At 44.0% G+C, this 72,089-nt stretch overlaps 3 protein-coding genes across 4 annotated transcripts in view; all 3 read left to right on the plus strand.

Annotated features, from left to right (window-relative positions):
* Nucleotides 1-28,799: 28,799 nt before the first annotated feature.
* Nucleotides 28,800-58,565, plus strand: mybl2a (v-myb avian myeloblastosis viral oncogene homolog-like 2a). The gene is made up of 12 exons (XM_056299412.1): nt 28,800-28,990; nt 37,316-37,409; nt 37,671-37,742; nt 39,127-39,219; nt 40,248-40,468; nt 43,206-43,326; nt 43,753-43,803; nt 46,435-46,676; nt 50,918-51,623; nt 56,793-57,035; nt 57,518-57,718; nt 57,966-58,565. The coding sequence occupies exons 2-12, from the start codon at nt 37,317-37,319 to the stop codon at nt 58,563-58,565; spliced, it is 2,643 nt and encodes an 880-aa protein (XP_056155387.1). The 5' UTR covers nt 28,800-28,990; nt 37,316.
* A 2,548-nt stretch (nt 58,566-61,113) lies between these two features.
* Nucleotides 61,114-67,580, plus strand: nsun5 (NOP2/Sun RNA methyltransferase 5). 2 transcript variants are annotated; one of them, XM_056274537.1, is made up of 4 exons: nt 61,114-62,249; nt 63,840-64,050; nt 64,254-64,418; nt 67,255-67,580. In XM_056274537.1, exons 1-4 carry the CDS (start codon nt 61,325-61,327, stop codon nt 67,451-67,453), a joined length of 1,500 nt encoding a protein of 499 aa, XP_056130512.1. In that variant the 5' UTR covers nt 61,114-61,324; the 3' UTR covers nt 67,454-67,580. The 2 variants fall into 2 exon arrangements, with proteins under 2 accessions (XP_056130512.1, XP_056130513.1); XM_056274538.1 differs by having other exon boundaries at nt 64,254-64,413; nt 67,255-67,426.
* A 4,023-nt stretch (nt 67,581-71,603) lies between these two features.
* Nucleotides 71,604-72,089, plus strand: part of LOC130129779 (2,5-diketo-D-gluconic acid reductase A-like) — a 9,619-nt gene continuing 9,133 nt past the window's right edge. Inside the window, exons 1-2 of the mRNA XM_056299424.1 lie at nt 71,604-71,632; nt 71,853-71,980. Of these exons, the coding sequence (XP_056155399.1) occupies nt 71,869-71,980 (112 nt within the window). The 5' untranslated portion in view covers nt 71,604-71,632; nt 71,853-71,868. The remainder of the gene's footprint in view (nt 71,633-71,852; nt 71,981-72,089) is intronic.

Here is a 72,089-nt window from a genome sequence, read left to right on the forward strand (position 1 = left end):
TGAGGGAAAACTCAAAGCTACTCATCCTTTATATGTCTTTTATATATCCCGAGGTAGAGAGTTATTGCACTTCTTAGTCTCCGCACTAAAGATCATTGTGCACAAACAGTGTTTTGAGGCATCGTCCAACGTGCAGGATTGTCATCCAATGAGATACAGGTTGACACCTGATATGAATTTGGAGAGGACCACATTGACCTTAATAGTGTAAACATATGCTAATATTCAGTTTGGCAAAGCTTTAATTGGCCTCCTCTGACCCTCCCATTCCAACCCTCGCCTCCAGTGCCATCCAATCTCATCCAACTGTTGTCATCCAATCCACTCCCTGCTCTTCCGGCTATAACCAGGTGCTCCGGTGGACCCACTCCCTGCCTGAGACAGGGATCAGCGTTGAGGTGCACCTGGCCTATAGCCAGCTGGTCGAGATACTGGAAGAGCTGCTGAGGAAGAGCTTCGGTGAGTGGAGCCAGGGCCAGGGAGTCAGACTAGCTTGGTCTAGTCAGAAAGGCACGAACTGAGGAAGCCTCTTGGATGAGAGGCGAAACGTCTTCACGGATATATACCAAGTCCAGGTACTCTGCTACAGTGCTATGAGAAGGGTCATAAATGCTACGTTTTTTTCTGGATTTTTCCCCCCCACCAGTTATCTACCAGTACAATGGCAGAGTTTAACTTGGGCATCCAACGAGAAGCCAAAATAAGCGGGGGTGTGTGTGTGTATACATATATACACTGCTCAAAAAAATAAAGGGAACACATAAGCAATGCAATGTAGCTCCAAGTCAATCACACTTTTGAGATATCAACCTGTCCAGTTAGGAAGCAACACTGATTTGTGAATCAATTTCACCTGTTGGTAAATTGTCTAATTTCCACCTGGTGGAAATTAGACAATTTGCAAGACAACCCCTATAAAAGGAATGGATTTGCAGGTGGTGGCCACAGACCATTTGCCTGTCCTCATCTTTTCTGGTTTGGTTAGTTTTTCATTTTGCTAGTGCCCCCACCACTAGAGGTGGCATGAGGCATTATCTGCAACCTACAGAAGTTGCTCAGGTAGTGCAGCTCATCCAGGATGGCACATCAATGCGTGCTGGGCAAGAAGATTTGATGTGTCTCCCAGCACAGTGTCCAGAGCATGGAGGAGGTACCAGGAGACAGGCCAGTACACCAGGAGACATGGAGGGGGCCGCAGGAGGACAACAACCCCGCAGCAGGACCGCTATCTGGTCCTTTGTGCAAGGAGGAACAGGAGGAGCACTGCCGGAGCCCTACAAAATGACCTTCAACAGGCCACTAATGTGCAGGTTTCTGCTCAAACAGTGAGAAACAGAATGCATGAGGATGGTATGAGGGCCCGACGTCCACAATTGGGGCCTGTGCTCACAGCCCAACACCGTGCAGCCCGATTGACCTTTGCCAGAGAACATCTTGGTTGGCAGATTCGCCATTGGCGCCCTGTGCTCTTCACAGATGAGAGCAGGTTCACACTGAACACATGTGACAGACGTGAGAGAGTCTGGAGATGCTGTGGAGAACGTTCTGCTGCCTGCAACATCCTCCAGCATGACCGGTTTGGCGGTGGGTCAGTGATGGTCTGGGGAGGCATATCCTTGGAGGGCCGCACAGACCTCTACGTGCTAGCCAGAGGTACCATGACTGCCATTAGGTACCGGGATGAGATCCTCAGACCCATTGTCAGACCATATGCTGGTGGAGTGGGCCCTGGGTTCCTGCTCATGCATGACAATGCTCGTCCTCATGTGGCCAGAATGTGTCAGCAGTTCCTGTATGTCGAGGGCATTGATGCTATGGACTGGCCTGCACGTTCCCCAGACCTGAATCCAATCGAGCACCTGTGGGACATCATGTCTCGTACCATCCGCCAACGCGATGTCGCACCACAGACTGTCCAGGAGTTGACCGATGTCCTGATCCAGGTCTGGGAGCAGATCCCTCAGGAGACCATCCGTCGTCTCATCAGGAGCATGCCCAGACGTTGTAGGGAGTGCATACAGGCACGTGGAGGCCACACACACTACTGAGCCTCATTTTGAATCGTCTTGAAGGATTTCCACAGAAGTTGGATCAGCCTATGTTCTCATTTTCCACTTTGATTTTGAGTATGATTCTGAATCCAGACCTTAATGGGCTAATGATTTTGATTTCCATTGATCATTCTTAGGTTATTTTGCTCTAAACACATTCCTCTGTCTAATAAATAAAGCTTTTCAGCTGAAATATTTCATTCATCGAGGTCTATATTGGGTTTTTAGGTGTTCCCTTTATTTTTTTGAGCAGTGTATATATATATATATATATATACACACACACACACACACACACACACATATATATATAAATGTGTGTGTGTGTGTGTGTGTATTTACTTTATCTCCAATATATGTTGGAGATAAAGTAAATACCGGATGCTCACTTTATCTCCAATATATGTAGGGAAAAAACTTTTAATACATAGCAGTACAAGCTTGTTTCGTGCGTCGCGCACTCATCAGCCTTTAATGTGATTTCTTTGTTGAATCACATTTACAGCTGATGAGTGCGCGACGCACGAAACAAGCTTGTACTGCTATGTATTACAAGTTTTTTTCCCTAAATATATATTGATATTCCACTCCTCATTTGCTGAGCACTTTTATCAACACCATTGAAGGTTTCCGGAAACAAAAAAAACTGCTATATACACTACCGTTCAAAAGTTTGGGATCACATTGAAATGTCCATATTTTTGAAGGAAAAGCACTGTACTGTTCAATGAAGATAACTTTAAACTAGTCTTAACTTTAAAGAAATACACTCTATACATAGCTAATGTGGTAAATGACTATTCTAGCTGCAAATGTCTGGTTTTTGGTGCAATATCTACATAGGTGTATAGAGGCCCATTTCAAGCAACTATCACTCCAGTGTTCTAATGGTACAATGTGTTTGCTCATTGGCTCAGAAGGCTAATTGATGATTAGAAAACCCTTGTGCAATCATGTTCACACATCCGAAAACAGTTTAGCTCGTTACAGAAGCTACAAAACTGACCATCCTTTGAACAGATTGAGTTTCTGGAGCATCACATTTGTGGGGTCAATTAAACGCTCAAAATGGCCAGAAAAAGAGAACTTTCATCTGAAACTCGACAGTCTATTCTTGTTCTTAGAAACGAAGGCTATTCCATGCGAGAAATTGCTAAGAAATTGAAGATTTCCTACACCGGTGTGTACTACTCCCTTCAGAGGACAGCACAAACAGGCTCTAACCAGAGTAGAAAAAGAAGTGGGAGGCCGCGTTGCACAACTGAGCAAGAAGATAACTACATTAGAGTCTCTAGTTTGAGAAACAGACGCCTCACAGGTCCCCAACTGGCATCTTCATTAAATAGTACCCGCAAAACACCAGTGTCAACATCTACAGTGAAGAGGCGGCTGCGGGATTCTGGGCTTCAGGGCAGAGTGGCAAAGAAAAAGCCATATCTGAGACTGACCAATAAAAGAAAAAGATTAAGATGGGCAAAAGAACACAGACATTGGACAGAGGAAGACTGGAAAAAAGTGTTGTGGACGGATGAATCCAAGTTTGAGGTGTTTGGATCACAAAGAAGAACGTTTGTGAGACGCAGAACAAATGAAAAGATGCTGGAAGAATGCCTGACGCCATCTGTTAAGCATGGTGGAGGTAATGTGATGGTCTGGGGTTGCTTTGGTGCTGGTAAGGTGGGAGATTTGTACAGGGTAAAAGGGATTCTGAATAAGGAAGGCTATCACTCCATTTTGCAACGCCATGCCATACCCAGTGGACAGCGCTTGATTGGAGCCAATTTCATCCTACAACAGGACAATGACCCTAAACACACCTCCAAATTGTGCAAGAACTATTTAGAGCAGAAGCAGGCAGCTGGTATTCTATCGGTAATGGAGTGGCCAGCGCAGTCACCAGATCTGAACCCCATTGAGCTGTTGTGGGAGCAGCTTGACCGTATGGTACGCAAGAAGTGCCCATCCAACCAATCCAACTTGTGGGAGCTGCTTCTGGAAGCGTGGGGTGCAATTTCTCCAGATTACCTCAACAAATTAACAGCTAGAATGCCAAAGGTCTGCAATGCTGTAATTGCTGCAAATGGAGGATTCTTTGACGAAAGCAAAGTTTGATGTAAAAAAAATCTTATTTCAAATACAAATCATTATTTCTAACCTTGTCAATGTCTTGACTCTATTTTCTATTCATTTCACAACATATGGTGGTGAATAAGTGTGACTTTTCATGGAAAACACAAAATTGTTTGGGTGATCCCAAACTTTTGAACGGTAGTGTATATATATATATATATATATATATATATATATATATATATATATATATACAGTGCATCCGGAAAGTATTCACACCCCTTCACTTTCCCCACATTTTGTTATGTTACAGCCTTATTCCAAAATGGATTAAATTATTTTTTTTCTCATCAATCTACACACAATACCCCATAATGACTAAGGGAAAAAGGTTTTGTAGAAACTTTTGCAAATTTATTAAAAAAAAGAAACTGAAATATTGAATGTACATAACTATTCACACCCTTTGCTATGACACTCAAAATTGAGCTCAGGTTCATCCTGTTTCCACTGATCATCCTTGAGATGTTTCTACATCTTGATTGGAGTCCACCTGTAGTAAATTCAACTGATTGGACATGATTTGGAAAGGCACACATCTGTCTATATAAGGTCCCACTGTTGACAGTGCATGTCAGTGCAGAAACCAAGCCATGAAGTCAAAGGAATTGTCTGCGGACCTCTGAGACAGGATTGTATCAAGGCACAGATCTGGGGAAGGGTACAAAAAAAATTCTACAGCTTTGAAAGTCCCGAAGAGCACAGTGGTCTCCATCATTCGTAAATGGAAGAAGTTTGGATCCACCAGGACTCTTCCAAGAGCTGGCCGCCCAGCCAAACTGAGCAATCGGGGAGAAGGGCTTTGGTCAGGGAGGTGACCAAGAACCCGATGGTCACTCTGACAGAGCTCCAGCGTTCCTCTGTGGAGATGGGAGAACCTTCCAGAAGGACAACCATCTCTGCAGCACTCCACCAATCAGGCCTATATGGTAGCGTGGCCAGACGGAAGCCTCTGCTCAGTAAAAGGCACATGACAGCCCGCTTGGAGTTTGCCAGAAAGCACCTAAAGGACTCTCAGACCATGAGAAACAAGATTCTCTGGTGTGATGAAACCAAGACTGAACTCTTTGGCCTGAATGCCAAACGTCATGTCTGGAGGAAACCAGGCACCTCTCATCACCTTGCTAATACCATCCCTACAGTGAAGCATGGTGGTGGCAGCATCATGCTGTGGGGATGTTTTTCAGCAGCAGGAACTGGGAGACTAGTCAGGATCGAGGGAAAGATGAATGGAGCAAAGTACAGAGAGAGATCCTTGATGAAAACCTGCTCCAGAGCGCTCAGCACCTCAGACTGGGGCGAAGGTTTACATTTCAACACGACAACAACCCTAAGCACACAGCCAAGACAACGAAGGAGTGGCTTCGGGACAAGTCTGTGAATGTCCTTGAGTGGCCCAGCCAGAGCCCAGACTTGAACCCCATTGAACATCTCTGGAAAGACCTGAAAATAGCTGTGCAGCGACGCTCCCCATCTAACCTTACAGAGCGCGAGAGGATCTGCAGAGAAGAATGGGAGAAATACCCCAAATATAGGTGTGCCAAGCTTGTAGCTTCATACCCAAGAAGACTTGAGGCTGTAATCACTGCCAAGGGTGCCTCAACCAAGTACTGAGTATAGGGTGTGATTACTTATGTACATGCAATATTTCAGTTTTTTATTTTTAATAAATTTGCTAAAAATTCTACAAAACCTTTTTCGCTTTGTCATTATGGGATATTGTATGTAGATTGATGAGAAAAAAAAGGAATTTAATCCATTTTGGAATAAGGCTGTAACATAAAATGTGGGGAAAGTGAAGGGGTGTGAATACTTTCCAGATGCACTGTGTATATATATATATATATATATATATATATATATATATATATATATATATATATATATGTGTGTAGTGGTATATATAGCAACCATATAGCGGTGTGTGTGTGTGTGTATATATATATATATATATATATATATATATATATATATACACTACCGTTCAAAAGTTTGGGATCACCCAAACAATTTTGTGTTTTCCATGAAAAGTCACACTTATTCACCACCATATGTTGTGAAATGAATAGAAAATAGAGTCAAGACATTGACAAGGTTAGAAATAATGATTTGTATTTGAAATAAGATTTTTTTTACATCAAACTTTGCTTTCGTCAAAGAATCCTCCATTTGCAGCAATTACAGCATTGCAGACCTTTGGCATTCTAGCTGTTAATTTGTTGAGGTAATCTGGAGAAATTGCACCCCACACTTCCAGAAGCAGCTCCCACAAGTTGGATTGGTTGGATGGGCACTTCTTTGAGCAGATTGAGTTTCTGGAGCATCACATTTGTGGGGTCAATTAAACGCTCAAAATGGCCAGAAAAAGAGAACTTTCATCTGAAACTCGACAGTCTATTCTTGTTCTTAGAAATGAAGGCTATTCCATGCGAGAAATTGCTAAGAAATTGAAGATTTCCTACACCGGTGTGTACTACTCCCTTCAGAGGACAGCACAAACAGGCTCTAACCAGAGTAGAAAAAGAAGTGGGAGGCCGCGTTGCACAACTGAGCAAGAAGATAAGTACATTAGAGTCTCTAGTTTGAGAAACAGACGCCTCACAGGTCCCCAACTGGCATCTTCATTAAATAGTACCTGTTAGAGCCTGTTTGTGCTGTCCTCTGAAGGGAGTAGTACACACCGGTGTAGGAAATCTTCAATTTCTTAGCAATTTCTCGCATGGAATAGCCTTCATTTCTAAGAACAAGAATAGACTGTCGAGTTTCAGATGAAAGTTCTCTTTTTCTGGCCATTTTGAGCGTTTAATTGACCCCACAAATGTGTTGCTCCAGAAACTCAATCTGCTCAAAGAAGTGCCCATCCAACCAATCCAACTTGTGGGAGCTGCTTCTGGAAGCGTGGGGTGCAATTTCTCCAGATTACCTCAACAAATTAACAGCTAGAATGCCAAAGGTCTGCAATGCTGTAATTGCTGCAAATGGAGGATTCTTTGACGAAAGCAAAGTTTGATGTAAAAAAAATCTTATTTCAAATACAAATCATTATTTCTAACCTTGTCAATGTCTTGACTCTATTTTCTATTCATTTCACAACATATGGTGGTGAATAAGTGTGACTTTTCATGGAAAACACGAAATTGTTTGGGTGATCCCAAACTTTTGAACGGTAGTGTATATATATATATATATGAACTGACTGTGTTGTACGGTGCGTGTGTGGACGCGTCACATGTGTGTGTGTGCGTGCATGTGCGCGCGTGCTCGTGGAGTGTAGGGGTGTCACGTAGGCCTAATTTTTATTTTTATTTTATTGTATTGTTTTTTTTTTAACTGTATTGTTGTTTGTGTGCTATGAACCGGCTGTGTCCAAAATAAAGATTATTATTATTATTTATATATATACACACACACACACACACACACACACACACACACACATATATATATATATATATATATATATATATATATTATCCAGTAAGTCAAGTAAATTCTTTATGAGACAGTACAAGCCTGTTTCATAAATACTGTCTCATAAAGAATTTACTTGACTTACTGGATTATTTTGCTCCTTATTTGTTGAGCATAGACATACAGACATTATGGCTATAGTGGCTCGAGCCACTGCCCCTTTGCCTATTATGTTCAGTCAATGACCACACCGACAGCTATGTCTACAACTTTTACTTAACCAACATCAACTCATGACACTTTTCACCTTGCCATAAATCACACTGCTCCCCGCCCCTCTCAAAGGCACAGTAACCGCTAGTGCTCAACCATACAAGTCAGACTTGGGCATAACACCACCCAACCAGACACAACATTTTCTCCCTCCACCCCTCTTGAGAAAGTAACATAACATAACATATCAGTCCATACCCTAGATGTCCCTTAACCATTCGTAACATAGTTCCTGTGCCAGACAGGTGGAACCCTCACCCTCTGAGGGCGAGCAGGCTGGGGAGCAGGGCCTGGCAATGGCGGTAGGTTACCACCCACCCAGTTTGCCTCCGGTCTAGGCTGCCAACTGAGAGCAGCAGCTGGGGACAGGGATGATGCAGGGTTTGTAGGGGCTACAACCCTATGCAGGCAGTTTGAGTGTCAATGAGTCCCATTGTTCAGTCTGTATGTAGCCGGTCCCAGCTGCTGAGTCACCTGATGGGGCTCCGACCAGTATGACCCCAGCTTGTTCTGGCAGTGGGCGTGTTTGATCCTGACCCAGTCCCCCACAGACAGAGAGGGAGTCTGTACTTGGCGGAAGGCATTGAACCTTTGTCTCATCCGGGCCTGTGAGCTTCGGACCTGAGTTCTGGCTTTCTGGAGCCCTGGGCTCTCGTGTGCAGTGGCTGGCTCCGCTCTCAAGCGGTCCAGTTGTTGCTTTAGTTCCCGCCCGATCATGAGCAGAGCCAGTGTCATCCCCGTGGTGGAGTGCTTGGATGCCCGGATGGTCAGGAGAGTTTGGCTGAGTGCAGTGCTGTAGGTTTTCCCTTCCTCCAGACAGGCTCGAATTCGATTCTTGAGAGTTTTGTTCAGTCTTTCCACCCCTCCGTTACTCTCCAGGTGGTACACTGCTCTCCTGATGTGCTTGATGGACCGCAGTGACAGGAACTCTGAGAACTCCACCAATGCAAATTGGGGTCCATTGTCCGTCATGATGACACTGGGCAGGCCCCAGCGCCCAAACAGCTTGTCGAGGCAGTTGATGATGGTGTGTGAGGTGATGGAGCCCAGTTCGATGGCCTCTGGCCACTTCGAATGAAGGTCATGCACGACCAGCAAGTAGCGGGCATGCACGGGTGCCCCGTGGAGCTCTCCACAGAGGTCCATCTGGATGTGCTCCCATGGCGCGGACGGCCACGGGGTTCGAGTGAGGGGTGCTGTGGTAGGCTGGCCGGTTTTCCCACTCAGAAGGCAGCAGGTGCAGTTACGCACCAGCTCCTCTGCGTCAGAATCTATGTGAGGCCACCACACGGTGTCTCTGCAGTGCTGCTTCACCTTGACCACCCCCAGATGCCCACCATGTGCCATTTGCAGCACTCTGGCCCTTAGAGTCTCTGGTGCAATGGCGCGGTGGCCACGTGAGAGGCACACCTCCCCCCAGCAGGAGAGCTCGTCGCGGACTTTATGGTAGAGGAGCAGCCTGTCATCCACCTTGGCAGACCAGCCATCCTGGGCGTAGGCACGAAGGGTTGTGAGTGTCTCATCCTCAGCCGAGGCCTGCTGCAGCTCGGCCAGGGTGACTACTGTGCTGAGGGGCCCATGCAGCATGTGGACACAGTTGTCGTCGTCGTCATCCTCTGGCAGCGCCCCTCTTACCTCTTTGGTCAGAGAGATGGCTCAGTACAGGAGGTCGGCCACCGTATTGGTACACCCCAGCATAAACTGGAGTCTGAAGTTGTACTGATTCAGCCTATCTGCCCATCTCAGTAGTCTCATGGGCCTGTGCCCCGAACCTCGGGTCGCCAGCAGAGCCGTCAGCACCTGATGATCTGTGCGGATCGTGAAAGCCCTGCCATACAGCTAGACATGCCAGTGTTCGCATGCCCACAGGCAGGCAAGAGCTTCCCTCTCCCCCACTGAGTATTTCTGCTCTGCCGGAGTGAGTGCCTGAGAGGCAAAAGCCACTGGACGCTCTACTCCCTCATAGACCAGGGAGAGCACTGCACCAAGTGCCACCCCAGAGGCGTCACAGGTGACCATGGTGGGCGCAGTCAGGCTGAAATGGGCCAAAGTGGGCGGGGATGTGAGCTGCTGTTTGATGATGCCTACAGCCTCCCGGCATGCTGGGGTCCAGTCCCATACAGCATCCTTCCGTAGCAGCTGGTGCAGGGGGGCCGTTGAGTCGGAGTAGTGTGGCATGAAATGGAGATAGTAGGCAGCCATCCCCAGAAAAGAGGACAGCTGGGACCGTGACTGTGGGTACGGCAGGGACAGAATGGCCTCCGTGTGGGACATGATTGGGGTGATACCCCCCTTGGAGAGCCAGACACCCAGGAACTCGACCTCCTTGGCACTAAACACACACTTCTCAGTGTTCAGTGTGACCCCGTGTTGCTTGAAGCGCTGGAAGACCTGTTCCAGGTGAGCATTGTGCAGTGTGGCAGAGGGTGCGTGTAGCACCACGTCATCCAGGTAGATGGCAACCCCCTGAATGCCAGCTAGGATGAGTGACATTATTTTCTGAAAACAGCTTGGGGCTGATGACAGCTCGAAAGCCATGCGCCTGTATCTGAACACCCCCACATGTGAGACGAAAGCTGTGAGGTCTATGCTGGCCGGTGCCAAGGGAACCTGCAGGTAGCCGTGGCGTAAATCCATTTTGCTGGAAACTGTGGAGCCATGGAAATGGCTAGTCAGCTCCTCAGCTGTGGGGAGGGGGTATTTGTCGGGGATGATGGCTTTGTTGACTTCCGTCAGATCCACACAGAGGCGCAGTCCACCACCCCGCTTCTTGCCTATCACCAGGTTGGAAATCCAGGGTGAGGCATTGACTGGTTCGATGATGTCCTCCTTCACAAGGCGGTGTATCTCCTCTTCCACCCCATCCCGGAGGGCCAGGGAAATGTGTCGTAGTGGCTGAATTACTGGGCGCACAGTAGGCTGGTGCATGAACCCAGATATGCAGCCCAGCAGCCCAGTCCTCCGAACAGTTCTGGGTAACATTCGGGCCAGGAGGTGGAGACCTGCAGGACACGCAGGCCCACAGCGTCAGTCGGTGTAAAGCCCAGGGCATGGAACAAGTCTAGCTCCATGATGTTAGCCCCTTTCTGTGTGATGTAGAACCTGGTTTCAGGGACATACTGGTGATTATACTCCATGGGAAGGCAGACTACTCCCAAAGTGGCGATGGGGGCGTGACCATAGCCCAACAGGGAGTTGGCTGCCGCTTCCAGGGGCACGTGACGGAAGAGCCGGTCATATGTGGGTTTGTTCAGAATATGTCTGTGAATGTTCTCATTCATCCAGGTCATGGTTATCCAAAGGAGTTGAATCAAGTGCAACTAGACTTGGTATATATCCGTGAAGACGTTTCGCCTCTCATCCAAGAGGCTTCCTTAGTTCGTGCCTTTCTGACAAGACCAAGCTAGTCTGACTGGCTGGCGATGAGACTCAGAATTTATCCTCTTGGAGTCGTTGTCAGAGCTATAGATGTCCATGGCTCTTTGTGTCCCGATGTTTACCAACGCCCGTCGCTAACAGAGCCATAGATATGAGTGGCTCTTTTATGTACCGATGTTTGGCCGCGCCCGTCGTTATCGGAGCTATTGATATGCATGGTTCTCCTGTGCTCCGATGTCCAGCCGCACCCGTCACCATCGGAGCTATTGATTTGCATTTGTTTAGCAGCGACGGCCGTTGGGGGTGTTAGTTTCGAGTTCATTATTCAGTGGTCATGAGAGTCGTAGGAGCCGTTAGTGACCGACTGTTGTTCTTGGAGGCTAGGCTTCTTGAGTCTCCTGGGTAGAGATGAAGGACGACATTGTAAGTGGGAGATAGGTGGTGTCGCAGACCTCCTCCTCTGTTGAGGGATGGTTTTTCCAGTTTCGTATAGATGGCTTCCTTCACCCCTCTTTCAAACCATCTATCTTCTCTGTCCAAAATGTGTACGTTGCTGTCCTCGAAAGAGTGTGTCTTCTCCTTTAGGTGTAGATAGACTGCTGAGTCTTGTCCTGAGGAGTTTGGCCTTCTGTGTTGGGCCATCCGTTTGTGTAGTGGTTGTTTGGTTTCTCTTATGTATAGGTCAGTGCAATCCTCATTGCATTGTACAGCATACACCAGATTGCTTTTTGGGTGTGTGGTACACGGTCTTTGGGATGAACCAGTCTTTGTCGGAGTGTGTTGCTGGGTTTGAAGTATACCGGGATGTGGTGTTTGTTGAAAATTCTCCTGAGTTTCTCGGAGACCCCAGAAACATACGGGATGACTGTGCTATTCCTTCTGTTCCTTTTCTCCTCATCGCTCATCTGGTTGGTCTTTTTGGAACGTGTTGCAGTTTTCACAAAGGTCCAACTGTTCAGAAGTGACACCTTTGCTCCCGTGTCAACAAGGAGCGGTATGTAAGCTCCGCCTACAAGGCATGTGCAGTGGCTGAATGAGGCCCGCTGGCTCTGAACTGTGTTGATAGGAACTGCAGCAGCCTGTGGGTCTGCAAGGGGGAGCGGCACCAGCGTGCAAAGTGATTCATTTTGTTGCAGTTATGACAGCGCTTGCCCAGGGCAGGACATAATTTGTCCCAAGATACATGCTTTGTGGAGCCACAGTTAGTACAACGTTTGGGCCCACTCTCCCTAGACCCCCTGTCTGCCACTCTTTGCACATCAAACCTGTCACTGTCCATGTCAGCCGCCCCTGCCGTCTCCTGGGCAACAGTAGGTACTTTAAGCAGAGACGCGTTTAAGCGGTGAACTGCCGGTAGCAGTGACGTTACGGGCTCCTGCACAGCGCGAGAGAACTTGTGCGCTTCCAGCAGAGCCGTTTCCAACTGCCTCCCAATCACTATAGCGTCAGATAATGTCATGGAGTCTGGTTCGAGTAACAGTCTTTCCCTCAGTTGAGCACAAGGCGTTTTCTCTATTAGCTGATCAACTATAAATCCATCCTCCAAAGCCCGAAGTCACAATGCTTTGCTAGCTCATGTAAGGCAGAGACAAACTGGCCCACTGACTCACCAGACTTCTGGGCTCTCTGACGAAACTCAAACCGGTGAATGTGTCGGCTCCTTCCTGAGCTGAAATGGGACTGTAGTGCGTTGGTAGCCGCAGCGTAGGTTTCATCCGCTACTGAGAGTTTAGCGAAAATACGTTGCCCCTGCTGACCGAGGCAGTGACGTAAGAGCGCACACTTCCTAGCTGCTGCTAAATCCGAATGCCCAAGAGCCAGTAAACAGTCATCAAAGGACGTTATTCATCGGTCCCAGGGAACAGCTGGGTCACCGGGAACGGGTAGGAAAGGTGGCGACAGAACGAAGCCAGCCATCCTCGTTCGCCAAAAGGGAACAGCTGGGTCACCGGGAACGGGTAGGAAAGGTGGCGACAGAACGAAGCCAGCCATCCTCGTTCGCCAAATATTATGTTCAGTCAATGACCACACCGACAGCCATGTTTACAACTTTTACTTAACCAGCATCAACTCACGACACTTTTCACCTTGCCGTAAATCATACTGCTCCCCGCCCCTCTCAAAGGCACAGTAACTACAAGTGCTCAACCATACCAGTCAGACTTGGGCATAACACCACCCAACCAGACACAACATTGCCCTCATTGGCTGAAGTGCCCCTCTGGACCAATTTGTTTTATTATTATTATGTTGTTGTTGTTGTTGTTGCTGTTGCTGCTAGTGATATAATTACCATTACTGTTATTAGACCAAAATTAAATCGCCATTGTCATTATAATATGATGATTGGGCAATGACAACAGGAGAGAAAGGCAGCAGGCAGCTGTTAATTGTCACGTGAGTGATGTCACACTAGCTGCGTGCGAACCGAGCGAACGTAGTTGTTGCAATGACAGCAGTGTGTGAAGGGTCAAGGGTGAGTCCTTATCAAACTAAATTAAGGAAATTATTAATGACAAACGCAATTGTTAAAGCGATATATCTGTACATAAATATCCTACCATGTTAGCTAATAACAAGCTTGTCACGTTTGCTTGACATTAACGTTACACCTATTACCTCAGCTCAGCGTTTCATAACGCTAACGTTAGCTAACATTAACAATGTGCGTTCTCTCTCGTTCTTCTCGGTTCAGATAGTTTGACCGCTGAATCATGCTAAATTAGGCAATTGTTTTCTGGCAAAGACAGCTAGAGCTGCATATTAATGTATGAATTGCACTGCAGGTATTTTATTATTATATAGATAAGATAACATTAGCAAGCTTAATGTCACGTTAGTTTTAACATTAGCTTGCCTTTGCTCGTTGGTAGCTCTTGCTAGATGGCTTGTTAGATAAAGCTTGTAGTTGACGGTACGCACGTGTGGCTAATGTCACTTAGATGGCTGTGTTGCTTCATCTATGTGAGACACAGTTTTCAGCTAACTAGCATATATTTACTAAAGCAAAACCACACAGCTAGCCTGATTGGGCTGGGAAAATCATTGGTGGTAGCCTTAATTTAAGCATTACAAATAGTTGTAGCTAGACATTTATTTTACATGACTGTGGGAAACGACTTACTTTAATGGGGAGCTCCCTCACTTTCCAGTATGAGAGGCTAGTTATGTTAAAATGATATTTACCAGGGAGCAAACTGATAGTATGGCCTTTTCTATTTTATTGTAAATTATATAATGTTACTATTGGCTATTGCACATTGTTTACAGCTACAATGCCTTCTAAAAAGAGGTGACAGAGAGAAAGCGCTGAGAGAGGCAGCCAAAGGAAGTGCCTCTTTTATTTGCAAAGCTGGATTCAAAGTAGCAGCAGGCCAGCAGGTGAATCATTATGACTGAAATATCTAGCAACCAGTTCTTACACACTTTATCTCCAATAAAGTATAGTGTCTCTGCTCCTTTTTTCAAAGTTGCAAAGTTTGCCAGTAAAACATGTTTTATGGACTGTAAAACTAATATTCTAACGTGTAATATATATTATAGCCTATATTATCAATTGGGTGCATCTTTTACATAACAACATAAGTGAACAATGCTATTCTGTATGGCAACGAGTGAAATATTTTGATAATTCCATTCAAAATGGCAATTGAGGACCACCGGCCACAGACTTTGGAGGAGTATTACAGAGGAAAGCTGTACTTCACCTTTTTGGACACATTAACTCAAGAACTGCAGAGGCAATTCCAAGGCAAAGGAGGCAACACTGACAAAATCCTGTTGGCACTGCACTGCATGACAGTTCCGTTGAAGTGGAAGGAAAGTGCAAATGCCCAAGCACTTTACGCTGCCTATACTCTCTGTGGGTTTTATGGTTTCCAAGAAGAGGAGGACCAGCTACGAACTGAGCTGAGAGTCTTCCACTCTGCATATACATGCCCCAAGAAGAGTGCTCAGGCAATGTTGGGAATATTCCAAGAGTTCAATGCCCAATCTGTGTTTCCAACACTCTTCAAGTTGCTGAAGATCTATGCGACATTAACCTGTGTCAACAGCCACTGTTGAACGCTCCTTCTCCAAGCTGAAGCTGGTGAAAACCAAACTCAGAAACCTTTGTGGATAGGAAAGACTCTCTGATCTCCTGCTTCTAGCCATAGAGAATGACATCCCCTTCAACAAGAATGAGGTCATCAAGATCTTTCAAGAAATGGTACCAAACAGAAAGATTTTGCTGTAACACCCACAGGCAGAACACTGGAGGACAAAAGATTAGTTTAGGTTGTTCATTTAGTATTGTTTAAGTCGTAAATTGTATAGTAATATTGTGTAAATTGTAAATAGTTTGAAGTACTTTCAATAAAGTGTGTTAACTTGGTGAAATCCATAATCCATACTCAAAAACTATGACACCACTACCAACAAAGAAAAGTTAAAGTTGTTCGTTTAGTATTGTGTAGTAGTAGTATTGTGTACATTGTAAATAGGTTGAAGTATTTTCAATAAAGTGTTAACTTCTAAGACATACCAAAGATTAGGTTGCTAATTTAGTCTTGTTGATCGTGTAAATAGTTACCTGTAATAAAGTGTGTTAACTGTATAACAGTGTACAGTTTCTTTTTTTAATCTTCAATATGAATTAGGGATCGTGATTGAATGTGATTGAATGATGGTGACTTCACTATCCCTAATTAATATTCATATTACTTTACTGTTCCTAGTGAAGTTTTCATCCAGGTACAAATAGCACACAATGCTGTGTTTGTGTGTGTGTCTGCGTGCGCACGCGTACTCATGCATGTGAATGAGTGTGTGTTTATTTAGACATACTGTACAATTTAATGGTGTCATGATGTAATGTGCCTTTATCAGGATGGGTGGGGGTGCCCTTTTTCTTGGCTTGAGCCCCTGCCCCTCAAAATGTCTGTGCACGTCCCTGTTGTTGAGCACTTTCCCTAACGTTGAGTGTTTCTTTTAACAAAGTTATATTTTTTCTCCGTAATTATATTTGGCCAATTACCCCCCTCTTCCGAGCCGCCCCTGTCGCTTCTCCACCCCCCTCTGCCGGTCCGGTGAGGGCTGCAGACTACCCACATGCGGGGGACGTAGCGCGTGGAAGGATCACGGTGTCGTCGTCCCCCCTCCGAACAGGCGCCCCCGTCCCGACCGACCAGAGGACGCGCTAGTGCAGCGGCCAGGACACATACCCACACCTGGCTTCCCACCCTCAGACATGGCCCATTGCGCCTATAGGGACGCCCGACCAAGCCGGAGGTGACACGGGGATTCGAAGCGGCACTCCCCGTGTTGGTAGGCAAGGGAATAGACCACCACGCCACCCGGATGATCCTGACACAAAATATTTTGGCAACAAAAACAGACCAACCAACGTTTTAGTCATGCTAGTGAGTTGTAGACTGAAACCTTTACCTCCTTTTCGGCCTCCAGAGCATACTTGCTCTTCTTTTTTAGGATCTTCACAGCTCTCCTTGGTGTCTAGTTTGAGACACTGGACACTGGAAGTACTGCCAGGCAGAACATTAGACTCCAATACCTCCAAGTCTGAGGAAGATTTCTCTGATGAGGACCTCATTCTTGTTTCACAAATCAAGCACAATCTACAGTTTGCACATTGTACGTCTTCACTCTACACATACAAGGTGCGTTTCTAAATCAGCCAATTATAAAGAGGCTCTCAAACTACTATGACATCAACATGAATTCTAGAACCTTACAGCAAGAAAATACATTCAAAGACACATGAAGAACCATCCAGGGGCCAATAATGCAGTTAGCCTATATGAAATTACCAACTACTGACAATGAACTTCCAAATTATTCAACAACTGCTGCTCACAGTGGGGTTTTTTTTTTTAGTTTTTCTGACATATAAACATATTTGACCACAACGATAGATTGATAGTGTAATGGCAAAATTTAGACTTACGCTTTCGTTGAACTTCTGCTATTAAAGATCATCTTTGTCCTGTACTTGCACTTTTGTTGAACTTCTGTTATTAGAAACCACTTTGGGCCACGACCGATATCCAAACACAAACGAAGTACTGGTCTGAACTGGCTTTCTACCTAAGGTCTAACCACTAGACATTCCGTTTCCCTTTCTCCCTTTCCTGTTTTCTGTGTTTAAACATGGCTGCGGGACTATCCCTCTTTGAGCTTCTCTGACAGACTGCATAGCACTCTGTTACGACGTTGCTCCTTCTTGCAAGAATTAAATTCAGAGACAACGCTGGCTCATTTGTCTGTTGTTTCAATTCTCATCAGAAACCTTGCAAAGACAAAATATTTTTTCCACAACTTGGTGTCAGAAGTGGGATCCCTTGGGTGATCGTCTGGGACGAATGCGGACAGTGGCTGGCCACCCTGGGAAGAGACTTCCAGCCTCAACTCGGCATTACGAGACGCGAGGGCTGGCTGCCGGACGCCCTGAACCGTCACCACTGGGGTTCCACGAACTCAACTTACAGCTGAATTAGATACTCGGTGAGTTTTGAAATTTCACCCAATTTCGCACCCAGGTTCATCATATTTGTCCATAACGATCGAGGGCCATTTCTAAGTCCGGGACTTAGAACAAGATAAACTGCTTTCAGGTCTGTTGTGTCGTAAAACGAACCGACAATTGCTTTCAGATCGGGTGTGCCGTAAAACGAACTGACAGTTGCTTTCAGATCGGTTGTGCCGTAAACAAACCGATCCCTTACAGAGACGTCTGTAGTGTAAGAGAACTGTGCACAGGTTCCTCATCCGGGATGGGGAATAAAGGAACAAAGGAGGTTGGACCTCCTGAGGGCCCGATCGTGGATATTATGAGGAATAAGTGGGGCGAAAGAAGTGTGAGTTGTCTATCAACATGGGTAAAGAAATTCGAATTCCCAGAGGGAGGGTCATTGAGTAAGAGAAGGCTCAATGAATTAGAAGTGAAGCTGAAAGAAAAAGAACTGGATTTTGAGAAAGAAAAAGAAAGTGTCAGCGAAGGATTTAGAAGACATAGAAACACACACTGAATCGCTCGTTTTACCTTAGAACAACAAACGTTAAATAGCGTAATTGTTGAGTCTTATACATGTATAACTAACAATGTTTTCAAGCAAAATAGTAATTATGTTCAAGTTTGAGTTGAACTAGCTTAGAAGCTAACGAATTGCAGCGAATTCAGGGGGGCAGCTCGGGGGGCCGTCGCCACACGAACCCGTGTTTCCCACTCCGCAAGCGACAACGTTAATCAGTCGACTAAAGGGTCCGACCTGACGTATCTACTTATTCGTGTACGTTACACTACCCCCCCCCCCCCTTTCGGGAAGTTCAGCATATCAGCTCCCTCACGACTCTGGGCGCACGCGCTTCCGATGACCTCACGGTCTCACCATCCCACCTCTGACACCGATGTTGCCAATTAGGGGGGCAGCCCGGGGACCGCCACAGCCGGGACGCGAACCCGTATCTCCTGCACCGCGGGCGACTGTCGTATTCATTGATACAGTATAATGAATGAGGCAGTTTACTCAAATTGTTTGTCTTTAATGAACTCCATCGGGGCATCCCCATGACACCTCTGACCTTCAGTACTTCCGTACGTCCTATGTCATATCCTGTCGTAGCAACTGTACGTCATGTCATATCCTGTCGTACCAACTGTAACGTGATAGGTTAAAGGAATACTACAGCTCCCTTCTTAAAATAAAATGCCTTCATAACATACAACACATTTGGCATCAATCAAATTTCTACTGCCCCAGCAAGTAAACCATGTTATGACATAAGTGCATTATTTTTTAAAACACTAAATATTTCAAGGCAACAGTGAAAACATAACAATGCTATTTAAAAAGAATTTTTTTAGCATATGATAAACAGAACACTCGAATGAGGTATACCCTTCAGGTAAGTAGGTAGGATAAAGAGGTAAGTATCATATTCAAATCTTGCATTCAGTATGGACAGTGCAATTCAAAATACAACATAAGCACGATAAGCAGGTAATAGTAAACTTTAACTCTTGCATTTGGCATGTTCAGTGCAATTCAGAAAATGCAACGTTCAACATATTATTATTATTTGGTTTTGTTTTTGTTTTTGTTTTACAAATGCCCATAGGGCAGCGATCCACCTACACCCTTTACATTTACAGGTCAAGGACCTTTCTTGGTTTAACTGCATGCCCAAACCTGGTAGTGTACGTGTATGAAGATGTAGTGTCCGGTGTTGACGTCCCTTGTTCTGTACCATCATTTGGTTCTGGCTGTACTTCACAGCTTGTGTGTGTAGTGTCCTTTGGTTGTAGCAGGTGACGACGATTGCGACGATAGGCTTGACCCTCATCAGTGTGGACGTTGTAGGATCTCTCTGTGTCTGCAGGCTCTGTCACCGTGGCAGGTTTCCAACGTCCGTTTGGCTGTTGGATGTGGACTGTGTCACCACACTTAAGTGTTGACAGTGGTCTTGCACTGAGGTCATAGTATTGCTTCTGTCTGTGCTGACACTGTACTCTCCTGGCATGCACAGCCTTTTGACAGACAGCTTGTGGCTGGAGTTGTTTACCTGTGGTGGGAAGTACTGACCTCAGTCGTCGACTCATTAGCAGCTGGGCTGGTGACTTCAGGCTGTCGACTGGAGTGTTGCGGTACTCCAGCAAGCTGAGGTATGGATCCTTTCTTTCTGCTCTGGCTTTGTCCAGTATCATCTTGGCTGTCTGGACGGTTCTCTCTGGAAGGCCATTGCTCTGTGCATAGTGGGGGCCAGAAGTGATGTGGTTAAACTCCCATGCCTCTGCAAAGCTCTTGAAATCCCTGGAGCTATAACAAGGACCATTATCACTCATAACTGTCTCAGGTATTCCTTGTCTAGCAAATATGGCCTTCGTTTTGTGGATGACTACAGATGAAGTAGCGTGATGTAGTCTTTCAATCTCAAAGTATCTACTGTAGTAATCTACAACTACTCTTCAGAAGTGAACAAGTTCGTACTTACAACCTGCCATGGCCTCTCAGGAATGGCATGTGAGATCATTGGTTCTTTCGTGTTTGAGCTGCGGCGCTCTATGCATATGGGACATCTCTCCACTACATATTCTATCTGTGCATTCATGCCAGGCCAAAATAGAATGTCTCTAGCCCTTTGTTTACTTTTTTTCTACTCCCATGTGTCCTGTGTGTATGCGTCTTAGCATTTCTTCTCGTAGTGTGTGCGGAACGACGATTTTCTCACCTTTGAGCAACACACCGTTGATTTCTGTGATCTCGACCCTGTGATTCCAATATTCAGCAACACTGGGTGGACACTTCTTTCTTGATTCAGGCCAGCCAGCCCGAATTACCTATTTCAACACGGTGAGCTGCGCATCTCGGGATGTAGCTGCCTGGATTTCCATAAGCTTGCTGTCTAGGTTACCCATGAGCATGGGTACTTGGGCATCCATGCCTTCACTCAGATTGGTGTTGTCGGTGACGATTGACTTCCTGGACAATGTGTCTGCGACTGGAATGTCTTTTCCGGGGCGGTGCATGATAGTGATGTCATATCTTTGCATTTGCGGTATCATGCGTTGAAGTCTGACTGGTGCTGCTGCGAGGGGTTTCCTCAGTATCGATTCGAGAGGCTTGTGGTCAGACTCGATGACTATGTGGCGACCATACACATATTGGTGAAAGCGCTTACACCCGAAGAGGACCGCGTAGAGCTCCTTCTCAATTTGAGGGTAGTTTTCTTCAGACTAATTTAGTGACTTTGAGGCGTATGCAACTGGCCTACCTTCCTGTAGGAGCACTGCTCCGAGGCCACTCTTGGATGCATCAACCTGTAGTGTCAGTTCCTTTTCTGGATCAGAGTACGTGAGGACTGGACCTGGTTCCTATACAATGAGATCTTTCATCTTCTGGAACGCCTTGTGTACTGTGTACTGACTATGTAAAACTCTCACATGACAGTAGTGCCTTTGTACTTGCATTCTAGGTCACACATCCCTGTCACATGCAGTGCTTGACCACCATATGCACTGAGTTTTATTTCTGCTGGTCTTAGATCTACATCTCTTAAGTCCCTGTCATAAATGTCTCTCGGTATTGTGTTTACACCAGCACCTGTGTCCCGTTTAAACTTCAGTTTGTGCCTTTTTGGTCCCAACTCCAGTTCAACAAATGCTTGCCTTTTGTCATTATTACTGGGATTCTTAGTAACTGTGTCTATGAAGGATTCCTCCTCGGTCACATTGTCATCTTCTACTATGCCATGCACTTTTCCTGTGTATCTTTGTCGTTGTGGTGCTGTCTTGCAAGCTTTAGCAAAGTGATCAAATTTCTTACACTTACTACACTGTTTCCCTTTTGCCGGACAGACCTCATCGTCATTGTGTTCCCATGCACAATATCCACACTTCTCATTTCTGTATTGTTTGTGGTCATCATTTCCTTTGACATATCGCCCCTGTCTGTGGCTAACTGTTTCATTCCTGTTGGGCTTCTTATTTACAGCATGTACAGCCGCATTGCTACTGACGCGGCTGCCAACCATCGTTCTGATCTGTTCCTGTGCTAGCTCATGCGATCTAGCGATTTCAATGGCTTTCTCTAAGGTCAAATCTGGTCTGTGGGTAAGCAGTTTCTCACGCACTCTTGGTGAGCTTGTTGCAAAAACAATCCTATCCCGGACCATTTCATCGTTGTTAGCATAGTTACAGTCTTTAACGAGTAACTTTAGCTCTGTTACAAAATTCTCAAAGGACTCTCCCACGTTCTGCATCTTTTCATTAAAGTTGTACCTAGCAAAAATTGGGTTAGCTTTAGGAATCACGTATTCTTCGTATCTATCATAATACGTTTTCAGTAACTTAGCTTCATCAACTGTCAGTGTCCATGTGTTGAAGACGTCGCGTCCTTTTTCTCCCACCCATACTAGAAGATAACTGCACTTTGCTTCTTCGTTTTGCAAACGTAGTGGACCTGAGAACATTAGCTCAACATGCTGTCGAAACTTTCTCCATGCGTCCGGCAGGTTCGTTGAATCCCAGTCCATCCTAGGGCTTGGAACGCCGTGGGAATCCATCTTCTCTCTCTTTGATGTGAGTTCGAACAACTACTCTGACACTATGTCGTATTCATTGATACGGTATAATGAATGAGGCAGTTTACTCAAATTGTTTGTCTTTAATGAACTCCATCGGGGCATCCCCATGACATCTCTGACCTCCAGTACTTCCGTACGTCCTATGTCATATCCTGTCATATCAACTGTACATCATATGTCATATCCTGTCATATCAACTGTAACATGATAGGTTACAGGAATACTACAGCAACAATGTTAACCAGTTGACTAAAGGGTCTGACCCGTTAGCCAAGGGCTAATGTGTCTGCTTATTCTTGTACGTGACACTATCCCCCTCCTTTGGGAAGCGCGTCCCCATGCTTCAGCATAGCTCCCTCACGCCTCTGGGCACACGTGCTTCCGATGGCCTCACGGTCTCACCATCCCACTTCTGACACCATTGCAGTGAATTAGGGGGGCAGCCCGGGGGCCGCCACAGCCGGGACACAAACCCGAATCTCCCACACCGCGGGTGACAACGTTAACCAGTCGACTGAAGGGTCTGACCCGTTAGCCAAGGGCTAATGTGTCTGCTTATTCTTGTACGTGACACTATCCCCCTCCTTCGGGAAGCGCGTCCCCATGCTTCAGCATATCAGTTCCCTCACACCTCTGGGTGCACACGCTTCCGATGGCCTCACGGTCTCACCATCCCACTTCTGACACCAATGCAGTGAATTAGGGGGGCAGCCTGGAGGCCGCCACAGCCGGGACGCGAACCCGTATCTCCTGCACCGCAGGTGACAACGTTAACCAGTTGACTGAAGGGTCTGACCCATTAGCCAAGGGCTGAAGGGTCTGACCCCTTGGCTAACGGGTCTACTTATTTGTGAACGTTACAGTACCTTTGTTCAATTTTGCTAAAGTTGTATTGCTAGTAACTGTTAACATGGTAATGGTAGGCCAATGACCTGTTTTGGTGTGAACGTTACTGTAAGTCACTAGAATACACTTTATTTGTACAGGAGAGGCATCTGAGGACTTTGACAGTCCTGACTTTGTCCCGTCTATCTTCTCCTACTCAACCCAGTTCAGCAAAGGCGATGTAAAACATGAGAGGTAAATATGGTCACTTGCTTGTGATTTGTTGTTCACTGTGATCACCCAGCATGACTCGACATAGCATGACTCGAAGTGCAGAGAAGAAATGGTGAGTAATTTAATGTAGCTATATTTTTGTCAGGATTATCTGTTAGGCCACATAGTTTCTGTTATGTCTACATTATCTCATGAAGCCCTTTGAGACGTTCTATGTGACCTGCGCCTAAAGCATACAGGTGTCCAAGACGTATCCCATTCACCAAGGTTAATTTCGTAGCATAACTGGTCTTATCACTGGGTGACAAGCAGTTGTGGTAGGTGGAAAACATTTTAAAACTAAAACCAAACAATTGTAACGTATCAGAAGTTCGCTAGCCATCTTCATACCAAGCCGAGACGGTAATAAGCGGTCAGGCAATGTTCTTCCTGCAGCCAAGCTGTGCGCACATCCCCAGTGTTTGATAACAAATAATTCCTCTATACCAAATAATGAATGACCTTTGACTTTTGCTACTCTTGAAGGACCTCAGTTCCTTCCAGTTGATCAAAGACAGAATTTCCCCACTTCCTCTCCCCACTCTCGCACAAGTAGCACCTCGCTGTACCGTCATTCTTTATATCCGCTGTCGTTGGTCAAACGTCAGCAGTAGCCCAAATGATCAGCAAATCAAGGGGGCGTGCCACGACACCTGTCACTCACTTACTACAACGATGAATGGAAGCTGATGCTACTGTGTTTGGGCTGTAAAAAATAAGCCCATTTAGATATATCCCGTGTTTTTCTTGTGTCTATTTGGATCTGTTGCTGCTCTAGGTTCCACCAACATTTAAAACAATCTGTTCGAAGGATTTTTTTAACAATAATGTTCTCATCTTTATTGTGAAAGATAGGGAGGGTTTAGCCCTGTTAGCCCATTTATACCAGCCATCCCTGGTTATATAGTTTGGAGACAGTGGCACTGATGAAAAGACAGTAGGCGGAGCTGGAGGAGGCAGAGTTGAAGATGCTAAGATTTTCATTGGGAGTTACGAAGGAGGACAGGATTAGGAACGAGTATATTAGAGGGACAGCTAATATACTCAAATAGGAATGAGTATATTAGAGGGACAACTAATATACTTAGAAGGTTTAGAGACAAAGCAAGAGAAGCAAGATTGAGATGGTTTTGACACGTGTGGAGGAAAGATGCTGGGTATATCGGGAGAAGGATGCTGAATATGGAGCTGCCAGGGAGGAGGAAAAGAGGCAGACCAAAGAGGAAGTTTATGGATGTGTTGAGAGAGGACATGCAGGTGGCTGGTGTGACAGGGGAAGGTGCAGAGGACAGGAAGAGATGGAAACGAATGATCCACTGTGGTGACCCCTAACGGGAGCAGCCGAAAGTAGTAGTAGTAGTATTATATATCCATCCATCCATTATCTTAACCGCTTATCCTGCTCTCAGGGTCGCTGAGATGCTGGAGCCTATTCCTGCAGTCATTGGGCGGCAGGCGGGGAGACACCCTGGGCAGGCGGCCAGGCCATCACAGGGCTGACATACACACACAGGCACCCATTCATTCCTAGGGACAATTTAATATGGCCAGTTCACCTGACCTACATGTCTTTGGACTGTGGAAGGAAACCGGAGCCCCTGGAGGAAACGCATGCAGACACGGGGAGAACATGCAAACTCCACACAGAGGACGACCCGGGATGACCCACCAAGGTTGGACTACCCCGGGGTCAAACCCAGGACCTTCTTGCTGTGAGGTGACCGCGCTATAACCACTGCGCCACCGTGATATATACAAACCCCAATTCCAATGAAGTTGGGACGTTGTGTAAAACGTGAATAAAAACAGAATACAATGATTTGCAAATCCTTTTCGACCTATATTCAATTGAATACACTACAAAGACAAGATATTTAATGTTCAAACTGATAAACTTTATTGTTTTTTGCAAATATTCACTTATTTTGAATTTGATGCCTACAACACGTTCCAAAGAAGCTGGAACAGGGCAACAAAACACTGAGAAAGTTGAGGAATGCTCAAAAAACACCTGTTTGGAACATTCCACAGGTGAACAGGTTAATTGGAAACAGGTGAGTGTCATGATTGGGTATAAAAGGAGCATCCCCGAAAGGCTCAGTCGTTCACAAGCAAGGATGGGACGAGGTTCACCACTTTGTGAACAACTGCATGAGCAAATAGTCCAACAGTTTAAGAACAACGTTTCTCAATGTACAATTGTAAAGAATTTAGGGATTTCATCATCTACAGTCCATAATATCATCAAAAGATTCAGAGAATCAGGAGAAATCTCTGCACATAAGTGGAAAGGCTGAAAACCAACACTGAATGCCCATGACCTTCGATCCCTCAGGTGGCACTGCATTAAAAACCGACATCATTCTGTAAAGGATATTACCACGTGGGCTGAGGAACACTTGGGAAAACCATTGTCAGTTAACACAGTTCGTCGCTACATCTACAAGTGCAAGTTAAAACTCTACCATGCAAAGCGAAAGCCATATATCAACAACACCCAGAAATGCTGCCGGCTTCTCTGGGCCTGAGCTCATCTGAGATGGACTGACGCAAAGTGGGAAAGTGTGCTGTGGTCTGACGAGTCCACATTTCAAATTGTTTTTGGAAATCATGGATGTTGTGTCCTCCGGGCTAAAGAGGAAAATGACCATCCAGATTGTTATCAGCGCAAAGTTCAAAAGCCAGCATCTGTGATGGTATGGGGGTGTGTTAGTGCCCATGGCATGGGTAACTTGCACATCTGTGAAGGCACCATTAATGCTGAAAGGTACATACAGGTTTTGGAGCAACATATGCTGCCATCCAAGCAACGTCTTTTTCAGGGACGTCCCTGCTTATTTCAGCAAGACAATGCCAAGCTACATTGTGCACGTGTTACAACAGCGTGACTTCGTAGTAAAAGAGTGCGGGTACTAGACTGGCCTGCCTGCAGTCCAGACCTGTCTCCCATTGAAAATGTGAGGCGCATCATGAAGCTCAAAATGGGACAACGGAGACCCCGGACTGTTGAGCAACTGAAGTCGTACATCAAGCAAGAATGGGAAAGAATTCCACCTACAAAGCTTCAACAGTTAGTGTCCTCAGTTCCCAAATGCTTATTGAGTGTTGTAAAAAGGAAAGATGATGTAAGACAGTGGTAAACATGCCCCTGTCCCAGCTTTTTGGGAGTGTGTTGCAGGCATCAAATTCAAAGTGAGTGAATATTTGCAAAAAAACAAAGTTTATCAGTTTGAACATTAAATATCTTGTCTTTGTAGTGTATTCAATTGAATATAGGTCGAAAAGGATTTGCAAATCATTGTATTCTGTTTTTATTTACGTTTTACACAACCAACTTCATTGGAATTGGGGTTTGTATGTCCATCCATTATCCAAACCGCTTAGCCTGCTCTCAGGGTCGTGGGGATGCTGGCGCCTATCCCAGCAGTAACTGGGCGGCAGGCGGAGAGACACCCTGGACAGGGTGGCAGGCCATCACACAGAGCCCACACACATACACAGGGAAAATTGGCTCTTTGGCCTTCCTCTTCCCTGGCAGCTCCATATTCAGCATCCTTCTCCCAATACCCAGCATCTCTCCTCCACACATGTCCAAGCCATCTCAATCTTGCCTCTCTTGCTTTGTCTCCAAACTGTCCAACCTCAGCTGTCCCTCTAATATACTCGTTCCTAATCCTATCCTTCATAACTTCTTTATAACCCCCAATAAATAAATCTTATCATCTTCAACTCTGCCACCTCCAGCTCTGTCTCCTGTCTTTTCGTCAGTGCCGCTGTCTCCAAATCATATAACACAGCTAGTCTCACAACCATCTTTTAAACCTTCCCTTTAACTCTTGCTGGTACCCTTCTGTAGCAAATCACTCCTGACTCTCTATTTCACCTCACTTCTGCATTTTTCTGCATTCCTCTGGGGATAACCTGTGGTACAAGATTTTGTCAATAGCATTGTCCTGTTCTAACAGCTTCAGACAATCTATCACCTTTTTCTTGTAACCACTGCCTGGATCTCGTTTCAGAGGCTCATAAGTATTTATGTCTCTCAGTAACATCACAACTTTTTCATGATAGTCTGTCTTGTTTAATGCAACAGTGCATCTGCCTTTGTTTGCTGGAAGGATAATAAATAATAATAATAATTAAAAAATCAAAGTTATATAGCACTTTTCTAACACTCAAAGTCGCTTTACAATAAACGGTGGTAAAACAAGACAACAGATAAACAACACAGACATACAGGAGTGGATGGGAAGGGGGGGGGGCTACGAGAGGGAGAAGCGGCAACCACACACGACGCCAGCAATACTCTCCCACTCAAACAGATACAAAAGGGCAAGAAAAACAAAAAACAACAGCACTGTAGACGTTGGTTTTCTGTAGGGGTTTAGTCCCGTAGCATATTCCTCTCCCGAGGTATCCACTAGGCAGTGGCACTATTTAACCCATAGATGGGGGCTGGTTCGTGGGCATCAGGGAATATCCACACACCGGTGGGCCTGCGTACCGCACGTCTAGGGGCCAGACCTCCTCCGAGTCCCTTGTAGTTCAGCCAGGGTCCAAGGTGCAGCCAGTTACCGTGTGTCGCCACGAGGGGGCACTACATAGGGCTTGACGTTGGAGAGGCTATACTGACAGGGAGAGACTTCCGTGCTCAGCTCTCCTGTTCGAATTTCTGCTAGCCAGCGGTGAAGGTTGAGTGAGACGTGACAGGCACATAACGTTACACCAATACTAGACGCTTCACAACAGCCCCACTTCTTACACGAGAATGTCAGACACACACAGGGTGATGATATTATTGTCCTTACTGAGAATGCTGTAATTGCAAACTTTCCCAAATCCCACGTGAATAGTACACATGGCCGTTGGAACTCTTGTTAATGGTCACACCCATATTTGCATATGAAACTGGTCGTTGGTTTCGGTTGTTATACCACTGTGTTGTATATAAGGGTGGGGATACCTGCAGTCAGTTTAGAATGAAGAGGTCACTTAGTTGAGTGATGAAACGTACCTGTCAATAAACGTTGTATCCAGATGAACTAATTAAACCTTCTTTGATCAACAATCAAACGTCCCCCATCACCAACTGCAATTTCACGGTCTAAGAAAGCTGATCTGTCCTTTTTCACATCTTCCCTGGTGAACTTGATATCATTTCAATTTGTACCTCATATCATGATATTTTAAGGCTGTTTTTAAACAATATTTAATAATGGAGAACAGTCCAGCAAAGGGTAAAATAACGAAGCCGTTGAAATCAATTGACGCCGTCACGTAAAGGCGGCACGTTTCCGGAAAGGTTGAGCAAACCGTTGTGCTCTTGAACAGTCCCCATATTGTCGCTGTCCCGGGAAAACTTGGCTGGTTTGCATGGAGAGCAACAACAGTTCGTAAGACGGCACGTCATTTTCACAAAGCAGCGTGGTCGCTGCAGGTTATTAACACGATTTGACTGTTTGTTGCAAATTATAGAGAATATCCGTAGTGTAAGAAATATTCCTGCAGTCACTTCGGATACTCGGATTACACGGACTCCACTTCCTCAACCTGGAGAGCGAGAAGCGCGGGTAGGTGTTGCGAGTCGCCGGTAAAATGAACCCACACGAAAGGTTTTACAGTTTCTGCGATTCGTGAGAAAAACGATCGAAGTCGTTGCTGCGTTGCTGCAACGCTACAGGTCACTTCGATGTAACGTCGACTCTGGATGTGTGATATTTATTTATTTACTTCTTGTACGATTGAAGCGTTGGTTGTCTCCCCTCGTGTCCGTTTAAAAGCCGTTCTTGTGCTGCGGTGGTTGTGGCTCGATCTCCATTTGTTCTAGATGAATATCGTCTTTACGCTCAACCTACCTTTTTAACTCAAGATTGCCATTTTTATATAATCCGATCTGAACGCTGTTACTGTTTGTGACATGATGCATTGAGTTTAAAATGCTTTGAAACATCGTTTTTTTGTTTTTGTTTTTAAGTTCTACTTGGACGTTTCGAGGTAGGCAGCTGCTCACAGTTGCCGTTAGAGGCGCTGTCCTCTCTTTTGCCTTCAACAGTCAGAAACGTTCCGACGGCGTATGGTGGAAGTTGGGCCGGCTAGTCCGCTTAGCCAGCTTTCCAAAAGGTGGGTGAAGTGAATTCCCTGTTTAGCACACGTTTTCGGTTAATTTCAGATAGTGTTCAACGCCTACAGTGTTGTGTTTGTGGATCAGGTTTGTTCCATTGTAATGCGCCTGTTTGCTAGATCGAGTTGTGTTATCCTCTGCTCGGGGCAGTTACCTACAGTTGCACCTTCCTGTTAGCGTTTAGAAGTGTGTGTGTGTGTGTGTGTGTGTGTGTGTGTGTGTGTGTGTGTGTGTGTGTGTGTGTGTGTGTGTGTTACAATTTCATGCAGCAGACGCTTGGATCCAGTCCAAATTGGTTTTCATCTGAGAGTTAATACAACCCAAGCAAGGATCTAGTCAGGAGACAACAACACATGTAAGTGCAAAAAAAAAAAAACAGGTTTAAGTCCGATAGGACATAGGTGTCAGATAGTTGTGTGTTTGTTTGTGTGCAGAAAGGTCCTGTAATATTGTTTCAGCGTGGGGAAAATGTTGCAGCGTCTTCAGCATCATTGTGTCCGTTTCAAAATGTTACGCGTGTTGACGCGTCCGGGCTAATAGGTCTAGCCAATTTTGTTTTAGCAAACAGTTTTCAAGATGACGTGGCAGGTTTATACGGTAAACGCTGTGGCTGTATCATAGCCCAATTCTTTGATCACATTGGGTTCTCTTTTTTTAATTGGCACAAACGATTTGGATGCTCTAATAATTATAAATGTGAGATTGAGGGTGGATTCAAGCATTCGGTTAATACAAACCGAACTGAACCATAAAATAGATACCCCCCCCCACACACACACACACTGAGTAGATATGTCCTAATCTGGCCTACATTCCTTTATAGGTCTGAAACTGGTGGAGGGACATTGCTTGCCTATTAATGCTTACCTAAATGCGTATCTGTTAATTATTAAATATTTGTTTTGCTGTTGTCCCCTGTGTTCAATCCAATCTACCCAATGACTGCTGAAATAGGCTCCAGCATCCCTGCGACCCTGAGAGCAGGATAAGCAGTTTGGATAATGGATGGATGGATATTTTCTGGGTTGTGAAGAGTTCCTCCTCTATTGCTCCAATGTATCCCATTCAGAAGCAACCCCACTCCTCTGAAGGGCAGAAGTCAGTTGCAAAATATGACAGGAGTAGCCAGCCTTAGCACAGATCACTAGACAACAAATTTTTTTCAAATGTTTTGCTTCCCGAAAAAAAAATAGAGGTTATGATAAACAATGTCAAGCTGAACATAAAAATAATTTCAGATTTGCTGTATCACGTAGGAATTAAGATAAACAGTAAAATAACTTTTATTGAATTTAACATGGATAATTGCATAATGATGCTGACAAATTGTGTTAGTTCATCCATCCATTATCCAAACCACTCATCCTGCTTTCAGAGTCGCGGGAATGCTGGAGCCTATCCCAGCAATCACTGGGCGGCAGGCGGGGAGACACCCTGGACAGGCCACCAGGTCATCATAGGGCCAGCCATAAACATGTTTCTTTTATATATATATATATATTTTTTGTAAAAATCATTCAACAATTCTTCCAAAATGTTTTGCAGCTGATTTTCGTTTGTACTCAGCATCTGGTGTCTCTCGTGTTAGTGTCCAACAATAGTTGACCAGCATTGATGGATTCCAGTTTCCCTGATCCCTCTTTTCCATGGTCGCAGTGTCCTGGTGAAAACTTTCACCATGTTTGTCACTCACTGCACCAACATCAGTAGGGAAGAAGTCCAAGTGTGAATGCAGAAAATGAATTTTCAATAACATGTTGCATATCAGTTTTATGTGGTTTGAGCATGTTGTCAAGCAACTCAATGTAGTTTGGTGCTCTGTAGTTACCAAGACAATTCTCAACAACATCCTTATAAATGCCTTCCATGCTATTTTCTCTGCCCCCAATTGATGACCTGTCTGATTTGTGGACCAACAAAAATGCCGTCCTTAATCTTGGCATCAGTTATTCTTGGAAACATCTGTCTCAAACAGTGAAATCCATCACCTTCTTTGTTCCTTGCTTTCACAAAAAGGTTCAATCCGAGCTTTATATGAAGAGGAAGAAGAAATATCTTTGTTGGATCGACAAGTAGTTTATGCGCCACACTTTGCTGCCCTGGAATGAAATGCTTACAGAGCGGCCAGTTCTTTTTAATGTAATGTGACTCTTTAGCTCGGCTATCCCATTCACAAAGGGAACAACAGTACTTTGTATATCCGAGCTGCATTCCTAGTAGCAGTGTCAATACTTATAGATCACCACAGATGTTTCAGTCGTAATTGTTGTACTGTATGTGTTTCAACAACAGTTCCATGTTATTGTTTGTTTCTTTCATGTGTACTGCATAGCCAGTGGATACTGAAGGGTGGACATTGCCATTGTGTAACAGGACAGCGTTCAGGCTTAACTTTGACGAATCTATAAAAAGACGCCATTGTTGTGGGTCATGCACACAACCCAAAGCCATGAACAATCCATCAATGTCAGTGCAGAAACATAGGTTGCTAACCTGTGTAAAGAATTTTGTCAAATGGTCTTGACGGTTCCGAAAGAGAAATTTTCGCACCTGGTGACAGCAAACCCCATCCTTGCAATCTTGAACCAAGTAGTTCTGCGTTAGCTTTTGACAAATCCTAAGTCCCTGACCAGGTCATTTGATTCTGGCTGTGTTATCAGATGAGGATAACCAGGCATAAAGCGTTCAACATCTGGATCAGTGCCGTTCACCACATCTGGTTCATGTGTTGTTGCATTTCCCACTTCCTCATCTAGGCTCCATGTCTCTGGTGGCTTCAGTACTGGCAAACTGTCATCATTTGGCACTGGTCTCTTTGCTGAAGGCAGATTGGTGTATTCAATAGATTTCTTATTTTTAGTAGAGAAGCCAGAAGCCAAATACATTGGTCAGACAAAAGTAACAGTCTGTCACATGATCCTTCTATTCTCGATATATGATTGGGACTGCAAATGGCATTGACTTCTGAGTACCTCTGAGCCAGGCTCTCGGATTTACTGCACATGTTGTACAACAAATGTGAGGTGCCCAGGGTTTCTCTTGGTCACCAATTTTACATCCAAAGTAGAACTCATAGGCTTTCTTAATAACTGCGGTCATGGTGCATCTTTGAGCCTTAAGCGTATACTTGTCACAGATGTAACAGAATGAATCGCAGCTGTTGCAACATTGACGAGACATTGCTGCTGTATTAAATCTTCCTGAAGACAGTAAATCCATTAAGTATACTCACTATGCTATTGCCTGAAGAACATGTGCATCAACATGCGTCCAAACAGCATCTCAGGAATCAGGAACACTTTATTTGTCATTTCACCTCATGTACTTGCGCACATGAAGTGAAACGAAATGCCGTTTCCTGCAGCCCACAGCAGTGCAACATACAGACAGAAATACATACACATATTCAAACTAACACATATATCCAAACCAAAAAAAAAAAAATCACTGCCCAAGGGAACAATCGCCAGCCAGAATGACTGTCGGAACAGCCGGTCTGCATGGGCTAGCAGTTCCTAGCCTGCCCCGATTATGTGTCCTGTCGGACTGCTGCCCGTGTCTCCCCCTCAATTGCAGCTCCAGGCAGGGGCCGTGGTCCCTGTGGCAACCGAACGAAGCAGACCAAGCCCTCCCAGCCAGACACACTTGACACACCTCCCCGCACTCCACACGACATCAAAAACACCAGTCAACGCCAGGTGAGGCTGCCGCCAGACCGACTTCGGTGTTGTCGGAACTGCCGGTCTGCATGGACTAGCAGTTAGCTTAGCCTTCCCCACTTCTGCGTCCTGTCAGACCGCCCTCGGTGTTACCTCCTCGGGTACAACTCCGGGCAAGGCCGCGGTCCCTGGGCCCACGGTGCAGCACACCAAGCTCTTGCAGCCGATCCAGCACTAGCTCTCCCAGCCAGCAAACAACGACAAAAATTTAGATGCAGATGAGGACAAAGACACTGCACAACGGTACCGAGTGAGGCCGCTGCAAATGTGAATTCGTGCCACCATCTGTAAATGTGAGCAGCTTTTATAGCCTGTCTGTCAGCATCTAACCTAACTAAGCATGCCCAGGCATGCTTGGACTGACCCAAACAGCTTGCTTTGTGGGCAATATACTATCTATCCATCCATCCATTATCTAAACCGCTTATCCTGCTCTCAGGGTCGCGGGGATGCTGGAGCCTATCCCAGCAGTCATTGGGCAGCAGGCAGGGAGACACTGGACAGACCGCCAGGCCATCATAGGGCCGACATGCACACATTCACACCTAGGGACAATTTAGTACAGCCAATTCACCTGACCTGCATGTCTTTGGACTGTGGGGGGGCAGAGCACCCAGAGGAAACCCACGCAGACACAGGGAGAACATGCAAACTCCACACAGAGGATGACCCCCAAGGTTGGACTACCCTGGGGCTCGAACCCAGGACCTTCTTGCTGTAAGGCAACCGCGCTAACCACTGTGCCACCGTGCCGCCAGCAATATACTAGTACACTTAAATTATGACAGGAAATCTTAAAAATAGCTTCTATTTTTGTGATTTCTGGTATGTGATAGGAAAATTTTAAGGTGACTTTCATGATCAGCAGCCCAAAATCCATAAAATACACCCAAAAGTATTCAGGAAGCAAAATCTTTGTTGTCTAGTGATATGCTAGGATAGACAATTGGGCAAATGCACCTTAGTAGCCCCAATGTGCCTCCAACATCCATCAATTCATATTTAATTATCCCCATCAGGCGGTAGCCTAGAGGGGATTATACATTTGATTGTGTGTGTGTGTGTGTGTGTGTGCATGTGTGTCCGTGGCTAATCTTGCAAACTACTGGACCTATAAACCTAAAATTTTTTTGTGCAGTCATGGCTAAACGATGAACCTGTCGTGGTTGCGGTTATTCATAATCTTCGAAAAACATTTGATCTGGCTATTGCCACTCCCTCTCTTCATTCACTTTCTAGCTTGCTCGACCAACGGTGCTCTCTGTTGCTGCCTGATCTACGGTCACACATGCGCTAATGCAGGCCGAGGGGGAATTCGTATCTTTTCATGCTGAATGTGGCCAGTGCAGGATGTGACACACACAGAAATCAGAGGCCATCTATGTAGAGGGAACGACCATCTCTGAACTGAACCAGGGGTGGGGGGGTAAGAGTACATCTGTCACCATTTTACTATGCTGTGATTGTAACTATTCCCCAATCCTCTGTGAAAAGTACACATGGCCATTGTAACGCTAGTTAATGGTCACGGCAATTTGCATATGAAACCATTTGTTTTCGGTTGTTATGCCACTGTAATGTTTATAAGGGTGGGGATACCTGCAATCAGTTGAGACTGAAGAGGTCACTTAGATGAGTGATGAAACGTTTTTGTCAATAAACATTGTGTCCAGATGAACTGATTCAACTTTCTTTAATTTTATCTGGACAGTTTTATTAAGTCTAGACAGCCAAAAAAAATAAACAACAAAAAAACAATACACACACATGGAAACTGATTTTTGAAAATCAAATTTAAAACCTCATTTGTAGGTAGTGTGAAATGCAATTCACATCAAATTTCTAGGTATCTGGTAGATCTGGGCAACACGGTGGCTCAGTTGTTGCTGTTGCCTCATAGCCTCGTTCAAACTGCAGGCCGCCACAGGACTTTCAGTGTGGTGTTTACATGTTCTCCCTGTGTCTGCCTTGGTTTCTGCCGGGTGCTCCAGTTTCGTCCCACCAGCAAGGACATGATTAGGGTTAATAGTCTTGTCTGTGCAACTCCTGTCTAAACAAGGCAATGAGAAATGGAACTGGAGTTGGTCCCCGGGCACTACACTGGCTGCCACACTGCTCCTATACCATAGGATGAGTTAAATGCAGAGAATGAATTTCATTGTATGCTTGCTTACAATGAAAAATTGTCTATATTTTTTTTCCATTCAAATTGAAAACTAAACTGCACTTTGTCACTCGTAATGCTTCTGGCACCATATCTCTTGTTGCACAGTGATGCCAGCCTGACTGCAGCACAAAACATGGCTGCTCATATTGACCTTCTCCATTGCTGAGGCTGTCTGGTACAACAGAGGAGTTCTACACTGAGTGAGGATATGTCTCTATTCCTCATAGCCTGGAGCTTCCTCTTTGGCTTCTGGTTAGCATGTGTATGCACGCCTGTATCTTTACCAAAGCAACCAGTACAGATAGAAACACACAAGTCTGACCTGATCAATAGCAAATAACAATGTGGACATTACTAATGATCAGATTTGAGAGACAAATTGGATTTCCCTGCTGTCTAAATGTAGCCTTAGTATGTTTGGTGTTATTCGGTGGTTACAACTTAAATTAGTGACAGTGTTGTTGAATGAATTTGAAGAACTTTCTTGAAAAAGTGCACACACTGTAGTATGGGCTCAGCAAATATACCTTCATTTAATAAAGGTAAAAGAAAATTATCTAGCAGTCAAGTAAGATTTATTTGTATAGTCCTAAATCACTATTTATTCCCAGAGGGCTTTACAATCACAATTACATTCAGTACAATGTATGACACCCACTATTCTTAGGCTTTTGATTTTGATGAGGTAAAACTCCACAGAAAAAAAAAACCAAACTTGTCAGTTAAAAAAGCCTTGGGAAAAACCTTGGAAAGAGCAACAGGTGTCCAGGTAGAGTGGCGGTCTATTCTGTTGCCTACCAACATGGGGATCAGCGGTTTGAATCTCCGTGTTACCTCCGGCTTGGTCTGGCATCCCTACAGACACAATTGGCTGTGTCTGCGGGTGGGAAGCTGGATGTAGGTATGTGTCCTGGTCTTTGCACTAGCACCTCCTCCAGCCGGTCGGAGCGCCTGTTCAGGGGGGAGGGGGTACTGGGGGGAATAGTGTGATCCTCCCACGCGCTACATCCCCCTGGTGAAAGTCCTCTCTGTCAGGTGAAAAGAAGCGGCTGGCGACTCCACATGTATCAGAGGAGGGATGTGGTAGTCTGCAGCCCTCCTCAGATCAGCAGAGGGGGTGGAGCAGCGACCAGGACGGCTCGGAAGAGTGGGGTAATTGGCCGGATATAACTGGGGAGAAAATCCCCCCCCCCCCAAAAAAGAAAAAAAAGAGCAACATAGGCGGTACCCCTCTGCCAGGACGGGCAATAGGTACAAGGTGGACAGAGCAGACAAGCAGCATCAGATTTACAATAAATACTCAATGAAGCATAAATGGATTATGCAGAGAAATGGGGAAGAATTTAGGTAATTAATACATAAGGACCGGCAGCAGAAGTCTCCAGGAGTCTGAAGGCTTAAGTCAGTGGGAAACATTGCAATCTAGAAAGACGCCTTGTAGATGCAGTTTATTCATGGTGTTGTCACACTATGGGCCATGGCAACATTCTGGGGGCCTGGAGTAGTTGGGCACAATTGAGACCCCTGTTTCTCAAGTTAGGGTATACATTTAATCTAATATTGCACGTAAGACAGGTCTCATGCTCTATTCTGTTGCCATTAAGTTTCTTTTATTACTTGTGGCTCTATTTTTTGTCTTCATGGTGATGTTTTTACAAACTCCTTCAGTTTGCTCTGTTTATTTAACCTCACCTGTATTAAGAATTTCTTCTTTTTAAAAAATTTTTTTTTTATTTTGATTTGTCTTATTTTTACTTCTACAATTTTCTAAAATGCTAATCCTCTGTATTGACAGAAACATACTGTCCATGTTTGCATTGAAGTATTGAGGTTTGTAATCTTGTGATCATTTCCTTTGTGTCGCTTTTGTTTACTTGCTTGTTTGCAGCATGGAAAAAGTGGAAAATAAACTGCGCATTGACACTGACTCAAGTACAGCAGAGAAGAAGGACAAGTGTAAAGTCAAGTGGACACTGGAGGAGGTGAGTGAAAGTTAGAAGTTCATCCCTTCATCACATCATCAAGCCTATCGAGAAGACTATAGGGTAGATCAGGGTGAAAATATTAATGTTTGCCTTTAGAATGGTAATTATTTTACTTCATGCTGAATCACAATTCTCCTTATATCTTAAATCAACAATATGTAAGATTCCCAATTCAATAAATGTTGAATTATCTTAAACTGAATGAGGTGACACAATGAGGATTTAACTGAATCAGAATAATAACCTTTTCATGTGAAGGATGAAAATCTGAAAATCCTGGTCAACAGCTTGGGAAAAAAAGATTGGAACGCCATCGCCATCTTCTTACCTGTGAGTATTTCAGTGTAAAAATTTGACTCGTTTGCATCATTTAGCAAGGCTATCCTCCCCAAAGACTTACCACAGCCAAGCGCACACACATCTTCTGATTCAGGGAATCCACTAGAGAACTCTAAAACCTTTTTTTTCTCCTAACTTCCATTTTATGTTGTTGATAAGGTAAGGAATTATACATTTAAGATTACCACACAAGACTTAAAAGTGAACAAATCTAAACCAAAACAAAAAAGCAATACTGAATATGTGTACTATGATAAGGTATGGTACGTATGTGACACAGACTTGACAAAGCGTACAACACTAACTGGCCTTTAACACTAGAACGACCAGGACGGTCATTATGGCTGTTTTTGGATTTTCAGTTTAATAACTTTGTTACAAAAAAAAAAGATACAGACTGCCACTCCCTGAATTCTCTTAAAATTGCATATATTTGCATTGAAATGAGTTTAGATCAATCGCACAAAAAAAACAAAAAAACGAAAACGATACGATCTACCTAAAATGACCGTGGAATGTCAACATGACTGTCTTATAATTTGCACATGATCGTGCATGTTATGTCACTATTTATGACGTGTTTTGGTCACATCATTTCCTTCGCGAAGTTCATCGCTCTGTCCTAGAAAAAAAAAACTAGTGTTCTCCAGCGCAGAGAAATAGTCTAAATTTGATTTTTGATTATTGCCAACATGGCTGGTTACAAAAGCTGCCACAGACACACCGTGACTACCACCGATGTGTTGCAGTATACAGGTGTTGGACAGCGGCCATTTTAAATTGTTTGGAAAATAGTATTAAAAGTTGTTAAAATGTTCATTTTGGTGTCATTTAGTTTCATAAAAGACATACTAACATATGTAATGCATTAAAATCTCAATTATATATTTATCTTGACAGAATATAGAGTTTAAAAACCAAGGCGGTCAAAATAATCGCCCATGGTCATTCTAGTAGTTTTTAAGTTCCGGTTGTTGTTTGAGACTTTTAATATGTATTTTCAGTTCTTTTTTTACATTTCACGTTTTATAGGCCTTCTTTCATTTGTAAGATTAGCAATATGTGTTTTCCATTTTGTTTTTGAGGTAATATTTTCACTTTTTCAATTTTGCAATTCAAGGTCGACCATATCGCTCTGAAGTTTAAATTGTTTAAAAATAGTATTATAGTTGTTATAATGCTAATTTTGATGTTAGTTAGTTTCATAACAGACATACTAACATATGTAATGCATTAATATCTCAACTGGGTATTCATCTTGACAGAATATAGAGTTTAAAAATTGGCGGTCATTTTGACCGCCCGCGGTCATTTTAGGTAGGAGTGAAATCCTGGTCATTAACACAGGAAAGTCCTTGTATTTTTGCTCTAACAGGGACGGTCAGGCTACCAGTGTTTGCACCGCTGGAAGAAGTACTTGGATCCTAACCTGGTCAAGGGCGCCTGGACCAAAGAGGAAGATGAAAAGGTGACTGCTTGATACACACCTTGTGTACTCGAATATAGTTTGTAACTAAATATTGTGTGTCTTTCATCCAACTGGGGGTACTATTTAGGTGGGATTTAATATTTAGGGCACTGTTTTGTTTTTGTTTTTTTGGTGGAAAGTTGAGACAACTGGAAAAAAGTGTTTGAAAGCTTGATTACTTATGTATTCATATGTACTGTTACAGTGTGGTAAACTCCACCCATCTGGTTCTCAAATAGTCAAGATAAACACCGAGGCATCCAGGTGGCATGGCGGTCTATTCCGTTGCCTACCAACATGGGGATCGGTGGTTTGAATCCCTGTGTTACCTCCGGCTTGGGTGGGCGTCCCTATAGACACAATTGGCCGTGTCTGCGGGTGGGAAGCCGGATGTGTAATGACAGACTATATCTTCATCTAACGTGTGAAGGAAGATACTGTGGTACAATATTCATGTGTATACGATACTCAATGTGAAGCGCTTTGGGTGTCTAGAAAAGCGCTATATAAATGTAATGATTACTATTATTATTATGTGGGTATGTGTCCTGGTCACTGCACTAGTGCCTCCTCTGGTCGCTCGGGGCGTCTTTTCGGGGAGAAGGGGAACTGGGGGGAATAATGTGATCCTCCCACACGCTACGTCACCCTGGTGAAACGCCTTACTATCAGGTGAAAAGAAGCGGCTGGCGACTCCACATGTATCGGAGGAGGCATGTGGTAGTCTGCAACCCTCGGGTTGGCAGAGGAGGTGGAGCAACGACCGGGACGGCTCAGAAGAGTGGGGTAATTGGCCAAATTCGATTGGGGAGAAAAAGGGGGGAGATTAAAAAAAAAACAAACACCGAGAATCATTTGCAAAGAATACTTTGATGGGAACTGATTTTAACGATTGCTTGGTTTGGACATTTGTATGGGGTGATGGTTGGAGTGGCAGGGAATGAGAGGAGAAATTATTTCCTATTTTGGGAAATGGAGAAATGTTATCTGACCTTTGTATTTTTTTTTCATATGTTTCCCCCGTAAAGGTCATTGAGCTTGTGAGTAAATATGGCACCAAACAGTGGTCTCTGGTTGCCAAGCACCTAAAGGGGCGACTGGGGAAACAGTGCCGTGAGCGCTGGCACAACCACCTGGACCCAGAGGTGAAAAAGACCTCTTGGACCATAAAAGAAGACCTGATCATATACAAGGCTCACTCCATTCTGGGAAACCGGTGGGCTGAGATTGCAAAGCTGCTTCCTGGAAGGTGGGTTGGTTAGCAGTGTTTGCCTTTTAAATTTCTTTATATTTGTAGCCTGTCTGCAGTAGGCAACTTTAAACATTCCAAGGTAAAACCTCCTTAATCTCTCTGCTGCCTTGTATCGCTCCGCTAAGCCCCTCCCACCCACTGACCTTCGCATCGCTCTCCAGCCCCTTACACTTGTCTACAACCAGCAAATGTCGAAGCAAGACTCGTGAAGCTTGTATCGTAGTTGATAACCTATCCATATAAAACTTTGTTTTTTCATCAAACCTCTTAGTTACATTAATATTGTCCATGTGAAGCAGCCATTTCAAGTTGGTTTTGTGGGGGTTGTTTTGTTTTGTTTTTTAATAAACACTCATGTGGGACAGCTCGGCAGGGCGGACGTGTATTGATCGCATACACGTGCATCTGCATTTGTAGAACAGCCAATAGGAACACCCTCTCTCTGAAATGACCGGGATTGGCTAAGTCTCCCATCATGGGCAAGATTTTTTTTTAAAGCCTGAATACAGAGCCAAGAGGAGGTGAAGAAGTCTACTTTTCTGTCAGACCATTTGAATTACAATATGCTGAGTATTTATGGAACGATACGATCTACCTAAAATGACCGTGGAATGTCAACATGACTGTCTTATAATTTGCACATGATCGTGCATGTTATGTCACTATTTATGACGTGTTTTGGTCACATCATTTCCTTCGCGAAGTTCATCGCTCTGTCCTAGAAAAAAAAAACTAGTGTTCTCCAGCGCAGAGAAATAGTCTAAATTTGATTTTTGATTATTGCCAACATGGCTGGTTACAAAAGCTGTCACAGACACACCGTGACTACCACCGATGTGTTGCAGTATACAGGTGTTGGACAGCGGCCATTTTAAATTGTTTGGAAAATAGTATTAAAAGTTGTTAAAATGTTCATTTTGGTGTCATTTAGTTTCATAAAAGACATACTAACATATGTAATGCATTAAAATCTCAATTATATATTTATCTTGACAGAATATAGAGTTTAAAAACCAAGGCGGTCAAAATAATCGCCCATGGTCATTCTAGTAGTTTTTAAGTTCCGGTTGTTGTTTGAGACTTTTAATATGTATTTTCAGTTCTTTTTTTACATTTCACGTTTTATAGGCCTTCTTTCATTTGTAAGATTAGCAATATGTGTTTTCCATTTTGTTTTTGAGGTAATATTTTCACTTTTTCAAATTCGATTGGGGAGAAAAAGGGGGAGATTAAAAAAAACAAAACACCGAGAATCATTTGCAAAGAATATTTTGATGGGAACTGATTTTAACGATTGCTTGGTTTGGACATTTGTATGGGGTGATGGTTGGAGTGGCAGGGAATGAGAGGAGAAATTATTTCCTATTTTGGGAAATGGAGAAATGTTATCTGACCTTTGTATTTTTTTTTCATATGTTTCCCCCGTAAAGGTCATTGAGCTTGTGAGTAAATATGGCACCAAACAGTGGTCTCTGGTTGCCAAGCACCTAAAGGGGCGACTGGGGAAACGGTGATGGCAAAAAAAAACCTGCCTACCCCAGCTTTAAACCAAGTTGGATGTTTAAAGAAGCTTTACTCATTGCGGTTCTTTCTTTGAGAAAAGGCCAATTGTGTCATGGATCCAAAATTAGCAAGGCATCGTCTACTGATGTGTCAAAAGAGTCTGTCTGTTTAGATGTCCTCTTCAAACTCCAATACAGTTCCAACACAACATTTCCAGCCCACTGCTCATACTGGTGTTTGGCAGCTTGCCCTCTTTGGGTTTTATTCATCATTATGCACAGATCATAGAATTTCTCATATTCATCCTCATACTTAAAAAAAAATGTATCAAATGAGGATATTTGCTTAAATTCAAAAACAAGACAGGGCTTAGTGATTCTTGGTTGTATGGGGGTTGTTGGGGGAATAAGTTTTTCTTTCTCCTTTACATGTTACATTTACGTCCAAATCTGAAAGCTGTTCGCAAGGATAAGACCTATATAATGTGGTGGCTTTGTTTTAACTTTGTGAAAGCAGTTAAAATAGTTCTGGCTGATTTAAAAAAAAAAACATAATATGCAGATGTGCAGCTGTTGATTTTGTATTTAGGATGCCTATTGAATTTCATTGTTGTTTTTATTTGAGGAAAACCTGTAAAAGAGAGCAAGTTATTGATACTTCAGTGTTTAATTAAAGAGGCTGAAGATGTTGAACTTTAGTGTTCATTTTTTGTATGGTAACAGTTGTATGACATGACAAAGGAAAATCTGAAACCATAAAAAACGAAAGACTTAAAATCACCTTCATAATAGTGCTTTTTGCAGTACATTACCTGCAGGTGCAATAGTTTAGTTAAATTGTAAGGAATTAGTGTCAAGTGCAGCAGTACCTTTTCTTTATGGTTAATTTTATTTTGCAGATTTGGCAAATCAGGTACTAATACTGAACTAAGGGAAACTAAAAAAAAATACAACAGCATCAACATCATTAATACCCAGTATAATGCTGAATTTGCGAAAGTAATAAGTTGTATTTTTCTTCACAGTATCAAATTGCTATTTTCCACATTTAATTGGCAACTGTTTTTTGCAAGCCGTTTATTGTAAATCTCTTAAATTCCACAGTACATGCTCATTATCACTCTAGAGTCGCTGTTTAAATTCTCATCTGCCCTCAAGTTTATTTTGCTCACTGGGTTTCCTACTCTGTCTGAACATGCTTGCATGAGATTCTGTTCTGTTCCCTGTGGCAGAACGGACAACTCCATAAAGAACCACTGGAACTCCACCATAAAACGTAGAGCTGACATGGGTGAATTTGAAGAGGGGGCCAAGAACATTTACATTGACACTCAATGGCTTGAGCAAGGAGAGGTAGGCTGTCACATGTAACAAAACCTCATTATTCAAATCCAGACCTGAGAAACATAAAAGTATTGACAAATGCATATAGGACACTACTATATGGGTCACAAATTTTAGACAAACAATGGAAAGTACTTAAAAAGTTATTCTTTTTTCTGTGATGGACAATTCAATTGACATTGCCCAAATTCTGCTTATGCTCTAAATACCACCCTCTTGGTGCTTTACGCAGTGTAAAACAAACCCCAAAAATTGTTTACTGAGACTATTTGACATCACTCTGCAAAATAACAGTAGACATGGGCATTCCTTGGCCCTATTACTCCTTTTTATACTAATTCTGTTTCATAATACGTAATGTACAGAATAATTTGCATCTATGAATGGTAACAGCTCTGAACGTCTTTTTTGTTGACCGGTTCTGTTGTCTTACAGGTCTTCAGCTATGATGTTGTTATAGACTCTGACCCGGTATCTCTACTGGAGGTAAGAACACTGTGGTCTTTATCACTTACAGGGGTGCTTGAAAGTTTGTGAACCCTTTAGAATTTTTTATATTTCTGCATAAATATGACCTAAAACATCATCAGATTTTCACACAAGTCCTAAAAGTAAATAAAGAGAACCCAGTTAAACAAATGAGACAAAAATATTATACTCGGTCATTTACATATTTATTGAGGAAAATGATCCAATATTACATATCTGAGTGGCAAAAGTATGTGAAGCTCTAGGATTAGCAGTTAATTTGAAGGTGAAATTAGAGTCAGGTGTTTTCAGTCAATGGGATGACCATCGGGTGTGAGTGGGCACCCTGTTGTATTTAAAGAACAGGGATCTATCAAAGCCTGATCTTCACAACATGTGTTTGTGGAGGTGTATCATGGCAAGAACAAAGGAGATTTCTGAGGGCCTCAGAAAAAGCGTTGTTGATGCTTATCAGGCTGGAAAAGGTTACAAAACCATCCCTAAAGAGTTTGGACTCCACCAATCCAGAGTCAGACAGATTGTGTACAAATGGAGGAAATTCAAGACCATTGTTAGCCTCCCCAGGAGTGGTCGACCATCAAAGATCATGCTAAGAGCAAGGCGTGTAATAGTCGGCCAGGTCACAACGGTAGTTGTTTTAAACTGAAATTTTATTTTATTTTATGGCAAACTTTAAGCTGTATCGCTGAATTATGTAAAGAGGCAACCTACTCTCATTGGGTGGAAGCGGGAGAGAGTTAAAGGTATTTTGCCTTTCTTTCCCTCTCTCTCTCTCTCTCTCTCTCCCCATTCTCCAAAATTAGGAATAGTTCATGATGCACAACTGCTTCTGACAATCTGAGAAGGATTCTTTACCTTGCCCCCCCCCCCCCCACATTCTCACCCACATGATGTGTTTTTGCAGTGAGAGTCACAACTCTTTTTTTTTTTGTGGATATTTTTCTGGACAGATCAACAATTGCATCCACAAACACAATGCATCATAACACAAGTATCAAACAAACTCAACTGTCCTCTTTTCCTGTTTTTAAACAACATACACCCAAACAAATTCACAAAAACATTAAAAACAAAACAATTAGACTAGACACATAGCCATAGAGTCCATATGAATATTCATGCAGAGTAATCATCTATTTCAATGTCCACATTCCATTTCTGTGAAGAATAAGCCCCAGACCTCCTTAAACATGTTCTCTCTACCCGCCACTCTATAAGTGATTCGTTCATACGTATGTTGCCATCTTATACATTGTTTCCATCCATTCATTGTAGGTTGAAGGAGCAGAGGATTTCCAGTTTCTCAGCCAGTTATCAGAGCCAGCTGTACCCATAGTTTCATATTGTCCCAAAAGACACAGTGCTGGGGTTTTAATCAGTGATAACTTCAACATCCCGTTCAGAATAACAACAATGCTGTCCCACATACATACTGTCTTCTCACAATAATACAGTAGATGTACTAAAGTCCCAGACTCCTTCCCACATCTCCAGCAAGCATCATTGTCCCTTAGTTTCAGTTTGGCCAGTTTACATGGGGTCCAGTAGCTTCTATTGATCACCTTATAATGATTGAGTTTTGACTGTGCTTCACGTGAGCATTTATGCCACGATGCAACAATCTTCTCCCAGACCTCTGTCGAAATCTCCCCCCAACATAATTTTCCCAACACATTTTCAGGCCCTCTAGTTGTGGCGTGTGTGCTTCCCTAATATGCACATAAAATATTGAGGCCCCCCCTTTTCCCATCCATGTTGTATGGAATAGATCCTGTATTCTAGTTTGTGGATTCAATTCAGATTTTACCTGGCCTAATTTGCAAAAATTTCCAAAAGTCTGATTTGTCTAGATTATATTCTGTCTTCACTTCCTCAAAGGATTTCATTCCGTCTTTCCCAAACAGATCTCCAAGGAGATGTATACCTGACCTAGCCCACCTTTCCCACATGAATGTCTTCTTGCCTATGAGAAGCTTCTTATTGTACCATATGGATGCTTTAGGTCTGAGATATGTATTGGATTTCATAATATGATGTGCCACTCTCCAAGATTCCTGAGCAAAAGATAACAGTGGGTTCCTGAATGGTATTGCTCTTCCCATTTGTGTCAGAGATGCCTCTAGGGAGGAAGGCTATACTAGTTCTTCTTCTGTCCTTACACAAGCAGGAGCCTGGTCTGGAGGAACATTCATTTTAGAAAGTTGGGAGAGTGAGAAGGCATAATGATACCAGTCAATCTTTGAGAGTGACAGGCCCCCCTGTTCTTTAGCTGCATATAACTTAGTACGGTTAAATAAGGGCTTTTTCCCCATCCAGATAAAGCGCTCAATTACTGTGTTGTACTGTTTTAACAACAAGCGTGGGAATGATAAGGGTAGCATGTATATAATATATTGTATTTTAGGCGCTATAATCATTTTCATCAGGTTTATTCTACCCAACAGTGATATATTCATCTTAGTCCAATTCTGCAACAGAAATTGAATATTTTGAATGATAGGAGGTATATTTGATTCCATTATCTCATTCAGACCCGGCGTTAGTTTAATCCCCAGATATGTTAGGCTGGACGAGAGTCACAACTCTAAAGTTTTCATGCTGGCTCACCTCATGCTGGCTCTCCCACAGATCAAGCAGAAGGAAGCGAAGACGCAGGATTTGACGCGAACCAAGCAGAAGACGGTCATCAGTCCTCCACAGACATTGACATCCAGGAGAGAGTTTTCCTCCTGCAGTCCCTCCTCCCTCCCTAGCGCTGGCTCCAGCAGCAGCTCCACCTCCAGTGTCACACCGGTTGCCCAGGCAGTCTTGCAGAAGAAGCTCACCAATGCAGCACTGATGATGATCGCTGAGGACATGTTGCCTCTCAGGTGATTTATTACCTGTGATTGACACATACACCTTTGAGTGAGACAATTCTTTGTTGAATTTGGACACCAAGTGTGCTCACTTTTGGCCGTAGTCTGGTTAGTGTGTGTTTGTGTGTGTGGGGGGGTAGGAAAATGAGGATCTTTGTGCTAAATGGAGGACATTTTGCTGGCCCCACAACTTCAAGGATCTATTTTAGGATTAGGATTTGGTTTTAGGGTTAAAGTTAGAATTAGGTTTGGGTAAGGGTTAAGGTATGTGTAGTTGTGATGGTCTAGGTCAGGGTTCCCCAATTAGTTTTCCCCAGGGGCCAAATTATGTCATGCATGCCAAGCTTTAGGTTTGGGTAAGGGTTAAGGTGTGTAGTTGTAATGGTCTAGGTCAGGGTTCCCCAATTAGTTTTCCCCAAGGGCCAAATTATGCCATGCATGTCAAGCCAAGGGCCAAAACATCCAGGTTTTGTTTTTCCATTGTGCCAATAAAAGTTGTGCAGATGTTGTTATTGTTGCTGCTATTATGATAATTATTATTGTTGTTGTTATTAGTGGTGATGGTGGTGGTAGTAGTAATAATTTATGCCTAAGATTCTTAGCTTGTGTTGTGGGTCATACAAGAAAAAAAATGCACTCTTGAAACAAAATAAATTAAAAAACAACCATTTAATTATGGACAAAAATAAATGGATGTTCATTCACCAATCACTGAGAGAAGTGAGAGCCACTGATGTCGGTCTGTATTCTGTTGTGGCAATCCTGAGGCACTGGTGAAGATGTGCATTGGAGAGTCTGTTTCTTTCCTGGTTCTTGATAGAGTTCATTGAAGAAAACGATGACTCATATATACATGGATGGATGGATTGGTTTTTGTTTTTTTTTCTCCCCAATTGTATCCGGCCAATTACCCCACTCTTCCGAGCCATCCCGGTCATTACTCCACCCCCTCTGCCGATGCGGAGAGGGCTGCAGACTACCACATGCCTCTTCCGATACATGTGGAGTCGCCAGCCGCTTCTTTTCACCTGACAGTGAGGAGTTTCACCAGGGAAGACGTAGCGCGTGGGAGGATCACGCTTATGCCCCCCTGAACAGGCACCCCGACTGACCAAAGGAGGCTCTAGTGCAGCGACCAGAACACATACCTACATCCGGCTTCCCACCCGCAGACATGGCCAATTGTGTCTGTAGGGACATCCGACCAAGCCGGAGGTAACACGGGTTTTCGAACCGGCGATCCCCGTGTTGGTAGGTAACAGAATAGACCGCTATGCTATCCGGACACCTGATGGACTGCATTTTTATATAGCACTTTTCTAGTCTACTGACCACTCAAAACGCTTTGAGTAGGAGCATTGCAGTAGCTCTCATGTTTTTGAATCAAGGTTGGGTAACCACATTGATCCAAAAGTCACTCACCCCCAACGTCCTTGTGTTGTGCTTTGAGCAAATCAGACGTTCCCATCTCCAAGACCTCCATCTGAAGAGTTGCCTCATCTATGGAAGGTACCAGCATTTTGTTTTCTAGTCCACTGGTCGTCAGCCGAACGGAGAACGGCTGTCTCAGGAAGAGGAGGATGTCACCTGAGAGTTCTGCCAGGCTCGTCATGAAATCCTTCATTGCTGGATCCTCCCGCATTTCGTTGTTCCCGCAATGCATCCACAGATGTGGAAAGTGCATCTTTTTCCTATGAAAGTCTCTCTCCGAAAGGTTGAGCTTTGACTGGAAAGCTTCAACCGCCTCGCACATCCGCAACAGTGTGGTTCTTGCCTTGTAAATGCAGATTAAGGTGATTTAGATGAGACATAATGCCAAACAAAAAAAAAGAACATATGCCATCTTCATCATCGGCGGTCACTTAGGTTCGCGTATGACCGTCCTCCCTCTGGGTACTCAAGTGGGCGTCGCTGTCGATCCTGGAGCTCCATAACAGGAGGACACCTGCGCGTGACAGTTTTTTACGTGGAGTGGCTGATGTGCCAGTCACCTTATTGTCGCTTAAAAATCTGATATTCTTGTGCTTTTTGGCTCCGCAGTCCGGATAAAAATGACACAAGCTCATTGCGCAGGTCGCACACCCTCTCCAACACATGGCCTATGCTCAGCCAGTGAACATAATTATGCAGCAAAAGATCCTTGTGTTTCACTGACATTTCTTCCAGCAATGCTAGTGCAAGTGGTGAATGAAATTTACCAGTCAGAGTATCCATCGCCTCTTTCATTTCCCCACAACAGTTTAATGCACAACACTGATTTGTGAATAATGGAATGAAATGCAAGAGTATTGGGTTGGGTTAACAGAAGCAAGCCTGCTTACCAAGCCCTTGTGTTGTCCCACCATTGACCGAGCCCCATCAACAATGGACACAATTTTGCTCACATCCAAGCCATGCCTCTCAAAGAACTGTGTTAATTAATTAAAGATGATTTCCCCAGTTGTTTGGCCAGGCAGAGGAAGCAAACAAAGTAGCTCTTCCCAAAAGGTCTTCCCATCAAAAAATCTTGCGAACACAGATAGCTCTTCCATATTGGTTAGGTCACAGGGTGAGTCTATGGCAAATGATTTGGCTTCTGCTTTCTTTCAAATCAGTGAGTAGATTGGAAAAACCCTCCTCCACTAAAAGTTCTACTCTTCTCATTGACGTGTGAGCTGACAATAGCACCTGTTTTAATAGACGGGTTTCCTGTTTACAAACATTACTGGGTCTGTGTGCAGCCAGGGGGCAAAACCGCTTTGGTAGCTCTCAAAAGATTATGCATCTCAATCTTTTGAGAGCTACCAAAGCGGTTCAACAACGAAAATGTTCAACATTTCCCACCCATCCTTTTGGCGGTTTGTGCAGTTTATTGCACAACAACTGCGCGTCATCTCTGCTGTATCTGAGCTGTATCTTGGTTAAAATCTCTGCACTGTACCTGCTTTCTGCCCCCTAGTTGCGCACGCATCTCTGTGATGACGTTGCAACCCTCCTATAGCTCCACAACCATTTTCTTGTTTTTCTCATCATGACTTAAAACTTCACCAACCATATCTATCAATTGTGCATGTTTTAATTAACTCAGCGCCAGTGAATATCTTCTTAGCTTTAGTAAGATTCCATACAACATGCAGTGATGCAGCTGTTGCACTCTCATGTGCTGGTGTTGATTTACAGATACTTGAAACGGAGTGCTTGTATGATGTTGTCATATTTGCTTCTTTTTTTTTTTGCGGTGATCTGATTTTGTCGCTTAGTTGCCATTAAAACTGGCAGCATGCATAGTGTTGAAATGCCACTTGAGATTATCTGCTGTGCAGACACTACGGTCTGCATGCATATCAAGCATGTCAGTTTGGCATTGGCGTGATCCGGTAAAATAAAACAAAACTGATCAGTTCACTCAGATTTGAACTGGCGGTTTTCCTGGTTGGCTTTGCGCTTTTTTTGCACAGGCCATGTCCTTTGTTTAGGACAGTTATTGATCTGTGACTAAGCTGGTGAGTGGCTCTCTCTAGTCAGGACCGTAGCGAGTGCGGAGTACGTCTTACGTCTACGCGCGCTCTACGGCATAGGTCAAGTGTACGGTATGGGGTGAGGTCAAAATAAAGTATAGCAGCATGCACTTTACGTCACATGTTATGACATGTGCGTTAGTGCCAGTAGGTTGGCACGGGCCAAACATTTGGCTCTCGCGGGCCAGACCTGGCCTGCTGGCCGCTTATTGGAGTCCAGGGGTCTAGGTAAGGCTTAGGGGTAAGGGAATAATGTAGCCAATGATGGCTCCCCACAAATATAGCAGGAAGTGTGTGTGTGTGTGTATGCATGTGTGTAAGCGAGAGAGAGAGAGAGAGAATGTTCTTTGTGCAAGAGAGAATGAGAAAGGGTAATTTTAAGTTTGAATTATGATGTTAAGTCTTGTTTCAGAATAAATAATCATGTCTAATGAACAGGAGTTTATGTGCACATTTTTAGCTCATATTTTGAGCTTTTCTTTTTACTATTGTTAAAAGTAAATTATTGCTTTTTTTTTTTAAATTACTTTGGTCTTTTTTTTGGGGGGTGGTGGTTTGGTTTGCTCTAACAATGTTTGACTCTTGTTTCCATAATTTTAACTCATTGAAACAATTTTGCCAAACTATTTTACATTTCATTTTTTTATTGCATCTTTCACTTATTGTGAGATTTGTTTGATAGAGTGGAATACTTGTAAGTATACAATACCTCCTGTACAACAGCGTCTGATCTCCATGCGTTCCTCTTCCTTACAGTTTTGTAGAGGGCTCGGGCTTCAGGTCTTTCATGAGCACCATTGGCCCCCAGTACCACAAAATATCCCAGCGCACTGTGGGGTTGCAGCTCTACGAGGATGTGGAGAAGGACATAAAGCCCCAGCTCATCCGTGACCTCAAGGCCTGCCGTGCTACCACCAATGTTGGGCACAACGTCATTCATATCACCGTCGACCTCTGGGCAGGAAGTGGCTCTCCGGTGGAGGAGGCCATCCTTGCCGTGCAGCTCCACTTCCTTGATGACAACTGGCAGATCCGCCGTCCCACTGTGGCCTTCCGCCACCTCAGCGCCAAGAGCCTAAGCGCAGCTGTTGCCAGTGAGCTGGAAGGTGTGCTGCTCAGCTATGGCCTTTTCCCCGAAAACATTGGCTACATCCTTACCAACCAGGCCAAGGAAGCCTTGGAAGCTAACAGCTTGTTTTGCAACTACAAGTTCTTGAGCTCATCACACAGGGGAGAACCTGATGGGGATGAGATTGTTGGCTTCCTAGCTGACCGGCTCCCTGAAACTGAGGAGCCATCCCCATTCTCTGAGTTGCAGATGGGGATCAAGGTGAGCTGTGTGGCCCACAAGCTGCATCTGGTGATCAGGGAGGCACTGAAGAATTCCAGGGTGGTGGAAAACGTGCTGTTCCAGGTCCACAATGTGGTGGCTTTTTTCAGGAGTAGCACCTACTGGAGCGAGGTGAGAGTGAACCTGCTGTTAAAACCATGTTTTTGAAAAGGCAGTTTTGCAGTCAAACTCATTTATCCAAATCTTTAGGTTAATGAGCTCTAAGATGCTATGTGTAATATTTCGACTTTTCCGAAACATAATATTACCAGTAAGTATTAGAGATGCACCAATTCACTTTTTTTTGTGATCCAATTCCAATATGTGAATTTGGATATCTGCTGATACCGATACCAGAGCTCTTTTTTTCTTGGAATATTATTATTATTATCGTTATCAATGTTGTTGTTGTTGGTATTATGTGTAAGGTTACATGAGGCCGTGGTAAACCACACAGCCCTTCTTATTGAAAGACCAAAAAATATACAAAAATGCATTCAATTTAAATTTATTCCAAAGTAATTTATTTGTAGTTTAAGAAAGCTTCACATAACAGACAAGTGTAGGAGTGCAAATTGCTATGTCAACTCCTTTAATGTGCTAATTGACTTAACGAGTCAAACTATGCTTTTTTTCTCTCTCCAAATTACCCACAATAATTGAATATTTTTACAAAAAGGCCTAGCCTGTAGTAATTTCCTGTTAAAATTCCAGAAAGATTTATTATATATATATATACACTACCGTTCAAAAGTTTGGGATCACCCAAACAATTTTGTGTTTTCCATGAAAAGTCACACTTATTCACCACCATATGTTGTGAAATGAATAGAAAATAGAGTCAAGACATTGACAAGGTTAGAAATAATGATTTGTATTTGAAATAAGATTTTTTTACATCAAACTTTGCTTTCGTCAAAGAATCCTCCATTTGCAGCAATTACAGCATTGCAGACCTTTGGCATTCTAGCTGTTAATTTGTTGAGGTAATCTGGAGAAATTGCACCCCACGCTTCCAGAAGCAGCTCCCACAAGTTGGATTGGTTGGATGGGCACTTCTTTGAGCAGATTGAGTTTCTGGAGCATCACATTTGTGGGGTCAATTAAACGCTCAAAATGGCCAGAAAAAGAGAACTTTCATCTGAAACTCGACAGTCTATTCTTGTTCTTAGAAATGAAGGCTATTCCATGCGAGAAATTGCTAAGAAATTGAAGATTTCCTACACCGGTGTGTACTACTCCCTTCAGAGGACAGCACAAACAGGCTCTAACCAGAGTAGAAAAAGAAGTGGGAGGCCGCGTTGCACAACTGAGCAAGAAGATAAGTACATTAGAGTCTCTAGTTTGAGAAACAGACGCCTCACAGGTCCCCAACTGGCATCTTCATTAAATAGTACCTGTTAGAGCCTGTTTGTGCTGTCCTCTGAAGGGAGTAGTACACACCGGTGTAGGAAATCTTCAATTTCTTAGTAATTTCTCGCATGGAATAGCCTTCATTTCTAAGAACAAGAATAGACTGTCGAGTTTCAGATGAAAGTTCTCTTTTTCTGGCCATTTTGAGCGTTTAATTGACCCCACAAATGTGATGCTCCAGAAACTCAATCTGCTCAAAGAAGTGCCCATCCAACCAATCCAACTTGTGGGAGCTGCTTCTGGAAGCGTGGGGTGCAATTTCTCCAGATTACCTCAACAAATTAACAGCTAGAATGCCAAAGGTCTGCAATGCTGTAATTGCTGCAAATGGAGGATTCTTTGACGAAAGCAAAGTTTGATGTAAAAAAATCTTATTTCAAATACAAATCATTATTTCTAACCTTGTCAATGTCTTGACTCTATTTTCTATTCATTTCACAACATATGGTGGTGAATAAGTGTGACTTTTCATGGAAAACACAAAATTGTTTGGGTGATCCCAAACTTTTGAACGGTAGTGTATATAATTTTTTTTTTTTGGTGAAAGACATAAAACAACATTGACTACGTGGTGACCTGTATAATCAACTGGAAATACTATGTTGCCCCTGACCAACCGGGTGTTGAGGTATCGGGTGATAAACGCCCTGTCTAGCCTGGCAGCATTGACCCTGTTCCCTGAAACCTTTACCCATGTGTACTGTCTGCTGCTTGAATATTTTATTCTCCAAGCGTCAATTAATTCAAATTGACAATAACTTGGATAAAATGATGGAAGATTGTAAATGTGGTTCTTCACTTGTCCTGTCCTGTCACTTGTCATCACTGAGAGCCAGACTGTCGGTGACAGGCAGATCCGCCACTGCCTCCTTCCTGTCACTCTCCTGCCTGGGCTCGGCTGCAGCAGCTGCCAGGGAGTTAACTCACACAGCAGTGCCACTAACTCCATGCACATCGGGTCCCTCTCGTACAGTTACTGCGTCATCTATGACTATTTTATCTTTCTCAGAATTACTGTGGAGTTTAGGAGACTCCAGTTTTACATTTTGTGGCGTTTCACTGGTTTTGACACGGCCATCGGTCTCGCTGCCCCCCCGCACGTGCACACAGCTGCCTGGTCGGCGGCTTCCGCATCATCTGCTTCCCACTCTCTATGCTGGCAAGCAAAGTACCTTTTTCCCATACTAAAAACACTTTATACTACCTGAACTTATATATACCATTTTGGCTATGGGTTTAAAATTGCATTGTTACATATTTATAATTCATAAAAACATCAGACTGTGGAATCTGAATTGGTCATGGATTGGTAAAGTCAGTCCGATATCCGATGAGTGAGTTACGTCAGTATCAACACCCGATACCAATATTTGATCAGATCGGTCCCATATCAGCAAGGGTTGCTTAATGGTACTGATTGAAATAAAGTAAACGACTCATGGTTACCTCATTCCGCTGATTTCTGCTTTCAAAATTGATGGAGGTGGGCCATTTGAGTGTGTTTGTTTTACGCTCTGACCCCTGAAAAACTTGGCTTAGCTTACACTCACAGTCCACAGTAAAGTGCAGCCGACAGTATCTTCTAAGGGCGTTTGAATTTACAGACTTTGGCAAACATAATGTGAATCCTCTACTTAATAAGTTTGTCTTGCTTTGATTTGTTATTGTTAGTCACATCACCGAATGATAGAAGTCGGGATTCAAGGAGAATTACACACAGCACCTTTAAAGCCTTTTCACTTTTTTTTTTGGATCCCCCCCTTTTCTCCCCAATTATATCTGACCAATAACCCCACTCTTCCGAGTCATCCTGGTTGCTGCAGTCCACCCCCTCTGCTGATCCGGGGAGGGCTGCAGACTACCACATGCCTCCTCCAATACATGTGGAGTCGCCAGCCGCATGAGGAAGAATTGGGCGGATTTCTGGGCAGTGTGGGAGCATTTCTTCTCAACGCACTGTGGGTCAGGGTCATAGTCAGTCAGTCAAGGTTCAGTAGTCAATCAATCAGTGTCCAATACTTATAAGTCTGGTGTGAGTAGGTTTATTGTTAATAATCCACAAAAGGATACAACAATATACTGAGCTGGTCCATGGAGCAACTGAAGCAACCTGTACAAAGCACTTACTTTTATACTGTAGCTTAATCCCACCTATTGTGGAGCTTAACCTTAAACCACACCTTTGACCCTAGATCACGTCCCACTATACACCATTATTTTCTTATTAAGACATTACTTTGGATTTCCAAAATCTACTGGTGTCTCAATCTTTTAGGCAATGTGGGCTAATGTGGCCTGTTACACAGACTGCCATCTAGTGGTCTCGTCCGTATACTACAACTCCTATCCTGCTGTATTTTACACCTTCATGTCCACAGTTCTCATACAGTTAATAAAAAATAATTGATTACCTATAATAGTTACCATTATAATCCAGTATTTGATTCTTGGTTAATAGCCGCACGTTGGGCCAGTGGTTAGCGCTGTTGCCTCACAGCAAGAAGTTCCTGGGTTCGAACCCCGAGGTTGTCCAACTTTGGGGGGGTCATCCCATCCTCTGTGGATTTTGCATGTTCTCCCTGTGTCTGCAGTGGATTTTCTCCGGGTGCTCCAGTTTCCATCCATCCATTATCTTAACCGCTTATCCTGCTCTCAGGGTCACAGGGATGCTGGAGCCTATTCCAGCAGTCATTGGGCGGCAGGCAGGGAGACGCCCTGGACAGGCCCCCAGGCCATCACAGGGCCCACACACACACACACACACACACACACACACACACACACACACACACACACACACACACACACACACACGCACACACACTCATTCATTCCCAAGGGACAATTTAGTACGGCCAATTCACCTGACTTACATGTACGTATTTGGACTGTGGGAGGAAACCGGAGCCCCTGGAGGAAACCCATGCAGACGTGGGGAGAACATGCAAACTCCACACAGAGGACAACCCGGGATGACCCACCAAGGTTGGGCTACCCCGGGGCTTGAACCCAGGACCTTCTTGCTGTGAGGCAACCGCTAACCACTACGCCAGCGTGCCGCCGCTCCGGTTTCCCTCACCATCAAAAGAAACATGCATAGGGTTTATACTCCAGTCTGTGCCCCTGACCTAAGACAATGGGAAAAGAACTGGAGTTGGTCCCTGAGTGCAGCATGAAGGCAGTAGCCCACTGCTCCTAGCTACACAGATCACAACTAGGATGGGTTAATTTGCAGTAACTGAATTTCCCCAAGGGGATTAATAAAGGAAACTTAATCTGATTGATTGGTTGATGTAATAAATTAGTTTTTGGGAGCATTTCAGTATGCAGACTCCTTTGTTCTAGTTTTTCAATTTTTGTCTTGCACCTTTATGATGTTTTCTGGATGTGCGCATACTTGGTTCCTCTTGTGATGTTCAGGTATCAACAGCTTAATGAAAAAATTAGGTAAAGAAGTACATTAACAACTTACATATATGCATTATTTCATATATCCTCGTAATGGTGTACTAAAAAAAGCTTTTAGTATCCTAATATGTAATGAGAAATAATGTCTCCTTTGCTGTTTTTCTGTTTATACCCATGTGGTCTGTTAATTTGACCACTCAACTATCCAGTTTCCAGTGGGCAAGGCTCTGCGTTTTCAGTTTTTACTGATTTTTCACCGAAAAATACCTAGATTTTTTTAATTGGTTAAAACTGGTTTTCACCCGGTTTCCATGGATCCAAAAGTTGTTCCTATTCATGTGAGGTATGTAACGGTGTCCTCTTGTGGTGAAATTCGGCATGTTGGATGGCTTTGAAAAATAAAAACCGAAAACACTGAGCCTTGCCAGTGGGATATATAATTTAAGCTCATTACCTAATTGAATCCAATATATTGTCTAGGTACTACTGAAGGAATGTGGTTTGTCTCTGTGCTCTCCTGCCCAAAATTGCCGTTGGAACTCCTTGATGGTGTCTGTGCGGCGTTTGGTTCAAGAGTCAGCCTGGAGTGCAATCATGACCCTCCTGGCCCAGGCTCGCACAGAGGCCAGAGATGCAACCAGTGCACCGCCCCTTGTAAGGGCAAAAAGGGAGCAGGTCATGGACATCCTTGGTCTCCTTGAGCCTTTTGAGGAAGCCATCCAGGTAGAAAGTGGTTATTGTTTGGATTTATAATTTTCTAATATGATTGTAACTTGAGATTTAAACTTGATGATACCTCTGCAACTTCTTCTTTTTTCCCCCCCGTATTTCACCAAAGACTTTAGTATGGTTGTTTTGTTTGTTTGTTTATTTTTTCCCTTTAATTTTAACTGGAATTTTCCTGTCTACTTTATTTATTTAAAGCCTTTTTATGTTCTGATGATATTGTAGTTGTCATAATTATCCGTCATGTCATACTCAGTGCAAATCCACTGTAGAGTAAATGCCAACATGGGTCAGCCAAGAAGTACATTTTTTTCGTTTTGCATTTAACCAAACTTTTACCTACAATGTCCAAGGGCAAGACACTGAAGATTTTCTGTATAACAATATAATGGATAGTTGATTAGATCCTATGGATCCTATGGGTGTATTATCCTGTGGATAATACATATGGAATAACCTGTTTGCCTTTACTTACCCAGGTCCTACAAGGAAATGGGATAACCATCTCCTTCATCATCCCATCCCTCATTGGCCTGGAAAAGACTTTGGAGCACCGTGCCACCAGCTACATCCATTTCTCCAAGGCTCTGCGCTCTGGCCTCTGCACCCATTTTCAGTCTCTGATTATGGAGAGTGATCTGATACTGGCAGCTGTGCTTGACCCCAGGATCAAACTTCAGGTAAGGACTATTGATTGATGTCTGTACAAAGTAAGAAAAAAGAATCCCTGCAGGGAAAATCTATAGCAACAAGCAGACATAATAACTACTGTACAAGCCATACCTAGTATAATTATAAATGGGTCTGTTTTCATGTGCCATTTTTACTTTCTAAGGGAGTTAAAATGCCTGTGGAACTAATTTCTGTGAAAGAACGAATTACAATACACTTGAAACCTAAACTTTTATCCTGGCTTTGATTTTTCAGCCATTTGCTGACACCAAACAAGAAGAAAATGAGTCACTCCTTGTGGCTCCATCAAAGAGTCAGGCCCGTTCCGTGTTGGAGGCCACACTAGGGGTTGGAAAAACCTCTGTCCTTCCCTCTGTAGAGACAGAAGAAAAGCAGGTCGACACTGAGTCAACAAAGGAGCAGGACAAAGAGGATGTGAGCCAAACAGACACTGCGATTGAGGCCACCAGTGCCTGCTTAGATCCCAAAGATGACAATAGAAATGGTAATAACATCAAACGCAAATCCATCTCCAGCTTTCTTCAGCCGCCCTCGAAGACTATGAAGATCTCAGAATTGGAGTTGTATCTGTCAGAGCCGCTGTTGGAAAGCAACTCCACTTTGTTGTTTTGGAGATGTGCTAATAGGTTCCCCCTTCTCCAAAACATTGCCAGGAGGCTGTTGGTGGTACCAGCATCCTCAGGGGGCTTTGACCGGCTCTATCCAATGGCCACATGTATTGTTAGGTCGAAGAGGAGCCATTTGCCCCCTCACACCACAGAGAGACTGCTTCTCTACAGGGATTCCAAAAGGCGGAAAGAGGGAAAGAAGCCCAGCAAGGCCACTAAACGCTGACTGTTGAGATGACAGCAGTGCCTATGAACTCTCTAGCTGTCCTCCATTCAGAGAACTCTCCATACTTGGCATGTTTATTCATCAGGGAGTCGGCACACTTTATGGATGCAATAATGGTGTACTTGACTAACACCATCCATTTCACCAAGTTTTTAAAAAAAATTTTTTTTTTTATGGTAATGTTAATTGAACTTTACTTTTCTAACAATGTTCAGGTCCCCGCAACCCTGAGAGCAGGATAAGCGGTTTGGATAATGGATGGATGGATGGACAATGTTCAGGATTCAAAATCATGCAATAGTCAGCTGTGATTAAAAAAAAAAAAACCCAAAACAAACATATTTTTGCAACAAGTAACTATGGTGCCAGCAGCAAGGCAAATGGCACTACATCAGTCACAGAGCTAGAATTTTAAGAGAAATCTGAGTTTTGCTCTAGTTTGCTTCTTAGTTTAACTTCTGAAAACTATATCACTTATAATACAGTCTAGGTTCCACACTGAATCATTAGACAATCCTAAATGCCAAGTCTTATTTCTGAATTAATGCCTTTGGGGTGAAAAATGGCCCGGGACTGTAATACTGACTTAAGAGAAATAATTTAGCTTGTGCACTCCCTCGATAATTAAGAGTGGTTGCAACCGAGATGAATTATTTCATGTCTACAAAATATGTTCTTGGATCACTTTTTACCAGTTTCTACACTGGCTTTTTTTGACAAACCTGGTGCAGTTTTTTTCAGAAACATGCACAGGAGTGAGAAATTTATATACCCTACTTTCTTTGTGTTTAACTGGTCACATCTTTGAGTGTTACTTTCAAGTTAGTCATGAATTGGTGTTGTTGAGTTGACTTGTCTATTTGCATCGGTTGCACCAACACTATCCTTCGTGCCAATGGTTTTGCAGCAGTAGAAGGGTACACATTTTAATGATGGTTTGTGTCATGGCTACTGATTTCCAATGTTGTCCAAAAATTAGACTACCACCACCTTTTAACTCATCAGTGAATGTTGAAACCAGGGGACTGCTGGTAAATGCTGGTTAGTTTCTCTGATCCTGAATATGACTTTTAAGCTGCTTTCCCACAGCCTTCTCAAGTGCACAAAATTCATTGGTTGTATGAATTAATGCAGTTTTTAGAAGTTTGACTCTCCAAAACCTGTCAGCAGAGTGTTTTGCGGTCTCAAATTTCCAATTGAAGGACTCACCCACCGCCTTTACTGAATACCTCTTATTAATATCTATTTTCAGTGACACGGTATGATAATTTATCAGTTTTGCTTACAGTGCTAAAAGCAAAGTTGTTCTTTTTATGTTGCAGTACATTGAGAGACAGGACTGATGCCTCTTAAGCTTTCTCTAAAACTTAACTCAAATGCTAAGTGTGCATGTTAAATGTCTTGTTTCTATGGCTCTGCTTCAAAAGTTTTCATGAGAGCGTTGGAATTGTTTTACAAGAGCCTTAATGATTTGCAAATAATGGTCACTAACCAAAAAATAAGTAAGGCGCTTTGTATTTTAATTTTCACTTCTGTTTGGCAACTACATTTTGCATATGTGTGCTGCCTAAAAGCCAGGCTTTGAGACACAGTCGGATATTTTAAGTTCAAATGGATGTTTGATCAATTCACTGGTATTTGGCAAGTTGAATCAGTATGCTAATAAATGAATGTAAACAAAACTGGTCTGCCGACAAGGATTTGATACCTATTGCTATTAACAAAAGGTTAGACTAGTGGTCAGCATCATAAGGTTATGTTGAATATGAAATTTCTTTAGCACCTATACCACACACACTGTGAGTTTGATGTGTTTACATGTTTGGAATAAGTGTGTGTGTGTGTGTGTGTGTGTGTGTGTGTGTGTGTGTGTGTGTGTGTGTGTGTGTGTATGCGTGTGTGTGTGTGTATATATACACATCTGGTGACCAGTATTCTCTTTTTCATAGGAAGAAATGTCTGGGCTATATGGAAGAATAAAACGTAATCTACAACATTCTGCTTCTGGCTGATTATTTTCATTTTCAGAAAATTTAAGACAAAGCTTGGAAAAGCCAATGTGTTTTAGGAAAAGTAAATTGTGACGATGATAGATGGTTATACACGATGGTACGTATTTAAGACGTTGCCACAAGTGCAGAAAAGTAACCCACCTCTCTGATAGGCTGCGAGAAGTACTTTAATCGTGTCGTGCATGTTGTGTGTCTTTAGTGGCACAAAATGAAAGGGTAAAACATTTGTGTGGCGTCTGATTTCGTCCGAAGTCGTTAAAACATTGATTTGGCAAATAATTGTGCCTTTCCGTCGTGATCTAGCGACAAACTGCTATTGGCTGGAAAAAACTACGTCACACCAAAACAGCACTGCGAGTCTGCTACACATTTTTTCCACCCGCATTCGGGGAACTCTGCCTCTGATTGGCTAGTAGTCGTGGCCTCCGTTGGTTAGACTGGGGTAAGGGTTAGCCAATCAGAGGCAGAGGTTTTCCCGGAACGTCATTGGGGGGGCGTCGCTTCGAGCCCTCTTGTACTTCCGGGTTTACTATTGTTTCACTGCCATGTGCGCGCTACTTCACATGACAACTAGCTATGCAGCCAACATCAGGATAACTGTTTTTCCGGTATAGTCGATCTATAGTCTAGACACAATGTCTTTGGTTAGCCGAAGTATGTGATGATCGCAGCTGTCAAACTCAAACTTAGCCGAACAAGACAAGTTCTTTCCTTCACGTCAACTCAGAACTGGAGTATCTGCTCAGCATGGCACTGTACACGAAAGCCGCCGAGATCCTGGAGAAAGTTCAGAGGAAGGAGGGAGCTGTGAAGACCTTGGTCTACGACAGCAAATTTCGAAACATAAAGCAGCTTTTTGCCCTGGTCTGCGAGACACAGAAGTATTCGTCTGTCCTCCAAAAGATTATCGAGTCCACCAAACTCCTTAAACAAACCAAGCTCAAACTGAACCTGGCCATGGTGCTGGTGTATGACCTGGTAATGGGCCGGGGGCTTAAGTGTGGTGGAAACTGGAAGGTCGTCATGATGAAGCATCGCTCCCGGCTGCAGGCGGAGCTGGCCCGAATTAAGATCAGACACAAGGTCAGCCGGAATCAAGACCTGCTACCGGCAGGCACCCAGTACCCAGAGGCCGATCAACTCCCCAGGTACGTGCGTGTGAATACTCTGAGAACTACAGTGGAGGACGCCGTTGACTATCTCAAGAGGGAAGGTTTCTTCTATTTGGGACAGGCCTACATTCTGGATAACTTGAATCTAAAGGCGAAAGCCTTTGTGAGGGACATACACCTTCCAGACTTATTGGTCTTCTCTCCTAAGACAGACTTCCACGACCACTTCCTGTACAAAGCTGGGCACATTATTCTGCAGGACAAGGCAAGCTGCCTCCCTGCCCATCTTCTCAACCCCCCGCTCGGCAGTCATGTCATCGATGCCTGCGCTGCACCGGGCAACAAAACCAGCCACCTTGCTGCCATCATGAAGAACAAAGGGAACCTGTTTGCCTTTGATTTAGATGCCAAGCGTCTGTCCACCATGGCCACGCTCCTCCTGCGTGCAGGGGTCACGTGTCAGCATCTGGCCAATCAGGACTTTTTAAAGGTGGATTTTGGAGACCCCCGGTATAAAGATGTGGAGTATATCCTACTGGACCCCTCATGCAGTGGATCAGGTGTGTGTCTGAGGTCTCTGGTTTTATGTGCCTGTAGGAATGAGCGGAATCAACACTCTCAGTTAAAAGCCGATACTTTATTGTGGCATCACTGCCATCTACTGTCACATCAAAGAATCAGTTTTTAAATGTTGATCGTTCTACCCGCTCATCAATATGTGATGTTCTGTCAGTTTAAAGCTGAAATCCATGAATTTCCTGATCTGTTCCTCCCTCTAGCGGTGAGAGCTAGGAACAAGTGTTGTCACTTGTGTGCCATCAGCTCAGCAAAGTAAACAGCCCCCACCCTTGTAAAAATGGCATGCAAAGCTAACACAGGCAATCTAATGTAATACAAACTACATTAACTGCATCGAAACACACTATGGAAACACTCCTGTACTATAATATTGATTGTAGAATCAATAGATTACCTGTCCAACAGAAGCATGACCCCGTCATCTCATTTCAATCCTTTTTTTGTTCGGCCTACCCATTCCTAAAATGTCAACAGGGATGCAAAGAGTGTCCCTAATCACAGTGAAGATGGCAGTTAGTATTATGTAGCCTGACTGTATTGTCCAGAGGAACAAATTAAGTATTTATTGATGGACAAAAATCCTGGATTTCAGCTTTAATTTGACACCAAATCTTTTGTCCTGAAGTGTATGTTTAAAAATCAAAAGGGCTCTCAGCTACCTCCTGAGGTTCAACGAGTGGCGACAGCAAAGGAACACAAGACTTCCCCCCTTTAAAGAAAATCTGTGTTGTATTTCATCCAGTTTGGCACTTTGAGGTGCTTACAGATTTTGACTTTAGAACGCCCAATGAAGCCCTGGTTTCTAGAATACATTAATGAGGACTTGTTGAGAGAAACACAGTTGGATATCCTAACAAATATGGATCACATTAGCGTTTGTTTTTATCAGACTACACAGCATGACAAAATGTGTGTGTGTGTTTGCATGTGTGCGTGCATTTATGTGTGCGTATATATATATGTATATACACACACATCAATTCTTTGTTTAACCACATTAGCAGCTGATGAGTGCACGACAGGCCTGTACAGCAATGCATTGAAACTTTTTTTTTCCTGTATCTGTGTTGATATTCCGCTCCTCGTTAGTTGAGCACTTATAACACCATTGACAGTTTCGGAAAAAAAACGCTATATATATATACATCGTATGTGTGTGTGTGTGTGTATGTATGTATGTATGTATGTATGTATGTTACCGGGTAGCACGGTGGCCAAGTGGTTAGCAGTGTTGCCTCACAGCAAGAAGATCCTGGGTTCAAACCCCAGGCCATCCCAGGTCCTTTCTGTGTTGAGTTTACATGTTCCCATATCTGCGTGGGTTTCCTCCAGGTGCTCCGGTTTCCTCCCACCATCAAAAAGACATGCATGTTAGGGTTAATACTCCTGTCTGTGCCCCTGACCAAGGCAATGGAAAGAAAAACGGGAGTTGATCCCTGGGTGCTGCAGCTGCCCACTGCTCTTATACAATAGGATGGGTTAAGTGCAGAGAAAAACTACATTATAAGACTATAAGTCGTTGTAAGAATACAATGTCGAATAAAGTGGCTTTCATGTGTGTTTTCTACCAGGCATGGTATGTTTGAGGGAGGATGCCGCCTCCTGTGACAAGGAGAAGGAGCAGCGTCGCCTGGCGTCCCTGGCCTCCTTCCAGCTCCTTTGCCTGAACCATGCCCTCAAGTTTCCTCGCCTGCAGCGCCTGGTGTATTCCACCTGCTCCATCCACACCCAGGAGAACGAGGAGGTTGTCTCTGCCTGTCTGCAAGAGAATCCCAGCTTCAGGTAGCAAGTTCTCCCCTGGTTTATCTCACGAAGCTCTGAAAGTAAATCATCCCTTTTTTCCATCCATTCTGGTGGATGATTGACTCTGTCACTGTACCATCTAACAGTGAGGAAAGAATAAATATTAAGAAAAATGAACAGTAACACCAAACTGTTTGCTTTGCTAGGCCTTGAATGCCTTTGTTCATTTCCCCCTCCCACAGGCTGGTTCATGTGATGCCGCAGTGGCCAGAGCGAGGCTTGCAGCCACTCAGTCAGTGTCTGCGTGCCAGCACAACCAAGACCCTCACCCACGGCTTCTTTGTGGCTCTCCTGGAAAGATGCACAGAGGGGGAGAGTCAAAACCAGGAGCAAACTGTTCCAGTAATGTAAATATTTTAAAGATTTATGTCCATGTCGTATGAAGTTGACATATATCATGAAAATAATCTTGAAAAATTGGAGCAGTTGGAGTATTTGAATTTCACTTGTTTGATTTTCAAGCCTAAATTTGATGCTTATAATTCCCGTTCAACTTGATTTTTTTTGTTGCATAAGATAAACACTAAAACGCTGAACACATTACAGTAACTGAGGTAACACATTACTTGAGTTACATCGGCCATGTGGGGTTGCATCAGCAGAACAACCAACCATCATTGTTGGAAGTTGAGCCACAGTTGAAAATACCACAGTACATACACGCTGCCCCCAAATCAGACTCTGAAATACTTATGCTCTTTAGGATTTTCTTTGTGTGCATGTGCAAACAATGAATAATAATACTTTAACTCCTATCAACCTCGAAGTACTTAACAATGATTTATGGTCGTACTGCATATATACCCATTTAAAGCAAAGATGTATACCAAATGGCCAAAGTATGTGGACACCTTGAACATCATACCCATATGTGCTTATTGAACATCTCATTCCAAAACCATGGGCATTAATATGGAGGGCATTAATGTGGCGTTGGTCACCCCTTTGCTGCCATAACCCCCTCCACTCTTCTGGGGAGGCTTTCTACTAGTTTTTGGAACGTGGCTGCAGGGATTCTCTCCCATTCAGCCACAAGAGCATCATGCCCTAATCCCACTGGACAAAAAACACACTAACACCTGCTAACATCTGGCTTTTATCTTTCTTTTTTTTTGTGTGGAATTTTCCCCCTTTTTCTCCCCATTTCTACTTGGCCAATTACCCCACTCTTCCAAGCCATCCCAGTCGCTGCTCCACTTCTTCTGCTGATCCAGGGGGGGCTGCAGACTACCACATGCCTCCTCCGATACATGTGGAGTCGCCAGCCGCTTCTTTTCACCTGACAGTGAGAAGTTTCACCAAGGGGACGTAGCGCATGGGAGGATCACGCTATTCCCCCCCAGTTCCCCCTCCCCCCTGAACAGGTGCCCTGACCGACCAGAGGAGGCGCTAGTGCAGTGACCAGGACACATACCCACATCCGGCTTCCCACCCGCAGACACGGCCAGTTGTGTCTGTAGGGACGCCTGGCCAAGCCGGAGATAACGCGGGGATTCGAATTGTCGATCCTCGTGTTGATAGGCAATGGAATAGACCACTGTGCTACCCGTACACCTGGCGTTTATCTTTAGTGGGAAAGGTTACAATCGGCATTCAGTCCCAGGACGAATGACTGCTGTAGTCACGGGTATTTATCGGTTCCAGCTCCAATTGGCAGTGATGGAAACATGATACCCGGGTAGATGTGCTAATTTTTGCCATGCCAAAAAGTGATCACCAAAAACTGACTGCCATCTACAGTTTCCACTTACCAAAAAGTGATTGCAGCTCCTACCTTGTGACTGAAAGGTTGTTTCTGCCTCAAAATAACTTGAAATATATAAACTGATACAGCTTGTGGACGGCAATCAGTTTTTGGCAGCCAATCACTTTTTGGCATGACACCGGTGCGTTCGTGACGTTGAATGTGACACACCGGGAAAAAAAAACAAAACAAAGACATCCTTGTCCCCTGGCAATGGCAAAGGGGTCAATCGCCTACTTTTAGTGGTTTATCCCACATTTAAAAAACCTGCTTATATACGTTAATTTGGTGGAAAGGAAGCATTAGTGAGGTCGGCACAGAAGTTGGGGAGAAGGCCTGGCTCGCAGTCAGCATTCCAAATCATGCCAAAGGTGTTGGATGGGGTTTAGGTCAGGGCTCTGCAGGCCAGTCAAGTTCTTCCACACCAAACCTGGCAAACCATGTCTTTATGGACCTTGCTTTGTGCATAGGGTATTGTCTTGCTGAAACAGGAAAAAGCCTTCCCGCAAAGTTGGAAGTACACAATTCTCTAGAATGTCATTGCTTGCTGTAGTGTTAAGATTTCCCTTCACCAGAACTAACAGGCCAAGGCCAAACCATAAAAAAAAAAGCCTCAGACCATTACTCCTCCTCCAACTTTACAGTTGGCACCTTTCATTCTGGCAGGTAGCATTCTCCAAACCCAAATTAGTCCGGTCCGTCAGACTGCCAGATAATGAAGTGTGACTCATCACTCGAACATGTTTCCAATGCTCCAGAGTCCAATGGCGGTGTGCTTCACACCACTCCAACGCTTTGCATTGTGCATGGTGAGCTTAGGCTTGTGTGTAGCTGCTCGGAAATGGAAACCCAATTCCTGAAGAACAGCTCTTGTGCTGACATTGCTTCCAGAGGCAGTTTGGAAATCAGTAGTGAGTGTTGCAACCATGGACAGATGATTTTTACTCGCTATGTGCTTCAGCACTCGGCGATCCTGTTCTGCCTACCACTTCATGGCTGAGCTGTTGTTGCTCTGAGATGTTTCCACTTGACAATAACAGACTTAGAGTAGACTGGGGCAGATCTAGCAGGGCAGAGATTTGACAAACTGACTTGTTGGAAAGGGGGCATCCTAAGACACTGCCATGTTGAAAGTCACGAGCTCTTCAGTATGACCCATTCTACTGCCAGTGTTTGTCTATAGAGAATACATGGCAGTGTGTTTAATTCTATGCATCAATGGATGTGGCTGAAATAACCAAACCCACCCATTAGTAGAAGGGGTGTCCACATGCTTCTGGCCATAAAGTGTATGTGGTACCATGTCCGCACCCAGCTGAACACTGAATATGAATTCTAGCTCATTAATTCAAATAGCAGACAAATAAAGCAAATGTGTAAACTGAAAATCACAAGATTTCCACAGTTCAGCAGGAAAACAATTATTCCGTCTCTTGCAGCAACTCCAGCCCAAAAGTGACGCCCTGTGATCCATCGACCCATGAAGAGAAGCCCTCGGCTTCTATAGAAGAGCCCAATATGAGTGAGGAGGAGACCAAGGACAAGGCTGCACCTGCTGAAGGACAGACTGTCATTACGGCTGCCAAAAAGAAGAGAAAGAGGAAGAAGAAGAAAAAGAAGTCAACAGAAGCAGTGTAAAGCGAAACTTAAAAATGGTTCCATCGTCTTGTGTGGGGGATATGCCATTCACATGGACTCTCATACATTTCTTATCAAATTCCCGGGGAATGTAACTGAAAAAATAAAAATTGTCTTGTTTGTGTCATTGTTATTATTATTATTGTTATTATTGTTAGCTGTTGCTCCTAAAGATGCTCGAACTTTTCTGCACTATTGAGCAATTAACGAGGTTAAAAACAATATATTGTTTCAAAGTTTATCGGATAGAGAGGGACCAAATGGGAAATGGGGACCATGGTCCCCATTAGGATAGAAAAACCTGAAACCACCTACTTTGTGGGGACATTTTATGGGTCCCCATGAGGAAAAGGGTCTATTTTAGGATTAGGACTTGGTTTGGTGTTAAGGTTAGAATTAGGATTAGGGTAGGGTAAGGGTTAAAATTAGGCATGTAGTTATGATGGTTAAGGGCCAGGGAATGTAGTCAGTGAGGGGCCCCCACAAGTATAGGGTGACATGGTGTGTGCGCGCGCATCATTTGGGTTTGAGAGTGAGATGAAAATTGTTGGGCCTTGAAGCTTTTTATATCAGAAATTCAGCTACTAGTTAAAATGTCAGTTTTTGTTATCAGAAATGTAATTACAATTCATACTTCAAATCTTAACTAGATAGAATAATTTTTGGTTTCAAACATTTTTTTTACTACTACTATTACTTTTGGCTGCTCCCGTTAGGGGTCGCCACAGCGGATCATCCGTTTCCATTTCTTCCTGTCTTCTGCGTCTTCCTCTGTCACACCAGCCACCTGCATGTCTTCCCTCACCACATCCATAAACCTCCTCTTTGGCCTTCCTCTTCTCCTCTTCCCTGGCAGCTTCATATTCAGCATCCTTCTCCCAATATACTCAGCATCTCTCCTCCACACATGTCCAAGCCATCTCAATCTTGCCTCTCTTGCTTTGTCTCCAAACCGTCCAACCTGAGCGGTCCCTCTAATATAATCATTCCTAATCCTGTCCTTCTTCGTTACTCCCAGTGAAAATCTTAGCATCTTCAACTCTGCCACCTCCAGCTCCGCCTCCTGTCTTTTCGTCAGTGCCACTGTCTCCAAACCATATAACATAGCTGGTCTCACAACCATCTTGTAAACTTTCCCTTTAACTCTTGCTGATACCCTTCTGTCGCAAATCACTCCTGACACACTTCTCCACCCACTCCAACCTGCCTGCACTCTCTTTTTCACCTCTCTACTGCACTCCCTGTTACTTTGGACAGTTGACCCCAAGTATTTAAACTCAAATGCCTTTGTCGACTCCACTCCTTGCATCCTGACCATTCCACTGTCCTCTCTCATTCACGCATAGGTATTCCGTCTTGCTCCTACTGACTTTCATTCCTCTTCTCTCCAGTGCATACCTTCACCTCTCCAGGCTCTCCTCAACCTGCACCCTACTCTTGCTACAGATCACAATGTCATCCGCGAACATCATCGTCCATGGAGACTCCTGCCTGATCTTGTCCGTCAACCTGTCCATCACCATTGCAAACAAGAAAGGGCTCAGAGCCGATCCTTGATGTAATCCCACCTCCACCTTGAACCCATCTATCATTCCAACTGCACACCTCACCATTGTCACACTTCCCTCATACGTATCCTGCTCCACTCCTACATACTTCTCTGCAACTCCTGACTTCCTCATACAATACCACACCTCCTCTCTTGGCACTCTGTCATAAGCTTTCTCTAAATGTACAAAGACACAATGCAACTCTTTCTGGCCTTCTCTATATTTCTCAATCAATATTCTCAAAGCAAACATCGCATCTGTGGTGCTCTTTCGTGGCATGAACCCATACTGCTGTTCGCTGATCATCACCTCTCCTCTTAACCTAGCTTCTATTACTCTTTCCCAAATCTTCATGCTGTGGCTGATCAACTTTATACCTCTGTAGTTGTTACAGTTCTGCACATCGCCCTTGTTCTTGAAAATCGGTACCAGTATGCTTCTTCTCCACTCCTCAGGCATCCTCTCACTTTCCAAGATTGTGTTAAACAATCTAGTTAAAAACTCCACTGCCATCTCTCCTAAACATCTCCATGCCTCCACAGGTATGTCATCAGGACCAACTGCCTTTCCACTCTTCATCCTCTTCATAGCTGCCCTCACTTCCTCCTTGCTAATCCGCTGAACTTCCTGATTCACTATCCCTACATCATCCAACCTTCTCTCTCTCATTTTCTTCATTCATCAGCCCCTCAAAGTATTCCTTCCACCTTCTTAGCACACTCTCCTCGCTTGTCAGCACATTTCCATCTCTATCCTTGATCGCCCTAACTTGCTGCACATCCTTTGCAGCTTGGTCCCTCTGTGTAGCCAATCGGTACAAGTCCTTTTCTCCTTCCTTAGTGTCTAATCTGTCATACAACTCACCATACGCCTTTTCCTTTGCCTTTGCCACCTCTCTCTTTGCTTTACGCTGCATCTCCTTGTACTCCTGTCTACTTTCTTCATCTCTCTTACTATCCCACTTCTTCTTTGCCAACCTTTTCCTCTGTATAATTTGCTGTACTTCCTCATTCCACCACCAAGTCTCCTTGTCTTCCTTCCTCTGTCCTGATGACACACCAAGTACCTTCCTAGCTGTCTCCCTCACTATTTCTGCAGTGGTTGTCCAGCCATCTGGCAACTCTTCACTACCACCCAGTGCCTGTCTTAACTCCTGCCTGAACTCCACACAACAGTCTTCCTTCTTCAACTTCCACCATTTGATCTTTGGCTGTGTCTTCACTCGCTTCCTCTTCTTGGTCTCCAAAGTCATCCTACAGACCACCATCCGATGCTGCCTAGCTACGTTCTCCCCTGTCACCACCTTGCAGTCTCCAATCCCTTTTAGATGGCGCCTTCTACATAAGATATAGTCCACCTGTGTGCACTTTCCTCCACTCTTGTATGTCACCCTGTGTTCCTCCCTCTTCTTGAAATATGTATTCACCACAGCCATTTCCATCCTTTTCGCAAAATCGACCACCATCTGTCCTTCCACATTTCTCTTCTTGACTCCATACCTTCCCATCACCTCCTCATCACCTCTGCTCCCTTCACCAACATGTCCATTGAAGTCCGCTCCAATCACCACTCTCTCCTCCTTGGGTACCCTCTCCACCATGTCGTCCAACTCACTCCAGAATTCTTCTTTTTCATCCATCTCACACCCAACTTGCGGGGCATATGCGCTGATAACATTCAGCAATACAACTTCAATTTACAGCTTCATACTCATCACTCTGTCTGACACTCTCTTCACCTCCAGTATGCTCTTGACATACTCTTCCTTCAGAATTACCCCTACCCCATTACTCCTCCCATTCACACCATGGTAGAAGAGTTTGAACCCACCTCCGATACTCCTGGCCTTACTCCCCTTCCACCTGGTCTCTTGCGCACACAGTATGCCTACCTTTCTTCTTTCCATCATGTCAGCCAGCTCTCTCCCTTTACCAGTCATAGTGCCAACATTCAAAGTTCCAACTCTCACCTCCACACACCTTACCCTTGCTCCTCTCTAGCTGCCTCTGGACATGCTTTCCCCCTCTCCTTCTCCTTCGCCCAACAGTAGCATAGTTTCCACCGACACCCTGCTGGTTAACAGTACCGTTGGCGGTCGTTGGTAACCCGGGCCTCGACCGATCCGGTATGTAAGTCTTATTTATGATCCGCATATTTGATTTGGCAAAGATTTTACGCCGGATGCCCTTCCTGACGCAACCCTCCCCATTTGTCCGGGCTTGGGACCGGCACTAAGGATGCACTGGCTTGTGCATCCTCGATGGCTGGGTTCAAACATTTTTTTTTTACTAACTTGTCAAAATACCAATTGGTTGCCAGTGGTTGGCCAGATCGCTGAAATTCAGACGCTGATCTTGATATTGAAACTTATATCGAGAACTCCTTTATTGATATGTACCAGACGCTTTTTCAATTGTGATATGAAAATGGATATTTTTACGAGTGAAATGTAAACGATAGCGGTTTTACAACGTCCAGCCTGTAGAGGGCAGGACAGGGGAGTCTACTTCTTGGAGGGCGGGACGTCATAGCCAGACTGCGGCTTTCGTAATGTTTACGCAAAATGTTTTGTAACAGTTTTGAGTGCGCATCAACTGTGAGTAGGAGTCTGGAAGGAAGTGCCGGCCAGGTAAACAGACCTGTGGTCTTCAATCAACATGCCACTTAATCTAATTCTCAATGGCAGCTATTGATAGCCACGCAAATGGTTTCCCCCCCGCATTTTGCGCCTTTCCCTTGAAAAATGTTTAGTCCTTAGTGTTTACAAGTTGTTAATTAGTATACCCAGTTATCCTGAGTATTTTAGGCGTCATCTCCACCCTTAGCAGGTGCCGTTCTGTTGCATACAGTGCTGGTGACTGCAGGATGACCCAAGTGCCCAAAGTTCGTCTCTCGGGGGGTTTGGAGATCTGCCGGGTCTTAAACGGCATGTGGCAGGTCTCCGGGTTCCATGGCACGGTGGATCGACGCAAAGCAGGTATGAATGAAATGATCATATCGCATTTAAAACTGCTGTCATGCTTATTAATATCATTATCATTCATATCTATGAATGTTCTCATTCGTCCAGGTCATGGTTATCCAAA

The sequence above is a fragment of the Lampris incognitus genome, chromosome 2, assembly GCF_029633865.1.
Source record: "Lampris incognitus isolate fLamInc1 chromosome 2, fLamInc1.hap2, whole genome shotgun sequence".
Classification (NCBI taxonomy): domain Eukaryota; kingdom Metazoa; phylum Chordata; class Actinopteri; order Lampriformes; family Lampridae; genus Lampris; species Lampris incognitus.

Coding starts and splice junctions, on each gene's coding strand:
- mybl2a (XM_056299412.1), top strand. CDS start 37,317: ATGGAAAAAGTGGAAAATAAACTGCGCATTGACACTGACTCAAGTACA. Junction 37,410..37,670: donor TCAAGTGGACACTGGAGGAG/GTGAGTGAAAGT, acceptor TTTCATGTGAAG/GATGAAAATCTGAAAATCCT. Junction 39,220..40,247: donor CCAAAGAGGAAGATGAAAAG/GTGACTGCTTGA, acceptor TCCCCCGTAAAG/GTCATTGAGCTTGTGAGTAA.
- nsun5 (XM_056274537.1), top strand. CDS start 61,325: ATGGCACTGTACACGAAAGCCGCCGAGATCCTGGAGAAAGTTCAGAGG. Junction 64,051..64,253: donor CAAGAGAATCCCAGCTTCAG/GTAGCAAGTTCT, acceptor CCCCTCCCACAG/GCTGGTTCATGTGATGCCGC. Junction 64,419..67,254: donor GAGCAAACTGTTCCAGTAAT/GTAAATATTTTA, acceptor CGTCTCTTGCAG/CAACTCCAGCCCAAAAGTGA.